Source organism: Crassostrea angulata, chromosome 2, assembly GCF_025612915.1.
Source record: "Crassostrea angulata isolate pt1a10 chromosome 2, ASM2561291v2, whole genome shotgun sequence".
Lineage (NCBI taxonomy): Eukaryota > Metazoa > Mollusca > Bivalvia > Ostreida > Ostreidae > Magallana > Magallana angulata.
In genome coordinates, this window is record NC_069112.1 from 16,359,113 (window position 1) to 16,431,201 (window position 72,089).

The following is a 72,089-nucleotide window of genomic DNA, read 5'->3' on the forward strand; positions in this document are numbered from 1 at the left end:
CGCTACTTATTACAATTTAAAAAAAAAATATTGTTTGTTATTGTACTGTTTTCTTATGTCTGTCATAAAACGTGTAATAATTGTTTTTTAATATTTTTGCAATGCTCGTAATTCTTTGTTTTACCTCAAACAATGAACTGTATCGTGACGTATTGTTTCAAACTGAATACCAACCTATCACTTATCCATACAATATCTTTATTGCTCTTTAACATTTCCACTTTTCGAAAACTAATTCAGTGAACTGTAACTCTATGCAATACACAGTCGATATAATTCATATTTTTAAATCTGAGTTAGTTACTTATATAAAGACAAAATAATATTACGAAAATTCGTTACGGAAATTAACTGGAATTCAAAGCTTTGTAGAAATTGACTTGTCTGAAATCTACTCGCCTCGTATACTAGTACCGATTGGTCACACCTATATCGATCTTATAAAAATCACAAAAAAAGATTTATTTGGTGGTTCATGCGGGTAATGGAGGTAGCGATCATTGCAGAAAAAAACATTTCCGTTTAACTGACAGAAATATCGTAAAGTTAATCATACTGAGTTTGCAGGAAACTACCGCAGTTTTCACATCAAGGGCTCAAAAATGCAGTTCGGCGTCCAGACACCGTAGTTTAACTAGAATGAGATCGAACACACTTTCGTCCGACTAAACTGAAACCGTGGTTCAACCAGCAGAGATCAAGACTCTGGTCTGCCTTTGGTCAGGAAATTTAAAAATGGCAGAGGAAAGCAAAACCTTCCAAATTTCAGCACAATATGTTTTCTGTTAAGTTTTAATTGCAACTGTGTTGCAACTCTAGTTAATGATCAATAGTAAATCTCAGCGAGATTCGGCGAGATGTAGAAAGGAATTGAAAAAAGAAACACGTTTATATTATAACGGTAGGAAACTAATATTTTATGTTGTTACGCAGTTAAAAGGATGTTCAAGGTAAAAAGTTAAAGTGGGCTGTTGATTAAATTCAGCTTATTGCTATACATGTAGTAACAGCCGGTCGAAGTTGGGGCAAATTTTCCCAAATCACTTTGAGTGGCACTGGTCTGAGATTCGGAAGAGACGTCCGTCAAAAGTTTTTTTGTCTCTACGAAAATCTCGCTGAGATTAGCCAATAGTAACATCCAGCTACACGTCTCATAAATAACTACACAGACCTACCAAACAAGTTCAACGAATATCCCGTATGTGTGGTGTTTAGTTTGTGTGTATGGTACACGTGTAATAACCTCGATAACATATAACTACCGAGTGACTTATAAAGCGTAAATAAATAAATGATAATGATAACACCGACCTATGAACGATTACTCTTACGTTATATAATAAACAAATATGCATGAATAACAATGAAATATAGTAAAAAAATGAACACACTTTCTATAGTGACATTGATATTAATTGTAATACAACTTTGCTTTTTTATTGATTATAGTATTTATGAAAATATTGAGTTTACCGTCTTTGCTAGAGTCAATCGGACAATAAAACGGTGATCTATTTACTTCATATCAATTGTAAACAAATATATGACGAGCTTGTTTGCAAAACAATATGATATGACCTCTGTATCTTGACATCCAAATTTTCAAAATCAATCAAGTAAACCATTTTCTTCATTAAGATTTACAAGATAAAATGCTGATTCCAAAAAATGTCTTGATCCCTTTAAATAATTAGGAAAACCTCAAACACTTTTGTATAACCTGACAAATACGTTCGTATGTGCAAAAATAAATCGGAATTCAAACAAACATTAATGTTGCTCATTCATATTATTGTTTACCAATTTTTATTTGCGGTGATTTTATTTACCGATTAACAGGAGATAAACAGGTTTGTGTTGGCTAATTTTCATGATCATGATGTGATTATCTGTAAAATAGATTACATGTACCAGAGAAATTTGGTGACATGTTCGCGGAGAGAAATATTCGCGGTAACGAGGTTTTCCCGAACCTTGCGTATATTTCTCGCACACAAATAGAAATTGGTTTTCAGTAAATGTTTCGAGTAAGAAAAGAAGTTATCCGTTTAATTCATAATGACTTTTCAGTGTTATAAGATTTTCCACTGTAGGATCTACGAAATATTTATACATCTAATGTTATCACCCTTGAGGAAAAACTGATAAGTTTGACTATTAGTGACCAATTAAAAATAAGTCAACGGAGCACAGAGATCAGATACTAGTGGTTCATTCAAAACCAGACACACAAAAAAGGAAATGAAACCGATGTTTTAAGAATTCATTTTATTTGATTAGTTGCAAATCGCACTTTCCACCATATAGTATTCCAATGAGTCCTGTTGAAAAAGAAAATGTGTTTAAGTCATGTGGAGATGTGTTTAAGTCAAGTGGAGATGTTGAGACATTCAAACGTCGGCTTAATTTACATGTATCTAGTCTTAAACATTGTGTGTTTAGCATTATTCAATTTGTGTTTTTGAAAAAACAATCTACATAAAACTTAAAAAATACATACAAATTAATATTTTATTTCATGTTTTATTTGATATTTAAAATATTCATTTTATTAATCTCGTAATGCATTTTAATAACATCTTACCTCAGATGTAATCCCTTCTGGAATTAAGTTTAGGATAGGGTCCTGGTTTTAAGTGTGTTTTTGGTTGAAGGAGTGCTCCCGAATTTAGTTGACTAGACGACAAAAAGCTGTTACTTCCTGACAAGCCAAAACCACTATCCAACCCACCTCTTAATCCAAGCGAATCACCAAAATCATCACCGTCAAAACTTCCCGATCTGATCAAATTTGACCTTGTGCCTCCTCCGAGAGCACTAAAATCGTCATCTACTCCTGATGAGAGTGTCAGATCATTTCTTTGTAGTCCTGTCAAACCTCCTCTAAAAGCTGGCAATGGTTTTGGATAAGATAAATAAGAATAAGGATCAGCCCGATAGGAATTTTGTGGAAGAATAGGCGCTGGAGATATTGAAGAAAAACTATCATCATCGAGTCCTTGAAGCCCAGACAAACTCAATCCAGAACTAGCAGAGAATCCCCTTTGTGGAAGACTGGACAATGGGGAAATTGAGGAAAAACCGTCATCTTCGAAACCACGAAGACCAGACAAACTAAGTCCGGAGCTAGAAGAGAAACCACCACTTCTAATGCTTGGGTAGGTTTCTAATGATCTTGTATAACCTCCAAGCTTGGGAAAGGCCCTCGAGGATAGACCACTCAAGGGGGCAGAGACAGCGGAAGCGGAAAATGGGGCAACAGAAGAGAAATCATCGTCAAAGCTACTATCAAAACCATTAAGTCCTGAACCTCCGGACAAGCCTAATCCAGATCTGGAAGAGAAACTATTACTCCTAATGCTTGGGTAGGTTCTCAATGATCTAGTATAACCTTCAAGCTTTGGAAAAGTATGCGAGTATGGACCCTTATGGTAGGCACTTGAGGAAGAGGAGGCGGAAAATGGGGCGATAGAAGAGAAATCATCGTCAAAGCTACTATCAAAACCATTAAGTCCTGAACCTCCGGACAAGCCTAATCCAGATCTTGAAGAGAAACCAATACTCCTAATGCTTGGGTAGGTTTTTAATGATTTAGTATAACCTCCAAGCTTGGGAAAGGCCCGCTGGTATGGACCCTTATGGTAGGCACTTGAGGAAGAGGAAGCAGAAAATGGTGCGATAGAAGAGAAATCATCGTCAAAGCTACTATCAAAACCATTAAGTCCTGAACCTCCGGACAAGCCTAATCCAGATCTTGAAGAGAAACCAATACTCCTAATGCTTGGGTAGGTTTTTAATGATTTAGTATAACCTCCAAGCTTGGGAAAGGCCTGCGGGTATGGACCACTCAAGATGGCACTTGAGGAAGTTGAAATTGGGGCAATTGATCTAGAAGAGAAATCATCGCCAAAGTTATCATCAAGTCCAGAAAGTCCGGATAAGCCCGATCCAACACTTGCCGAAGAAAAAGAGAGATCCCTGCCGAAATTTCTGGAACCTCTGAAAGTTCTTCCGAGATCGAAATACTTGGGATACGTTGAAGAATGTCCGTGCTTCTGGTAGGTATATCTCCCAGGCAATAAACTTCGCCTGCTTACTGATGACAATGACCCAAGTGATCCCAGGGAATTGAAGTCGTCTAGGCTGGAACCGGAGAATGATGTGGTACGAAAACCCTCATCAAAACCGCCAGATAAACCACCTCTTAATCCACTCAATGAACTTCTTCCGTACGGTCCATATTGGAAGTATTTTCCATGGTATTTCTGACGATAACTCTCTACGGATAGGAAAACCAATGATAGGCTCACAATCAAGAGAAACTCTTTCATGGTTAGGCTCTGGAAATACGACATTAAGCAATTTTTATTAATAAAGTAAAGTTTATTTCTTACATCATTGATTTAATATAATGATAATCTATTACAGAATGTCTTTCAATTTGCAGTCTTACAGACGCCGGGTGGTTAACAAATTGACCATCAGATCTTCATTAAATTTTTGAATATGATATTTTGGACCATAAACTAATTTTTAATAAAAAAATTCACATATTTGGTTTATAAATGTTCAGTTTTTTTCTACATCTTTATTCTGAATTTTTCATCCAAAGAAGCTATATATATAGTCTAAAAATGGCCGTGACTTCCAAACCTTTGTTTACCTTTAACCGTACTTTATATCAATTAAAGTTTCATCTCAAAAAATTAATTTCAAAGACTGGTTCATTTTTATTAAAAAAAAAAAACAATACAGATGTAGGTTGTGACGAACGTAAATACAGACCCCATAAACCTAACGCTCAATTTTACATATCTTTTACAAGTTATTTATAGCGAAAAGGTTTACAGTTGATTAAATAAAATAAATTGAATTCGAAATTGATATATTAGAACAAGTTTCTTCTCTATTTATAAACTTAATATTTTGTTATTGTGATAATCTATGATGAAATGCATACATGTATTCTAAAATATCAAATTTTATTTTAGTTAGGTTATTTTTCTTCTTAAAGTGTCACACTTGAAGAAAAAATAAAAAAAAACGTTATACCATGGTATTTTAAAATATATTGCCGTCTGAATTTCAATTTCTGCAAGATCTTTATTACTTTATGTTTATAAAAATTAAAATAAAAAAAGGAACCAAATCGAATTTCATGTCATTGCAAAATATGTTTCTCGTTGTAACTACTATGGTTGGATTTGTTCTTTTTTTGGTATATAACACTGATTGAAATCCTTAAATGGACTCAAGTAAAGGTGATATTTATAAATAATTATCAAGCAAATGCATATAAGCAATGATCACATCGCGAAAATCTGGTTATTTACAAGCTGGAGTCATTGAGTTAAATGTTTTACCATGATAAAAAAGCATACGTATTAAAAGAAATGCCCTGGACTTGCAGAATATGCACTCAATTTAAACATACCTTGATATTTCCAGCAGAGGACTTAGTGAACATGTGAAAAAATGCAGCTCTTTTATAGTTAATGCTAAGAATAATATCTTTGTTGTAATTGGTCACCAAAGCAATTAAGCCCCATCATTCATTTCATACAAGGATATAAGTGAATCTAATTTAATGCACCTTATCGATCACTCATTTCACAGTCAATGCATCTGAAGCCAGCGTTTAAATCACGTCTTCTTATCATTTTTCTTTCTCATTAAAAGAAACACATCTTTGGTTGTGACACGATTGTCTTCACAGCACTGATATCATATTTTAAATATTACCAAACAAGACCTCCATCATTCATCGATAGGCATTTGTTCTTTTTTTCCCGTCAAGTTAATTTTGTCGTTGCTGAGTCATTATGTAAAGTTCAAATTATAGACGTACATTCGAATTTTTATTAGATAAATTTAGCTTATGTAGTTATTAAAAAGCTAGAATTGTCCATCATAAGTTTTGAAGCTCTTTATAGAACATTATTTAATTTGAGGTAGACTTTTGAACTGAAACCGAACACATTTAAAATCTGGTGGGGATATTTCCTGTTAATTATCAAGTCAATTTTAGTGCTTTGTTATAATTCGTCATCATCATTTAAGCAGATCCAAACTTGCCAAATGTATTTATTTGATGATTTTTAATTGATTTCAATCAAGTATGGAAAATTGGAAATTTAGGATAAATATTTATGAGGATAATATACATGGTAGGCAGAACGACATTTATTGAAATAAATGAACAATTACCTACTAAAAATCAAAGTAAAAGAACAACATATTGGAAAAACATATTAAAAACATGTGTGGATTTCATATTTGGTGTTAAAGTCATTTGCATTGTAGAAACGTAAAATTGAGGGACAGGCACATGACATACGTACACTATAAATGTCGAATACCAACGGCATCTATTGCATGAACCCAGGGTTATATTAGGCTTTTGAAAGGTGTTCTTTTATGATGATTACATTCAACGTTATTCTTAGATACAGTAACTGATCAATCTTAAACAATCGTTTCGAAGAATCGAAAAATTGCTATATGTAAGCATGTGGAAAATGTAATTTAAATGTGCCTCTTCTCTTCTCATCTTCTCATCACACAATTATTTGAATAATATTTTAAGAATAAAAATAACATTATAACTAGCATTTAAACACATGTGGAAATCATATTCTGTGTTAAAGGGGCATGGTCACGATTCTTGTCAACTTTTATTTTTGTTTTAATTATCTACAATTCTTAAGGGCTGCATTTCAAATGATCAAATAAAATTTGAGTTTCAGTCGTGGAGTTATAAGCAAGATACAGTGCTCACAATTCTTCGTCATGTAAACCATTTTTCTCTTTACATTGGTTCAATTTACCCGTAAACAGTATGTTTCAAGCTGAATATTCTATCCTCTTATCTACTCTAAGCATAAATAAACAGTTCCTAACGTTTAACACATTAATTTTAAGCCTAAATCTAGAATTTTCACATCAACACTCAAAATGTAAACAAAAGCATTGTTTACAAAGTAAAGAATTATAAGCTCCGTAACTCGCTTTTAACTCAGCGTGACAGAACTCAGAATGACACTCAAATTTTGGTTGCGTATTAAAAATGCCTTACTAAAGCATTGTAAACACTAAAATAGAAAAAAAATAATTTTTGACCAAAATCGTGACTATGCCCCTTTAATGTCATTCGCATTAGAGTACATGCAAAATTGAATAACAGACACTTTACATGAGTGCATGTGTAAATAGCGTATGACAACGGTATCTATTACATGACCCATATTCATTTTAGTTTTATGAAAGGTGTATTTTTTATAATAATTGCATTCAAGTTATTCTGCAAACAGATACTAATCAATCTCAAACAATCGTTTCGAAGAATCGGAAAATTGTTTTACATATGCATGTGGAAATTGCAACTAAAATATGCATACAAAAAATGTGTGACTTTTTTATTATTAAAAAACTCAGTAGCTTAAAAACTCGTTAAACGATACAAACAGAAGAACGTTTTTCTTCTTTTCATTCAAGCATCAAATATATATTTAGCAATAATTCTAATGACAAAAATCAATAATTTTTTTTATATCTATAATTGTTATATTTTACACACTAAAACAATTTTAATTCTTTACTGTAGTTCTGTTTAAACTTATATTATTTCGAAAATGGGACGTGATGTTAAAAAATCCTATTATCAATTGCATGTGCATCAACCAACTTGCTAAGACTGATGAATCAACTTTCCGAAAAAGCGACATCAATGCATTGTTGAATTGTACCTTTTGAGGTTATATTACGTAGCCCTTCGCAGTAATTGCTGTTACACAATGAAATGTTTTTTACAAAACCATGAATTACAAACAGCACTAGATCATCATTATGAAAATTTTAGGAGAGCGATGATATAGGAGTATCTTTACAGAATGTACTTGACCACTTAACAATGAAAGTAACAAATTTTATCTACTAAAGCATTACGTTGAATCTTAGGGAAGTTTAATTTAGTACATTATTCAATCTTTGTGAGTTGATTGATAACATCCCAGTTACATAATTCGTAAAAAAAAATATTTTATTCACTAAAAAGAGGAATATATATTTGACTTTACAATTAATATAAGAACTGGTGTACTTTAAATTTATTTGATTGAATGTGACACGAATTAATAGTTCTAAAATGCAATCTTTATGTGTGTACTTTTCTTCATCCTACTATGGTGCTCTTCATCCTCAGTCCTATCCACGTCTACGCTTTACCTTATGGACGTTGTTTACTTAGGTTTTGAGTTCTCAAATCCGGATTGTTAAAAAGTTCAATGTCATGAGTAAAATTTGTTCTAAACACAAAAAGTATTTATCAAATGAATTATTATTGACAAAAACTCGATATTTTTTTTACTATATGATGGAATTGGGCTCAAACAAAGTTTGACTTTTAGCAAAACAGGAAATTCGTTGCAAAGTTTTCAGATTTTGTTTTCAACTGGAAAGTTTTTGGTAATGCTATAATATTAAAAAATTAAGATTTTATTTTTTAGTCAACATAATTTTGCATATTTTCTGTTTGTTTTATCTCGCTCTTTCGTTAAAATAATCGTATGGCACATACAAAAATATTGAAAAATGCTTAAAAATGATAAAGGACACTACATTTAGAAATTTTGATCATTAACCTCATATAAATTTTATGCCAGTAGAGAAAGGTCAATATACTTAGTTTAATGCTATAAATGTTTTAGCATTATCATCATTCACTGAGTAAAAAATTGGTAGGGAGTTGAAAACTGATAGAGGAAATTCTGACTTGAATATCTATAAAAAATTTAAGAGAACTTAATGCTTTTTATCTATTTAATGTCACTGCAATTCATAAACTGTATTTCATTTGTTAAATAGTTTAGCAATTTTAAATATTTTCACAAATAAGAAAATCTCAATTATAGTAGAATTTTTAGGGATTTTTCTTAAATTACCAAAAAAATATTCAATGGCCATTAACTCAAAAAGTAGGTCATTGAACTACTTTTTTAAAAAGTGAAGAATAACACTACCATGTAAGGTCTTTAACACACAATAGATGTTTTTTCTTTATCATCAGTGGAATTTTTTTTTTCATTCTGAGTAAACGTCATCCTTAAGAAGAAACTTTTTACGATATACTAGTAGTTTGTAATAATTTTTCTAATTAGAAAATAATAGCAAGTACTTAAAATTTTTATGGGCGCGTGCTTCCAGTGCTATCAACAAAAATCCATTATTTGAGATGTGAAAATGAACTAAATATTATAAAGACAATAGGTAAACATACAATGCTTTAGGCTTTGACGTCTGTAAATATCATCAAAATGTAGGTGGTTTTGAGAACTGTTCTTTTTGTTCATACGGGTTATTTCATATTTTATTGTCCTGGTCAACGGCTTTTTTGAATAAGTTTTTAACCAACCAAATGTTTTCGAGGATCAACCTGCGTTTTAATATGATTTGTTGATAACATATGTTAAACTCTTTGTGACTGTGTCAATAGAATTCCATTTATTTACATTTGTATGTCCTTTGGTACAATGTTCCTCAGTTCTTACATTGGGTTCATAACAGTAGTTTGAATATATCAATAAACGTCTGTCTAAATATCTTTTTTGCTCCCGACTGATTAAAGTGGTGTTGTCTTGTTGACCAAGGATATATGCGGTATTATGCATTTCACGCCCCTTAACATTAAAGCTCTACTGTATAACGAGATTTAAAAATAAGGTTAAAGATAGTTGAAATCATATTGACAGAAAGTGTGGAAAAAGGTATAACCACGGTGACGTCATAATATAGAATTGATGTCATAAAGATTGTCTTTTTTTAATAAAAAAAATGGAGCGAAATACGAGCGGTTTCCGGTTTTTTGACTGGGAAACATCGAGCGCATGCCTGCTCAAATACCATTTTTTCGTATAATATGCATCATTATATGAACAGAAACGTGTGAAAATCGTATTTGAGCAGACTGGCGCTCTATACTTCCAAAGGCAAAATATGATTGGAAATGGCAATATTTTCACTTGCTTGCAAAATTGCAGAAAATTTCAAGTGACGTCATAGATACACAGTTAATGGAAAATGATGACTAATACATGTAGCAATATCAATATAACAGACATCCTATATAAAACGTTTTGTGAAGAGAAGATTTTTGTACGATAACATTTAAAAATTGGTTAAACTTGGTGGCAGATAGTAGACCATATGAAATATAGCCCTTTGCAAAGTTGTAATTAACTACCAAAATGCAAAAATAAATTTGTTCAATTATCTGTTATAATTTATGTTTTTATGAGAAAAAGTATGTGCTATGAGAGTCATTGATTGAATATAAAATAACATTATTGTCGTGTACAAAAATTGCTTTCCCATTTATTCCTTAGTAAATGAATATTTTTTTTGCAAAAGTTATTATTAAATAATTAATATACCGTAAGAATTACATCAGGTAGGCATTTATCATAATAGCAAATTTTGCAGCTCAATAAAACTCTAGAAAATACAGCGTACATTTCTTTTATTTCAAAATGAATAATCTGGACAAAAAGAAACGATACAGATAACATTTTCAGAAAATCGGAGACACATTTACACTAATACATCATGTTGATACAAATGTAAAAAAAAATATTGATGCATGAGTTATGTTATAAAACCATGCACTGAGCCTCACTAAACAATGAACTGCAACAATTAACTAAAGGCGTTACATTTTAATTGATTAGGATGTGGCGGATACGTCTCACTCTCCTGGTTTGCGGCCTACGTCTTTCTGAGAATTCAACATGTTAAGTCGTGTTAACCCCTGGTATTTAAAGAAAAATTTTTTTTTAACAGCAACACATATGCATGTAAATCTAATATTCTAAAAGAAAAATTAATCCTCTTAACCTACAAAACTATTGCAAAATAAGTGAAATTAAATTCTGTATTACTTTTTTATTACATGTATAATAGACATGTTACTACTATAGTTAAATTAATCTGCATATTCATTTTCAGCCCCCCCCCCCCTCCCCCCTCTTTCTCGGATATTTTGCATAAACGAGATAAATAGAACTTAAAAACTTCTCAGATTGAAAATGATAAGAAATCAAAAATTGTACCATTTACATAACTTTTAAATTGATTCAATTAAGGGTAGATCATTAAAAAAAATCGAATTAATTTTGAACACATTGTGTCACGGGAGTGATAAAAAAATAGACTTTACATTCAATTGGCTATCATATTTATGAATATTCCTAGGCTTTTATGACTAACATGCCGTTTTTTATATGCTGCATCAGCGAGTCTACATTTGTAGGAAGTAAACGGATGAAGGATTCCTCGACATATAAGCAACAGAGTGATTTCACCTTTAGAAGATTGAAACGTCTGACTTTTGTCCCCACTAAATTTATAAAATAAATGGTACTTCATCTTCATTATTGCATGGGCAATGAACAATGCACTTGTGAATGGATACTGCATATTAAAAACACCATCGCTAAATGTACTATATAACTTCATGTCTTGACGTCAGCAAATATGACAGTAATAAAACAGTTTTGGTCGGAGATACTTCCATTTTTATGTTGATTTCAGTCACGGCAGTGTTGTATCAGCGCTTCCGTACGTAAGTTTATATTTCAACACAATTTCTTGATAAGGGAATTCTGTGTTTAAATATTGTGTGCTGTTTATAAGAAAAAAAAGAAGACCCATCATGTTAATACTTTATTAATCGTTTGAATTTAAAGCCAAGTGTCCAGTTACTGTAAACGTATTATATTTGGTGTGTACGATATTTGGCGGAAATTGTTTTTTTGAACAAGTTGGCGAGGATTTGAATTGGCGTATTCCTAAATGTGACTATTTTTATGCATATATGCATGGCATTTAGCGATGTACTTGATTCAGCGGAAGCTGCATTCCGCCACAAGCGCTTAAAAGAATACACAGCCATATTTAGTACGTTTAAAGTAACGATTAATTTTCTATCATTACCAGTTTGAGTGTTTCCGTGTAATGTTGATCTACAAACTTAAATGTTCATCAAAGTGCAACATGTGATAACACTATTAGAAAGGCTTTATCTATGAGAAATACGTTTTGCTTAGTAAGCCTTAATTTGGATAATATTATTGAATTGGTTAGCAATAAATCTGGAGTATAGCTACTCATATCTTCATGCAATCTGTTTAAATTAACCTAATTCTGAATTCAATATGAGCAGCAACATTTTCCTTTCTGAATTTAATTTTAGAAAAAAATAGAAATAAAATTTACAACTAAAATGAAAAAAAAGAGATTATAAATTTATGTTAGTTATGATTTATACTATTAAAAAGGTTCCAAGGAAAGCAATTGTCGTTATGCGCAGACAGTATTTTGCTATATATTTCTTAGTACTTAGTAGGAAAAGCTTTATTTTGTTAAAATTTTATGATTATACAAATCTTAATATCAGAAACGTTTAAGTTATATTTACTTTCATCGTGATAACAGATTTGTAACAAATTAAAAAAAAGATAAGCTCAATTTAGTATGACTTTCTAAATAAAAAAAAATTGATTAAGTCAGCGTTTTTAGAAAATCCAAGACGTGCAGGGAGCAGTACATCACATTGTTACAAATGTAAATAGGGATGTTGACACACGAGCTACCAGTTAAACATACTTAACTATAACCCTCTGCGATGGATTGAAATCGGTGCATTATACTTAATCAACGTGTGTTGAATGAGTGTTCCGCTTCTAGCTATTGGTTCAGACTTTGTAGTTCATTTAGAATAATGACATACAGTTATATAGGTATCAAACTGTAACTCGTGCATTTCAGTAACAATGCAGTTTAGTTTTATTTAATTTGTGGACTAGTTCACTATTCATGAATATTGAACATTCATTTAGACTGTGACTCGTGCATTAAAGTAACAATGCAGTTTAATGTTTTTATGTGGATTAGTTTAATTTTCATGAAACATTCATGTACTTGTAATTGATGTTAAATCGATTTACTTCATACTATATTGTTTGTAAATAATTCATTAACCTGTGTATCTGATGAATCTCGGCAACGAAACAGTGCGTAAACATTTGATAAATTCACCGCTATCGAATATCATGGCGATGTCAGATGTACGTCCACGCTGATGAGATTTCAAGAGCGAAATACTTCAAACTATTGAGAGGTCTGGGGTTTATATCGGTCATGCAGTTGTTCAGTTTTAGTCTTAATGTGGTATGGATCACCTCCATAATATGACGAACTTCCGAACGAAATAAACAATAACATCATTAATAATTTCAGATTTTTTCATTTCCGAAATTGTTACCTAACAATGTAACGTCACGGGATGGCACTTACCTACGAATATGTAAGTCATGGGTTTAAATCGTGCCGGAATTTTTATTTTTTTTACCTTTCCAAAAAATTTCAAACAATTTGTTCTGGTCAAATATTGTTAAATTTGAAAATTATTTAAGACGTCATATATAATAGAAAAAAAAGTCAAACAAGGACCGATACAAAACTATCTTTTTTTTAAACATTGAAAACTGTTTCCGACGTTTTTAGGTTTGAATTAAGGATTAAAGAGGAGACAAAACTGGAATATAATAAATTTTCGACCAGACTCCTGACTTAATTTTTAACCTGCTTTTACAAAACCATAAGATTTTGTGCAATAAAGACACCCGTTTTGCCTAATATATTTTTTTACACTTTGGAAACAATTCAAACATAAAATTAAGAAAGCCTTGGCTATCAAATTATTTATCTTGATGTTTGATTTGAATGATGAAAACTGAAAATGTATCAGTTATGTGAATTAACTGTTAGATATATTTATTTGGCGTTAGCTAATTATAAATATGTAATAATTCTGCGCACCACTTTTCAATTGTGACAGCTTAAGCCGTCAATTCTCTGATGGATGACACGTTTTTTTTTTTTTGCATGTTTTACGATATTGAATTACAGATGTTCTGATTGATGTATTGTATTTGAAACTGTTAAAGAGAAGCTTTCAAATCATTTTAATTGCAATATGTATTCTTCTTAAAGTCACATCACATGGGAAAACAAATCATAGCTCCTTGTTAATGTTTTTCAAGGAAATCAATATAAACTTGCCTATCCAATTTTTGAATAAGCTATTTATTATCAACAATATTTTCGTTGTATTATCTTTAGATAAAAATATTAGGCTATAATTTGATATCTTCATGGTGTTAACTATTTTCATGAAATTCATCTGACTAATTTTGATTGCTATTCAAAATCGTAAGAGTACCTACTAATCTTTTAATGTTGTTAATTACTTTTTATAAGTGTAAAAAAAATTGCTAATGACTTCGATAAGTCGAATTAAATTTGCAAAAAAGTAACACCGCAACACTTCAATTTACGAATTAAGATACCTTTTTAAAAAAAAGTATCAAATGGGTAACGCAGAATAAAGCACGCTTTTTTAAAAACGTGTGTAGGTTACCCTAAATGTAATAGGATAAAGGCAAAGAAACCCACATAAGTTGTATTAAAATATAGAAATGCAATATGAATGTATTGTCGAACTTTGACGGAATACAAATTAAGTGTTCTTTTTAATTCGTGAACTTTATACACAAAAATCGGTTTAGATAAATAAGATGACATTGAACTGTACATAACAACTCATAACCTATTTACGATGACACGTTTTAAAATAAGAACATTCATAAATAGCTCTTTTCATTGCATGTCTTTTCCATTGAAATTAACATAACGATTTTTTCTGTATATCATTTAAACGTTCAATCAAACAGTGGATAAAAATAAAGGGACATGCTAGTGTCTTTACCAACCATATTTGAGAATTAACAAATAAGCCTCTTATATGCAAATGTTCAGCATGAAATAGGCAACATTTCTTATATCAAACATTGAAGTTAAGCTTTCTTTTTCTATTTTGTTTTATAAATGTATAGTTTTGTAGTATGTTGATCTGATAAACATTTGATTTTGATTAAAGGCGAACCATAAAAAAATGAATTAAAAAATTCAAGATAATGATTGATTTTACATAGAAAGAAAGTGCTTATACATGAATTGCCATCATACATAGGAACTGCATATGTATCAAAGAATGTTAATCCAATTAATTAGGACTCATTCGTGTCATTGCTTTAAAAATAGATAACTTTATAAGTCGAAATTTTAAAGGAAATAAAAGGGATGTAAGATTTTATGTAATCCATACATAAATTAACATAAATTTACATATCTTTTATTTTGATAAACATGGATGGTTTCAGTATTTCTATTTCATTTTTATTCTGTGTTGAATTGAATAGCGATGTCAAATTCACGCTGTTAAGATATGAAAAAAAATAGCCTTTCATTATTTTCTATTTTGCATGAAAAAGTCAATGGTGTACTTTTTCTTTTTCTGTTGAAGCATAATCAATTCTGAATAAAGATCATTTTTTTCCAAACATAAATTAAATAGTGAATAATGACACAACAGTCTTAATAGAGATCGATTGAGACAAATTGCATTTATATAATTAATTTCATTTAATATTATGCAAAAAACTCCATTTTTTGTGTTATACTGAATTCTGGGCTGAAAAAAATAAATTCACAAATCCAAAGCAAAAAATAAATACTGCGTTTCTTAAAAGTCAAAAATAGCCTTTCAAGAGTGATACGTATGCACGGAAAAGGAATAATGCACTTTGTATTTTGTTTTCTGAGAATGATTAATTCTAAAAAAAAAAATGTATTTAATCATTGTAATTATGTCAAACTACCATTTCTTTTTTAAAATCAAAACTACAGGTTTAAACATGAGTAATGATAAAGCAGATTTGAGAGATATAGATTAAAAAGGATTTTTTCTTTTCATGGCAAATATGTTATGATAGATACCTCAGATTCTAAGTAGGAATGAAACCATCAAAGGTGAAAGTCCGGTTCAAGCTCTGTCACACATATTTTTGTTGCTTTTAAATTGATGATTGGGTCAGCGTAAAAGTGAAACAAATTATCCATTTTTTAGACATAAGAACATATTTACATTTTCTGGTGTCTTTGTCTGTGATAATACTACAAGTTAAATCTTATACATATAATTAGAATCATGTTGTCAATGACACAAATGACGTATTATGGGGCGCAAGAGGGTTTGCATAATCATTCTAAATTAAAATGATAGTGTCAAATGATTACTATTTGATTGAACAATCGATGTGGCTTTCAAAAGATAAAAATGATAAGGAAGATCATATTTTGAAATATTATGATATGATCAAATATGATGGGACGTAATTAAGTTGATAATAATTTTTTGATTTGATCATCCCTGATTGTAATTATCAATCTCGTTAACAGCGGAACTTAAGATGGTTGTAATGTGTGAATCAAACCTTTTTAATGGATTGTACTCTAATTACAAGAAATGCCTCTTAAACATGCATCATTAAATTGGGATGAAGTCTTCAAAAATCCATAGGAGGTCTAGTTTATTTTCTTCAATAAATGAAATGGCAATAAACATTTTTTGGATTGATTTTTCTTCGTGTATGATTTTCAAAAGAAATAAAATTTCTTGTCAATTGGAAATTATCCGAATTGATATCTGTTTTTTATTTTGGATTCATGAAAGGATATATCCAATACACGAAAACAGCACACATGGGAAGAGTACAACAATTAACTTCGAAACACTATTTAACAGATGCATAAACAAACTGTATCTGTAACAAATAAAGATAAATTTAAATCTTTATAAAGTGACATTTTACTTGAACTTAATTTGTTTGTTATATAAAATGAGTGATATATATTTATTGTATTAGTGCGTATTTTTGTCATTTGTTTATAAATGCATGAATGCACACACATATGTATGCATAAATTTATGTAAGTGTGGATGAGGGGTGGGAGATACACAGTCAGTGGTGATGTTAGCGTCAGCTATTTCCGTTCATAAATGTCGACGTTAGAAAACCTTTCCCAAGCTCCATAAAAACTTCAAGACCTTATGTAAAATTCAGTGTATCTAATCTAATACTTTACAAGTAAAATATACGTGTGGGTTGTTTGTGGTTTTTCTTTGACTGTTTTCGAGGTTCTTTGTTTTCATGAAATCTGATAAAAGGGTAAATAATATATAACACAATATTTTTTCTGTTTTTTTTTCTTTTTTTTATCTCTATCATTTGCAAACTGTGATTCTGAAGGCTAATTTTTAATATCGGCTAAGAAACAGTGTCAATCAATTTAGATGGTGTTTTATCTATTCCTCAACAGTTTTTCTTTGTTGCATCTGCGATTGAAATGAATAAATCGCTTTAAAGGAGGCTATAAGTGCTGTAGGTATTTAATATTTCTTTTCAGAATTTTCTCATTTAACGTGTTGATTTCCATAATTCTGTTTCAACGGTCACATGAGATATTTGATATCAAAACACATTTCTTTTACATGTATACTTATTAACTTGCAAAAACTTATGAATCAGCTATTTAGAAGAAAACGACAGTAATGTATTGTATTGTTTTCATGACCTTTACTGGTGTTATCGTACATATCCATTCACAATTTATATAGTAACACAATGAAATACATTGTTGTCTTTTAAATTCATGACGCACATGTTCAAAACAGTACTTCATTATCATTAGGAGAATATCAAACGAGCGATGGTATGGAAGTAGCTATACAAACAGTGTATGTACTTGACCACTTTAAACAGCGGGAGTAACAGATTACCTCTGGTTAAGCATTACTTATGAATCTCAAGGAGGATTAAGTACAATATTTAATCTCAATTACATGATCTGTAAAACATTTTTGAAAGTTCACTTCGAAATGTCAGAACTTATCAACTTTATCACCATGTTCTTATGATTTTAACTAACTGCATATTATATTAATGTCACCCTGGCGAAACTTAGTGGAAATGTACAAATGTATTGCTGAGTAACATTTGAGATGAAAAAAAAATGATGATATTGAAATCGAAATCGTTATTACATACTGTGTCAATGAGTTTACATTACGTAAAAAGCACACTTGGGTTAATGAACAATTTCTAGACGGATATGCACACGGCTGCCTTCAATCTCTAGGAATGGAAAAGTGTTTTCCTTTGTAGCCACTACGTTTATGAAACAGCAGTGATCCATCTTCATCTTTGCAACAATTAACCTGTGGCTGTGAACTGTATATGATGTAGACCGTTGGCGGTAAATATCTACAGGTACATTTATACGCAAAGGTAAGACGTCTGCAAGTAAAACAGAATTAAGGAGATGGCTATTTTTCGATGATTTGTCATTTGTATAGAAATATCAGTCATTGGCGTTCCACGTTCCTCCTTAAATAAGTTTTCATTACATACTAATTTCATTTTGAGTCGGCTATGCGTTTGACAATAATGAGTTGTTATGAACGTTTCTTATATGTAAATGCTTTAATGAACGTGTTATTGTATTCAATGCATAATGACCATATTTTTACCTAGTAAATAAGTAGTTCAATCATTCTTATCATCGTTACATTTTCTTTTTATTTACGATTGGATCAGCGTGTATTTAAAGGAGAAGTACTGTTTTCCAGAATTCATTAAGACACATGACAACCATTTTGTTATGAATGATTTCAATCAACAGTCAAGAAATAAATCTGTGCTATTAAAACTGCATATCTAGCAAAGAAGTAATGAAGAAAACATTTTTTTGTTTCCAGTACAAAGGCAACTTTTTTTAAAATCATATTTTTTACGACTTGTATTGAGAAAGCAAAAAAGCGAGGACGTCCAAAATGCATTTACTTCCCTTCAAATATTTTACTTGTATTGGTATATCTCTCATCTTCCTCAAACATATGAATATTAATTGAAACAGATTTAATGTCAAACTAGTCTGTACTGCACTTGTAACTCTCATGCATTCATCATTCGGTATTATTGTGATTAAAGTCTTTATTTGCAATTTATAGGTGTAACAAATAAACTTAATTGTATCATAAACTGAAAAATGCATCTTTTTTTTTTAGTTGAATAATTAAAGATTTAGAAAATATACCAAATTAATGTTTTACAAACAGGAAAAACGTATCTTAGAAAAGTTATGTTAGTTATCTTCAGGAAAAGGGACTCCAAACACCAAACAGAAGACCCTTATAAAGAAAAAGATACTGTAGAAAAACAAAACAAAGAGGTCTTCCGTTGACCCTAGTGTTTATAGAATCTCCAAGATGTGCACTGAGCCACAATCAACAATGATCTTGAAACAACGATTTAAAAGCGTCACATTATACTTAATCTGTGGATGCTCTAAAATGCCCCGCTCGTAGTAAAAGGTATAAATTTGTGAATGTTAGATTTATTTTAAAAAGTTGCGTCTGACTATATGTCGTATAGATACCATACGTTGACTCGTGAGATTCAAAATACAATCTACACATTTTTTTGTGTAGACTTATTATGTAGGTGACGCATTTTCGTTGTGAAAAAATTAGCATCCTTTATTGTAGCAGACTTGTTTTGCCTAATCACCCAATTATATAACATATTCACTTAGTTATAATCAACAAACTAGAAAGTTGTTTCTTCCTACGTAAGGGTAGGTCTCTTTGTATCAAGGTTTCAGGGACAATTTATGACTTATGAACAATCTGATAAGTTAACATTGCATTGAATATACACTAATCCAGAAAATATAGTAGCTGCATTAAGATGACCTAGCTTTGTGAATCAATTAGTTTAATACGTTTTATTGACGTTAGCTAAATAACTTTCCCTTTTTTTAAGTCGATTGATGTATCAATTTGATGGATTGCATCTTTTTTCTTTACATGTTTTACGTTACTGGTATGCAAATGTTTGCACTTTGGGGGTGATCAATGTTAAAAGATATTCCAATAATCATGATTGTAAAGCATTAACGAATGAAAATCTGATCATAATGCTCTGAAATATAAACTCCTTTATAGGCAACTATTATTATGTCCATATAGCTCGCGTTTTATTATTAGATTGTGGTGACAGCACGTAGCATCGGGGGGGGGGGGGGGGGGCAGGAGAGCCTGTTCGACCCCCCTTTCCACTTTTTCTCGCAACAAACCTTTTTTTTTTAAATTTGTATATCAAAAAGTAAATCAAGATGGAGTCGGCCTCCCCACTTTTTTTGGGAGCATAGTTATGTGCATCTGCCCCCCCTCCCCCCGGTTTAGGATTTTTATGTTTTGAAAAATTGGGGTTTATTTTATGCTTGTCAAGAATTTTGGAATGATCCCTCCCCACACTTTCGAAAACGATGCTACGCGCTTTGTAGATATTGTACTTTTCTAAAAACGGTATCATTTAGTATATTCAATGTTTATTTTAAATATTTTATGTTCTGGAATTGCACTGTTCACGTTTTGATTGAAAAAAAAATGATGCAATATAACGTTAATCATTTAAAAAGGAAATCATAATATCGTCATATAATATGGATATTTCTTAATTTACCAGAAGCAAAAAGGTGAGTTTTTATTATAATAATATTTTTTTTTGTAATTCTGAAACACTACATTTTAAAATGATTTCTGCAATACTGTACCATCTCTTCTAATTTGACTAAACGCAATTGCATTAAACGATACAATTTAACAATAATTACGAGCATAAGGTGATATGTCTAAAGGACAAAAAAAAAAGCTATTCTACAGTTCGATAACTTTGTCCAATAAAATCACAGACATTAATTAAATTGATACTACCTTTTCCTTCAGTCCACAGAAAACAAATATTTAAAATAAAATATAATTGGTTTTTGGTCTTTGCAAATTACCCGAAAAAAAAAAACTTTCTCTAATACTCTTTTGCTAGGCCCGTTAAAAATATTACACATATAAGAACGTTTTTGTTTCACTACAGATCCATGTAAGGAGACATACTAGAAAAAGTATTCAGGGAAATGTAGTATTAATAAAACTGTCGCTCGCTAAAGGATTGTAAACTTACTGCATTTGATTTGATTTTTTTTTCATATCATCACTATAAATATAATAAACCTGATGAATGAAATATCTTCAGTCATAAGTCGACAGGGGAAAACACTTCCTCAATAAAGCAATCAATACGTACTTTTATGAAAATTTAAATATGATTAATATCAATAAATTTGGCTGATTTTATCTCTTCTATTCCAGTTTTAATGTATTACTGATGTGTCGATATTATATTTTTAAAATGTAATAAACACAATCAAACAAGGATAAAGTAATTAAAAAATCATTAACGAAACTTTAGTGAAATAAATATATAAAATGATCATGAGACATTTTCATATCTGCCTTCCGTAGATTTGCAAATTCTTATTTAGAATATTGTTACATTTAAGTATGTGTACTTTACACACCACCCCATCCCCTATCGTACATTACTGATACTATGAACGAAAATGAAGATTGAAATACTACATCTGTAGGAATCGCTAGTCATAATTATTCTACATCAGACAATAATGTGTAAAAACCGTTTATCATTTTACATATTATAAATGTGACGAGATATACATGTAAACACATTTGTCAAAACAGTCTTTGATGCCTTGTCAGATATGTCAATGTGAAAGTTATTGCAATGTTCGTGCTTATTATATGTTTATATCTATGCAATCTGTATCGTTCCAATCCTCTCAAATTTTCGTTTGACCATACTCCAACTGTATCTCGTGACCGTGTAGTGAGCGACAAGCGCGTTAGGTTATGTTCGTCATCAAAAGCAGATTTTTGTCTTGCCTAGATGGCCGAGTGGTTAGCGCGGTGGTCGCTCAGAGCCTGGAGAATGGGTTCAAGAGGTCGTGAATTCAAGCCCCGGCAAGGGCAGAGGTGAAGCTCCAATAAAGTGAAAGTCCATGTATATATATATATATATATATATATATATATATATATATATATATATATATATATATATATATATATATATATATATATATATATATATGCCGGGGCTTAAACTCACGACCTATATATATATAAAAATATATATATATATATATATATATATATATATATATATATATATATATATATATATATATATATATATATATATATATATAATATGAAGTATAACCTTGAAAAATAAATAATTCCCCTAAATTAGTTCACAAAAAATAAAAATAGAAAACATTCAATCGCTTTACATAATGTGAAATGACTTCATCTGCTTAAAGCGATCATCGTCATTTATAGGAATCCGGGATACTTCATATACAATCATACACTGTCAGAGAATCACAACTATTCAAAATTCTTCGGTGAGTTTTAGATTAAAAGATTGTCATGATTGGCCTTCAGAATTAAGCGTCGTACAGGCAAAGTGCATCCAACCCTTCAGTGATTCCAAGCAGCAGATGAAGCATATAAGTACCACACTGGCAATCAATTTCCACGACATTTGCAAAATCCGTACATACATACATACATACATACAAACATACGTGTTATTCTCTTTGTCGACATATCATCAAATTTTAACATTATCCCGTCTCCATGAGTCATGTTTATGCCCAGTTGCATATGTACTAATCCAACTCATTTTACAATCAGTTTATCGAATTATGCTGCACAGTGTATTTTTTTGGAGTACACTCAAAATAAGAGATAAATTATGTAATCTGAACAAGGTAAATTAAAAACGAACCGTTGTTAGAAGCAATTCAATGATTGCATTCTGTTCGTGTAAAGGAAATTCTATCTTATGAAGTAATGTTGGTGTAATTTAGTAATAGAGTAGGCAAAAAATAAACTATTTTTGGAGGAAGGAAATATGATATAAGGGAAGATTTTTCTTAACTTTCCAATGCAAAGAAAAAAAAAAGAATGATAGAAAACCTCTTTTTTAACTAAACGGTTTTTTATCATCATCGCCTCGGGTTTGTCCATTACTATTTGAAAGAGGGTCATGTTCGATGTTCGATGTTTAAAAAGAATGCAAACAAAAAACACAATTTAAATACTAAAAGCTAAAATGATCAGGTTCTGCTTATGTCATTCCTTTGTTATAATTTTAATATAGTAAGTTTTATTTATTCAAGTATAAATAAAATTTAATGACTGTAGGACAAAGATTAAGACATATGGATGAAGTACTAAATTGTATTGTGAAGAAATTCGATGACAATATTGGAAAAAAATAAATTGTAGACATCTATGTTTGAACATTTACAGAAATATGAAATGACAGATTAGTTTTTGAGCTAATGGCATTTTATATGGATTCTTCTGTCTTGTACTGCAATAACAGTTAAAATTGTTACACTAAATTTAAGGCATGAAACAATTGGTAAATTAAACGTAACAAAAACATATAGACTTATTTTTGAAAATTAAGACTTTGCGTTATTTTACATGTTAGTGTATGCATTATTGATTCTGAATAAAACAAAGTATTTATGCACTATAGTTACACGGTGTCGTTCGAGCATTTCTCTGACTTTAGTAAGTGTATTTATAAGTAACCTAGAAGAAAACGTCGGATAAAGTCGACAATATACAAATTTAATAAGTGATTACTAGGTGCATTGCATGTGTATTATTCACTTACTTATCACAAAGAAATAAATGAATTTATTTTCTCCAGTTTAGTCATTAAAGGTCGACTAAGTGATGTTTTACACAAACGAAACTTTTCTTACACACAAAGTAATATAAGTGATCTCAAGTTAGTGAATTCAAACATAAAACCATTACATAGATAAAGAAATGGTTTTGTTCTTATTCAATTTATCCATTAAATCGGTTAAAACTACAAACCTTTTAAATTGCTTTGATTCCTTAAAAAAGCAATAACCATTTGCTACAATAGGGGTATTAAACATTTCTAAAACACGTATCATAGATTATTTGGATATTTATTTTTCAACAGAGATAGAATAAATGCCACATTTGACTAAATTTTCAAATTCTTCATCTCAGTGGAAAATGCACTCTCACTAATAGTTGCGTTGGTTTATCTTAAGTTCCTGAAATATATACCCAGTACATGTACAACACAGGTTTCACACAATGCAAGAGTACATACAAAGTTATGTGATCATCATCTTACATATGTTTCAACAATAGTTTTTACTTATCTATAAAGATTGTAGGTTGGTAGGAAGGTAGGTAGGTAAGTATTTTCGTAGGTATGTGGTACAAAAAACTTTTTGAGATTGTCATTAATATTTACATGTATAATCATCCTTTCTCTAGGGGCAACGTTCGCCAACCCGTTCCCATTTCCATTAAAACTCTCAGATCTTTTCTCCTGTAACTGAAAACATAAGTGGAATTTAATTAATTTACTGTTTTAAATACTTCACCCATTTAAGATTACAGTCCATACACTGTTGCTTTGTTCCTGTAAGGTCTTTGCTTGCATACGAGATTCAGTGTTCTCAAAGAATCTGATTAGGTTTTTTTTTAGAATAAATAAATAAAAATAATTAATAATTAAATAAGCATGCGTCATACTCTAAGTGGCCATTGATATCAATTGTTCCCTTGCCTCAATTTATATAATTTTTTTTATTTCATTATAATCGTGATTTGTTTTTTTATCATGTTTGCATGCATGAACAAAAATATTACCGAGGACACCATCTGTTGATATTTAATACAATGTATCTTATAACCATGCGCCACAGAAGAACAAAGACAACGTATTCGTGAGATTGAGTTACAATAATAACGTAAAATATTTTGATGTACACTTAATTTTTTTTAAAATTCTATTTGGGTTAAACAGTTTAATTTGGCAACCGGAAACACAATTCAGAATATTCAGAACAATTTTCGTGAAGAAAGAAAGAATTTTTTTATCATACTATATAACATGTTAAGTGAAAATGCACAGAAAAATCTGGTGGCACTGGTAATAGAAAATACAACAATCAAGAATTCTAAAGGAAAGGCATATTTGTATCACTTTTTGGTGAAACATAGATTAACAATAAGCAACGAAAATTACGTTATTGTGAATAAATAGGTAGTTATCAATGATTAGGCAGTTTGTCAACAAAATCTTTACTGAATGGTCTGGAAAGCTATCTATCAATCCTATGTCGACCTCAAAGCAGCATATCATTCCGGGTTAACAGTTTGGGAAACCATGCTACTTTAGCGGAATAAAGAATACTTTAAAACGTTTTCTATTAATTCATTTTAACAGTTGAATCATTAATAAGCCATCTATTCAAGAGATTGTACTGATTAGGGTTATTTTATTCAACCTTTTGATCTTAACTTTCTTTTATCAGTATTGTAATTACTTCTTACAGTTTCTGAAATACTTCGAGACCAGCTTTCAGGGGACGGCTCATTCTCTTCTTACGCGTGTTGTTTACACAAAAGTCTTGATCACATCATAAAAAATAACATCGTTCAGATCATCTATTATTCAATATTGCCTTTTACTATATTTCTTTGTTGACCTAAAAAGCCCTCAGATTAACTATAACACTCTTCGAAAATCTTAGTGTGGCTAGGATCTAGTATATGAAAGATGCCTTCAGGTTTATGGACTTCAGGATATGAATTCTTTTAATGATGCTTCATTACACTTGCATTGTTTGAAAGAATGTACCGAGGCGTGCATGTTTGGTAAACACAATGAAAGATCATATATTTAACTGTCTATTTTTATGCAATTTGAAGGAAATAAGTAACAAATCTCAGAAGTTTGAATTATATCTAGAATGCCCACAGTCTCCCCAAATTGCCATTGAAAAACCCAATACTTTGCCTTTAAAATGTTATCAAATTGAATATACCTGTTTTGATTACAAATCGCAAGATTTTATATAGAATGTCAAAAACTGTTATATTTTGCACATAATTTATTTGATTTAAAAATCATAACGGTTCTCGCACCAAGAAGATACAACAGAATCATTTACTACATCTTGACCTTAAAATAGTATGTGACAGCGTAAAATATGGTACTTATTTAGCATTGTATTCCTAATTTGGGATTCCGCCGGTCCTATAACACACCAAGTCGTGAAGACAATTTAAATACTGCGCGTTATCGCGGTATGAGAATTTGTCCGCAGGACCTGGTTTGTTAAAGGTCAATAACATGGAAGACAAATGACACAAGAGACTTTACATTAACATTTAAGTTCATAGACAAAAATAGTGGTATGTTCATGGTAAATAAATTTTATAAAGAAAAATGTATATTTACATTCATCCTAAAGTATTTTTTCTATTTTTTGTGCAAAGCAAGTGTTTTATAGCTATTTAGAAGCTAACATGACATACAGTTCTAAACAGTGTGTAGATCTGTCGAAACCTTCAGCAAATATTAATGGACATAAAAAAACCCCAATCAGATTCATGTCAGAGTCAGATTTCCATATAAGAATAGAATGTAATTTTTTCTATCTATACCTATATTTATAATAATAATAATGATTTATTGTATAAAATATCCTTACAATAACCCATAGAATAATGCTTTTGAAATTTTCCAAAATATATAGGGTGAAAAAGTCATATGAAAATGTCTTAGAGTGAAAAAAAAATAATGAAAAAAAGATCGAAAATAAAAAAAACTAAATCAAAATAAATATAACAATTCAGTAATTCCCATTCAACAAAGAAAAAAAATTGTGGTACTAAATACTTATGTTTTTTGTGTTAAGGTGTTAAGTGTTTTGTATGTCAGTGGTCACTTTAGCTTTATATCTATTGCATGAATATAAAAACTCAGAGTTAGACATTAAAATGTTGATCAACAAAAAAAAATAGCAAGACTAATTGACTTACCGAAAATCTCCGGTTCTTGGAAGAAATACCATTTAAACCTCGAAAAATTGTGAAGAAAAGCTTCTTTTTTGCTTCTCCAAAACTAAGTAGAATTGTACAAACGAAAAACAGGACAATGATTTTCATCTGAAATTAATGTGAAAGGGTGATCAAAATATGCTTTTTCTACATTAAAGAAAATTAAACAGAAAGCATATTACCAATACCATGTAATTTTAAATTACTCTTAAAACTGTTAAATCATTAAGTAGAGGAAGGAAGAGAATCAAATTTTAGAATCATATTTGCATTTTCCTAATGACACCTCATTACAATAGCATGATTAAGTACGGTGTCGCAGAGCATACATTTAAGATAAACACGATTTTAAAAAATAGATTTTGTCGGGAGACCTCACTGAACAAATCTCAAATGTTTTATAGAAAGCGCTTTGCTTACCTTCAATTCGACAATTTTATCTAGTAGGGATAAATTTATTGATGTAAACAGTAATGAAATCAGATGAAAACTGGATGGTTTAATATCTAATTTCGAAAATATTAAGTAATTTTTCTTACAAAAGAGCAGTCATTCTTGTCATATAGCAACATGTGTATGGGTTTATTGTCTGCTTAAACCATAAAAAGTTCAACGGATACGGATAAAATGACACAAAAAGTGTTCTGAACATATGCATCTAAATATCAGACCAGTCATGCTATAAAAAGTAATTCGTCGATGTCAGATTACAACTATGTTCAATACACGACAGAAAACTCTTTATATGAATAAACTCGATGAAAAGTAATCATTTTAGTCTCTCTCTCTGTCTCTGTTTCTGTCTCTCTGTCTCTCTCTGTCTCTCTCTCTCTGGATTTTTGAGATGGTTGATGGTTTGTTATTGCCATTTTTTCATTCCACAATTTATATATACATGGATTTCAGTAATCTTATTGTGAAACCCGCCGCTTGGCGATCTATTTTCCACAAACTCTCTTGGATCCACCTTTGTGTATATTCCATACACAAGTTCACTTCAATTATGTAGTCAAATTATTTTGATAGATCACCATTTATCAAGCTCAGTTCAAACCGGCATCTTCCTATATAAAGTGTTCTGTAAATCGCGAACATAAGGAACAGAAAATTATGCCCAGCATATTACTAGTATTATTTCTAAAGCAGAGTTAACTTGAATGAATAAATCGATTTAAATGAGGATACTAATGTTGTATATGACTAATGTTTCATTTCAGAATTTTCTCTTTCAACAGTTTTTATTTTATTGATTCTGTTTCCAATGTTACATAAAATATGTAACATCAAAACCGAAATATCTAATTGCCTGTATATACAAGTAAAACAACTCTCTGCCATTAAGTAAGCTGAATGTTTACTGATTGGTCTGGAAAGCTGACTAAATGGCAGAGCTATGCCATCCAGTCACGTTTCTGTTACCTTTCAGTCACATTTCTGTTGACTGAATGGCTTATGATTGATGTAAATGATTTTACTATTATCGTACGTAGCCATTCACATTATATGTAGTAATATAGTTAAATTCACTTGTGAAAATCCATGATACACATGTTCAAACAGTACTACGTTATCATAAAGAAAAGTTTAAGGAGGCGATGATTTAGGGGCATCTTTACAAAAACTGAATGTTCTTAACCACTTAAAACAGTGGGAGTAACAGAAAACTTATACTAAGTACTTCTTTGGAATCTGAAGGAAGTTTAAATATAGTATTTTAATTTTAATTTAATCATGTCATGGTTACTGATTACATCCTAGTTACAAAATCTGTGAACGATTACGTAAGTTCACTTCGAAATGTTAGATTAAGTTAACTTTATCACCATTTTCTAATAATTTCAATCAACTGAATATCATCCCACTTTTTTCTCAATCTTTGGCAGAACCTAAAAGGAAATGTACATATATAATAGTGAATAAAATTTGAAAAAAAATGACAATAAACAATGAAAATGACAAATAAGAATTGAAAGAAAAATAATATGAAATTGAAATTGTAACTTCATACTGTATCAATTATTTTATATTTCACAGCCAGCAAATCCTAAATATATATACAAAGGGGTGTCTTCAACTTCCAAGAATGAAGAGGATTGATCTTTATAGCTACTATGTTTATGAAACAATAGTGCTTAATCTTCGTAACTACATGGACAATATAATAAACAATTGACTTTTGACTCTATACTGTATGTGACAAAGGCAGTCTGTAAACCCTCACCGCTACAGCAAAGTTAAAACGTCTGCAAGTAAATCATAATAAGGGTCTCCTTTTCATTTTATCGCATTTTTGTGCATATTTTGTCCTTAGTATACAAATCTCATTTACTGGTGTTCCATGCTTCCTCGGTAAACGTTATATTACATAATAATGTGATGTTGAGTCAAATCATGTGTTTGAACAAGAGCGGTGGGTTCGTAAGAAAGTTTCATTATATGTATATGAATGACCGAGTTAGTATACGTTATATATGTTCAATGGATAAGGACCATAATCTGTATCTGATAATGAATAATCAAAAATGTTTAATCGCAGCAGCATTTTTATAACCCCCCCCCTCCAAAAAAAAAAGAGAACCCCAACCCCCCCCCCCCCCCAAAAAAAAACGAAAAAAAAAACCTCAAGTTACTGAAATCTTATGAATTGCATTTTAGTCGTTTTTTGCAATTGTAAGTAATTACTAAAAAGTGAGTATAATTGAGAAAAGTTGTTGGGAGGATATGATTGAAGTAATACTTCATATCCCTTAGTAGAAATGTTCTTGGATAAAAGTTATTCATGAAATGAAATATTACACCAGCTTTTATCTAAATAAATATAAAAAATAATTGAAATGATCAAATCAGCGTTTTTATTATGTTTTAGATATTTTATCCTACATGTAATTATAACCGATCTGGTTAGAGACAACACATGGACTGATACATAGCGTGTCGAGAAGCTTCGGACAGCAACATGTGGAAGGCAATTGCCCAAGCTTTGTGTGCCTCCTGCAAGTGATTTAACGTTTATGTAAGGAATAGACAACACAACCTATATTACGCTTTATTTGCGTTACAAACTTTTCCTTAAAATCCGAATGTTAGCGCAGCAGTGATAACAGGATCAAAAGAGATTTTTAAAACGGCGTTAGATCACTCCGCTGAAATTTGTAAATTAACAAATCACTTCAATTGGAAACTATAAAATGTTGGACCCGACTCCTGATATAATTTTTACATTTTTGTAATATACTAGTGCCAATTGATTGAATCTTATGCAAAAAGACACCTGTTTGTCGATTTAAAATGTATGGTTGAATCTAACTCACTGATTAAATTAAACGTAAAGGGTTTAACACCCTAATGTTTCAGGCACGTAGCATCAGGGGGGGCCAGGGAAAAAATGATTTATCATGGAGGTGGCCCCCCCACTTTTTTGGAAGGAAGTAAAAAATAGGTACGAGAATTAGGAAATGAGTAGTCAAATTGAAGCTACCTCCCCCCCCCCCCCCGCCCCCCCCCCCCCCCCCCCCCCCGGATTAGGAATTTGAGGATTTGGAGGGGAAAAAAATTTGGTAGGGAAGAATTTTTTTTTGGAAGTATAGTTGAGTCTACCCCCCCCCCCCCCCCCCCCACGGATTAGGATTTTGAAGATTTTTGGAAAACTTTAAATTTCCCTTGTTTTGCTTGTCGAGATTTTTTGGATGGGTCTGCCCCCCCCCCCCCCCCACTTTCAAAAACGATGCTACGTGCCTGTGTTTTGGCTTTTTTTTTTAACGAATTTGACTAAAAGATTTGATTATTATTGGTATCAAAAGGGTGTGAATTAACATATATTTGATTGACATTTACTAGGAATGTGAATATATGTCAAGAAAGAGTTGTTTCATAATAATACCCCCCTATATCAACATGTCAAAGTAAATCTGTCAATTGTCTGATAGATTGCACTTTTTTTCTCATGTTTAACGTTACTAGATAACAAACGTGAGGACAATGAAGACGTGTGGTGACTGATTTGGTATTAAATAAAGTTACATGGGCTGTAATTTAAAACCATACAAGAAGGAAGAGCAATCAATTCATTATGAGCTGACATATTTATTATTTTCCAAGTTACAAGCTCAGCAATATTTTTCTTATATCTTACCACTTTGTTGCAGATAGAGAATTGAAAAAAAAACTTGTCCACTTAAATCATACATATTTATTACAGAAGTTTTTTTGTCTTCATTCAGCTGACAGAAAACATATACATTGATTTGCTCATGAGTATGAATGTGATAAATGATCTTTGCAAATTACAAAACGTTCATTGCTAATACACCTTTTAAAGAGAGATAACAGATGGCAGGCCAAAAGACATGTGCGTTTACATTTTATGTAACAGAGATATCGAATAAAGGGTTTTAAATCAAGTGCATTGTACAACTAATGTGTTTTATTCACCAAATAGTTAAGATAAATGAGGTGAATAAGAATATAATGACTTGTTCGGAGTAAATCACGTGCATGAAAACGTTCATTGATTGTCGATGTCTATTTCAAATTAAATGACTTTTTCATTTAATATTTTTGCAATTGTTCGATCTATCAGAGGTAATTAGGACAGAGAATGCTGATTTCTATATAAAATATCTCAAAGAAAAATCATTCAAAAAAGTTGACTGTAGTTGTAGTATGAAGAACTAGAAAAATGTGGTCTGTATTATTTTAGCATGCTCTCTTTGTATGTTGACAGGCACACTTCTAATAAGCTGAAGCAAACCAAGCAACACAATTGTATATCTTGATATATATATTTGTAAATGCTTATACTGGATTTGTACATCATACTAAAAAACTACTTTCGTATAAAATAAAATACATGACTTTAAATACATGGATCAGTTCAAATCAAACAAAATATCGCCAGGGAATAAGAATAACCAGCGCTTCCGTAATTCATGCGTACTTTAACACAAATTTACATATAAATTATCAAAGTAAATATAGATGGTTTCCTTATTTCTGTTCAATTTTTAATTGGTTTTTGATTTAATATCAATGGCAAATCCCCTATATAGTGAATGACACGAAAAACAATAAACAAACAAGTAGTAAATTTTAAAATGAAATAATCTGGATAAAGTCAGACGTTATGTGTGAAAGTAAGATATTACATGTATCATGCCTGCCATAGAAAAGTATGTGGAATATTGTAATTTAGATTTAAATGCGATTATTTTATAAACATATGTATAACTCTCTTCCCGGTGAGAACTACAATGCAACAAAAGAAAGATAATAATCTGGTATTTTTCTGTCTTAACTGTCCAATGACATTTAATAAAGAAGGTCGCGTAAAGATACACAATAATAATCGCAATATCGTTCAAAATGTATATTAATTTTATTTCTGTAACTCAGATTCAGTATCAATTTAATGCTGATGCTGAGTTACAGACCTAAATTTAATGGGTGAAGGTTGTAACCTAAAACGGCTAAAGGACTATGTGCAGTATGGTCTAATATCTGCCCCCAATTTTAGCCAATTTTTAAATAGTGTCAAATGAAAATCAAATTTTCACAAATCACTGTACAGTGGACGCCTATCACTTTAATCTTGATTTTAACCACCCTGGCTCATTGGCAATTTATCTATGACGTCAACTTTATGACCTTATTCCCGCAAATTTGCAAACGGATGAGAATATTCTCATTTTTGCTTTATTTTTTGCATTCGGAAGTATAGAGCGCAGGTCTGCTCAAGTAAGATTTCAACATATGTTTTTCTTCAGATAATTATAAACATTATACTAAAGCTTTATAAAACTTTAATTTTGTGGGCAAAAAATGCATAAAACCGCACATAGTCTTTTGAAACAAAGGAAAACTATTATGCAACTGACCATTGTTATGGACCGGGTCTGGTTCATTGACAAAATATAGTTAATTTGTCGACAAGGAATAGCATGTATGGGCAATGTTTGCAAATATAGTAATTTAATTGCAATTGTGCTTCTTATATGGTTTAAAAGATCATTAGCGTTTGGAGGCAATGGACAGTACCTCCGGAAGTTATAATTGTTTAGAAATTCAGGTATTATAGATAATCCTAAACTAAATAAAAAAGAAAAATAGTTTCGGATGCTGACTGCAAACAAACCCAAAATTTTACTGATGCAGGTATCAGATAAATTTATTTGACGATATCTCATGCAACAAATAAATATTTTGTAATAGCATACTTTGCATAATTTTTTTTCTGTTGATGCATGATTAATTCTAAATAAAAAATTAAATGTACCCATCAATATGATTACGTACAATTCTTTTAATTAGAACTGCAGGTTGAATCATTAATAATGATAAAGCAGGCAAAAGTGAGATGAGCTGAGACAAATGATTTATATCACTACAATTGATGGTTTAAAAAAAATTTCCAAATACGTAATGATGGATAATGCACATTTCTGAAAGAATTGAAATTCTTGCATACTATTCAAAGTGCAATTCAGGTTTAAGCACTATCATAGATTTTCTAAGAATAAGAAAATACAATGAGGTCAGTGTGTATTTAAAGCAGAATTACTAATTTTTCAGACATCATAATGATGAAGCTGCTGCTATGATTTGTTATCTTGATTTTAATCAACAATCAAGAAATAAATATATATTTGGTATAATACAATGCATATCTAGCAAATAGACCAAGGAAACAAGAAATAAAATTACTTTGTTCAAATAAAAAAAGCTTTTTAAAACTAAACAATTTTTATCATTTTGTTCATTTTTTTTACCGAACATTCTAAGCCCCCCTCCTCCAAAAAAATGATATTAGATATGCATTCAATTCCCTTCATGTATAAAAAAGCTTGTTTAATTTAAAAAAAAAAACCTATATTTTTTTCTATTGGCGTAACAGAAATATTTGATTGACTGTATCATAAATTAAATAAATACATCGGTGTATCACGGTTGAATAATTGGGAAAAAGACGAAATGGATGTTTTACACAAACGAAGGAAATATAACTCTTATAAAAAAGTATTTTAGTTACCTCCAAGTAAAAGGATCCCAAACGGAACAATGTTGAATAGGTAGAAAGCATATTTTATTTTACTAATTCTATTTTATATAAATTGCCAATTGATAGTAAAGAAAATTTTATATCAAACCAAGGTAACTTTGATACGCAGTGCAGGAATCGATTCGAATACATTTAACAATCTGCGTATTTTTTTCCCCTGTAAATCGTCTATTTTTACGTTCAGTTTTACATATTTTTTTCTCGATTGATAGAAAAATTATTAAATACAAATATAAAAGATAGATATAAACTTTTGTAGTTTTTATTGAAATCATAACTCAACTGTATAAAATGTCTGAATCATTCATAAAAGTATCACAATGACATTTTATGCAATTAAAGACAAAAAAGTATAAAAAAAAATAACAAGATACTAAATACATATATTCACATTCAATGCTCAAATGAAAATATCAGGATAGGTGATCAAATGTTTATAATGGGTGGCACTTGATGATTTATTTTGAGTTCATTTGGAAACTAATAATATCCCCTTCTGCGGAGACCTCTACGACCAAGGCCCAAAAGTCCGCGGCCACCGAATCGACCAAATCCGGAATTCCATCCGCCAAGTCCGCCACCGATCAATCCGCCCCCGTAATATCCACCTCCCAGTCCGAGTCCACCGTAGTAGTTTCCACCACCCCCGTAGTAGCCACCCCATTGACCTTGGACAACGGAGACAAGGACAAGGGCCATCAAGAGTGCGAAGCAAAAGGATTTCATCTTTGTTGGTGATGTACCTTAAAATTTAAACAATTTGATTAATATCAGAAAGTTAAATCATTGTTGAAACTTTAGACAGAAAAAGCCCCTCCCCGCCCCCTCAAAAGCACAAAAACCCAAAAAAATCAACCGAATAAATAAAAAATATATCAATACATTGTATATCTTGTGGTCGTAAATTAAAGATATTTGTTATTATATTGCCTTTTTTCTATGTTGAACAATAAAGATACTTTTTGTTCCAAAAAATAAGAACATAAATTTGTTTTAAAATATTTGTTAATTATGTCCAATTAATTTTATCCGTCACGAAAACTAAAAATAATGTTTAGAATCCTATTTAGTAACGGTGCAGATATATGTGAAATGCTAAAGCCTGGGCACCGTTAACATGCTCTTTAATGTTATACATGCAGTTATTCTGATCGTCTTTCGTGTTATTCTTATATAATGATTTTTCCTCTCGTATTTTAAATCTACATTTCTTCGATTTGCTTTAACATGTTCATTTGTCTATTAATAAGATACATACGTAGTGATTAAAAAATGCTTTTTAAAGTAATGTAGATGTAATATTTTGAAAATATAAAAAAATTCATAATAACTGTAGTGATAAAATTGAATCTTTACCAATTTATTATAAAACAAAATAACTTACTTTGCTGAGTTACCAAAGATCCGAGGTGTTTCAAGCAAGCGATTGCAATGATTGTTTCGTCTCCCAAATAGTAATATTTATATACATTGGTCAGTATTTCCTTGTATACTCATTCTAAGTGTAAATCTTATTACGCATATCAATGAAACGAATAGTAAACAAAGGAACGATAAAACTACTATGCAAATCGCCATTAATAAAAGTTTCGTCAATGGTCATTGCGGTGGAGCGTCACGTGACCATGTGTGCAACGTCGCGGTCACGCGACACTAAAACCTGTCAGTGCGCCTCGTTAAACCTGACAGGTTAATGTTAGTCAGTTAGCGTGTGATGACCAGTCTTTGATCCAAAACAAACATAGCCCTGTTTTAGATTTGATCGTGTTTGAGGGATTTCCCCATTTTTTAAAGGAAGTACTTCATGACTATCGGCCATCTCGGTACAGCCGCAAAGGCAGAATCAGAACAGGAAATGCCTGCCACACAATGGGGTGTATTTTGTTGTATGTGTATATATATGCTGGACAGGACGTGGTCAGACATAACGCATTCTTACTGCAAACAATTTCTTTTTTAGAGAAAAGGTACGTACACGATTATTCTTATACACTATGATTTTGTTTTGAGAAATATACCCAAAGAATCTAACTTTTTAAAAAAAGGGCCATGCGCCATTTCTATCTAGTAAAACGTTATGACAAATTAAGAAGCCGCTAGGATTTCTCGTTTTTATAGTCTTAGTTTATTTCCTGAGATACTAGGAACATTTTCACTATTTGTTTTTTCATCTTTTCTTGGCTACATTTTCATCAGTATTACATATATGTGATAAATTTACTATAAAAATATCCATGTTTTTCAAATTTAAAGAAGCAGTTCAAATTGAAATGATCTTTACTTTGAATTGATTTTATTTAGAAAACCACCTCAAACATGAAATCTGTCTGCCTCGCTCTCCTTGTGGCCTGCGTCATGGTGTCTACAGCCATAGCAACATACGGGTCTTATGGCCGTGGAGGTTGGGGTGGAAACTACTATGGTGGATACGGACTAGGTGGTGGATACTACGGGGGCGGACTTCTAGGTGGTGGATACGGTGGATATGGTGGATACGGCGGATACGGCGGATATGGAGGATATGGAGGATATGGAGGATATGGTGGATTCGGAGGATTATCCAGACGCGGATATTACTAAATTGTTATATTGATGTAAGTGAGTATATAAGTTTACAAAAGTTTTTTGTTTGTAATTTAACCATTTCACTAGACAAATTGGGATAGATTTGTACCTGTTTTTGTAGACGGGATGTTGTGTCAATAGTTACTTGTGCATAATAAATGATTTTTTTTTCAATTTATAAAAGAGTCCATCAAATTTACAAAATTTAAACCACTTCAACATTTTGAAACCCTTATATGGTTTTATTGTTTTGAGTTATTGTAATATTATGTTCACTGTTAATGCATTTTGATGGATTTTGCTTTTCTTTTTCTTTTTAGATGTGTTGTGAATGGACTCCTGATCTGAACTTTATTTATTGTTTGAAAAGTGAGTGAATAAAATACAAAAAAAATATCAAACCAATGAGTTCTTATATATTATTAAAGCTGATGTCGAGAGTCTTGCTTGAACCGTGGCAAGCTGTTGATAATTAAGGTTTCAAAGAAAGCATTAGAAGAAGTTTTAATTTCAGTTTTTTGTTTTGCCATATGCAAACAGTTTTGATGCCTTTTGTTTTACGTGTTTTTGTAGGAATTTTCAACTATTAAACAGTTGTCTATTATTAAAAAAGTACCAAGTTTCTAAATTATCGTTTGTATTTTCATCATTCTAAACAGAAGTTTTAATATAAAATCCATACTGTTGGCTTTATTTTTGTTCTACTTCTCTAAAGCGACATAGTATAACAGTTATTAAAAAGGTAACATACACTTAAACATTAAAGGGGCATGGCCACGATTTTGGTCAAATTCTATTTTTATGTTTTTATTATTTACAATGCTTTAGAAATGCATTTTTAATGATCAAATAAAAATTGAGAGTCATTCGTAGAGTTATAAGCAGGGCTCACAATTCTTTGTCATGTAAACAAGACTCGTGCCCTGTTTTTGTTTACATAGGTTCAATATACCAGTTAAAAATCTTTTTTCAGCTTATTTGTCTATCTTTTTAATTATTTTAAACATATTTAAACAGTTTCTAACGTTTAACACATTCGTTTTAGAATTAAATTAAATTAAGCTGAAATTTTTACTTCAACGTTCAAAATGTAAATATTGTTTACATAGCGAAGAATTCCAAGCTCTGTAATTCGCTTATAACCCAACAAATGACACTCAAATTTCGGTTGCCTATTAAAAATGCCTTTCGTAGCATTGTAAACATTAAAATCGGAGAAATAATTTTTGACCAAAATCGTGACCATGTTCCTTTAAGCTAGGCACACTAATTTATATCACTCATCGTAAATAGAGAATCGATATATATTAACAAAGTAAACTCAGTACCCAGTTTGTTTGATCCTGAAGTTTTACTCATTCCCTTTTTGCCAAATTTGATAATGTTGAGACCAGAGAAAAAAAAATAGACTAGCTCTAAAAACATTTAAAAATTGCAGTCCGACGTCAAAGTATGGCATTAACTCCCACTTGCTCCCGATTTCGAAATAAGCTTAAAATCTGTAATATGTTACCTATGCAGCCGATATGGTGAATGCTTTTTTATTGTTGTAAACAATAGAAAGCATAAAGGTACAATCCATACTCTTTCTATATCCAGATCAAAAGATTCTCCTTATTTTTGAACAGAGAACTATAAACTTATATAGGTTGTAAAAAATTGTATAGAATATTGCAATCGTGTTGCATTATCAATTTCTTATTCTATTATTATATCAGTGAGAATTCGTCTGCTAAACAACTCGAGTTTTTTCGGACGGTTGTATTTCCATTCTTGGAACGACAGCCTTTGTTGATTTTTTATAAATGTAAAGTGTAAATGCTCAAATATAATTAATGCACAATTTTTACTAATACTGAATCATGCCCGGTTGTACCTTTCGGTATCATATGTCTATATCCGTATACCTTTAACTATTTAATGACTAGAGTTAGACGTCAAACAATTTTTCCCTATTATACGGTTTATTTTTAAATGAATAGATTTGAAAGATTTTTGCCTTCAAAGTTCATTATTTATTCATTATTCTCTATAGTAATTAATGACTATATGTCAACGGATCTATCCAATTTTCCGACTACGACAAAGAGCACACGGCGGGTGTAACAGGTCAGCAGAGGATGCTAATGTTTTAAAAGGTCCGTGGTGTTTCCGCCTGTTTTGTATTTTTTCGTTGGTCTTTTTATTTCGACACTTCTAGTAATTACCACTTTTCATTAAAATGAAAATTTTAACAAATTGTTTTCAATTGTTTTAAATATTTTATTCAAATCAAAAACAAGTTATTAAAAAGTAAAATGTCATAACATATTGTAGCAGAATCACATGGACAGGTGTGGGAGTATTTGCTTCAATACATGCAATTTAAGACAATAGGCGGTAACAAAACATTCAACATTCACACTAAAAATGATATTAAATAATGATTAATTATCAAAAAGTTCAAAATGGGTGTTGTTGGATGATCATGACTGAAGTTTGTGAGTTTTTCACATAAAAATTAATAATATCCTCTTCTACCGAGACTTCTACGTCCAAGACCCAAAAGTCCGCCGCCACCGAGTCGTCCAAATCCGGAATTCCATCCGCCGAGTCCGCCACCGATCAATCCACCCCCGTAATATCCACCTCCCAGTCCGTGTCCACCGTAGTAGTTTCCACCACCCCCGTAGTAGCCACCCCACTGACCTTGGACAACGGAGACCAGGACACAGGCCATCAAGAGTGCGATGTATACAGATTTCATGTTTGTTGGTGATGTACCTATAAAGAATAAGGACAATTTCTTTTATTAAATCATGATTAGGGTAAAACATACAATATGCTAACCAATTTAATGTTTGTAAGCACAAGCCGTACAACATTATACAATGCAAGAATAATTTAAATGCTAAAAAGTCAGTTTCATGAATATACACAACATATGTCAAGAAACAATCAGCTTTTTGTTTTTAGCAGTAACTCTTTGAAAAAAGAAAATAAAAAAGGAACAAATAAACCGAATATTGCAAGGTTGACTGCAAACCAATTTCTGCCATTTAAGTAAGTATCATATGAAAATTAAATAGGTAAATCTGTAGTGAAGTTTTCTAATTTTGTTGAATACATGTGAGTAAAACTTACCTTGTATAGCTATCTTACGATTTCAAGTGTTTCAAGCAAGCTGTTAGATGATAAGTTTATCTCAGATTGCACAGTTTATATACCGTGCTAACAATTTCCGTGTTCTATAATTATATTTACTATTACGCATGCTAGTGAAAAAAGTACATTAAAGACAGTAAAAATCTACGCAGATCATCATAAACAAACCGACTATTCAATGGTCAATACGGTGATGTGTCACGTGACTAAATGTGCCACGTCACGGCCATGCGACATAAAAATCTGTCAGGGAGCATCGTTAAATCGGCGAGGTCATTGTTTCTCCATTAGATTTGATGACCAATCTTTAGATATGAAGAAACATAGTTCTGTTTTAGATCAAGTTTTCTGATACGGTTTTCCCCAATTTTACAGGAAGTACCTTTACAACAATTGACCATATCGATAAAAAAATCTAAAATGTCAAACCAGAAGAGGGAACTACTACATACTGCATGATTTGTTACCAGTTTTCCTAGATCTAAATATATGTTTATACTTATCAGACCATAACTGTTATAATAACATGTCTAATAATGTTCTCGTAGAGAAAAGGATGTAATAAATGAATTACAATTAGAATTTGTTCTTTTTAAAAATACAATGAACATTTATCACAAATTTTAGAATATTATACTTTTTGGAGAATTTTTTTTGGTGGAAATTATTGAGTCACATTATGTCCGTCGTAACGTTATGTCCGCCATTTATTTTTATAGTCTAATTATATAAATATTCCTTTGTGGAAAATAAAAAAAAATCAGAGAAAAGAAGAAAAAAAAACTAAAATATTTTTTATTCGTGAACACATTTAATTAAAAATGTTCATTGTTAAAATGGCTGTGTTTCAATGACCATATCAATTATTTTTTATCTGTTATACTTTTTAACGCTGTATATTTTAGCACATCAGGTAACGTCTGTCAAACGGCTATTGCTTTTTTCCTAAAAAAAATCCATATCCATTTGACAGACATATTAATGAAAGTTTTGATAAATTGATTTATAAAAAAAATTTGAAACGATTTGCGCATCCTCTAAAAAAATATTTTTATTTCTTTTGAATTGAAAAAATACATTATCAAATCTAGCTATATAGACAAAGACTTACAAAGTTATGTAACGAAAATATGTGATTTCTAAAAAGTCATTGAGATTTATACGTTTTTTAAAACATATTGGGTCGTATTATACTCGGGAATTTGAAACGGTTAAGCGAAGTGAACAATGCTTTATTAATGATCTTATTGCACCATTCTTATTAAAAATGAAGAAATAATATCATACAGGCTAACCACAAAAAAGTAATTTCAAAATTTGAAATTTATGGTTTTTTGGTATATTTAAAACTTAACAACCATCCATGCTCAATTCTTGTAATTGTGATGAAGCTGAAACAATGAAGACTTAGAGTTATCGAACTTGATCCAGCTAATTTGATGCAAAGGGCAAAAATAAAGCATAGTCCCTTATTCCAGTGTAATCTAAAATTATAAGTGTTGCATATTATACCGTCATATTATTACATGTATTAAATATTATTGTCAGCTTCATCTCCGTTCATGAAAAAAATATTTTAAAATGCTAAAAATATAAATATTCCTTATAAAGGTCTCCGCAACAACTCAATAGTCAGAACAGTAGATAAAGATATCTAAATTCATCAAACATCACATTTCATTGGTACATGTTTTGCAAACTCTGTTTTATACGAGGTCTACATTATATTAGTGCGTGTAAACTTCCTCGCCAAATGATTTCTTTTAACACGCGTATTACTATACTACTACTTTGTTATATTATTGATGCATGTGACTCAGTGTGTGTACCAGTTACCGTCAATACAAAATAAGAATTTCAAATACCTATTTAATACCCAGTGCTTTTCTATATAAGAAAAAAAATCGACAGATATATCATTTTTATGTTTGAGAGCAGTATTGTTAATCTAAAAACCACATAAAATTGTTTGTCACTATGAATGTATTAGTATTTAAGTATTTACATATAGGATCTTCAAAACCTATTGCATTATATATTACCAGAGAATCATTCCACTGACAAATTTTTATTTTTTATTTGGTATAATTCTCATCAAAACATATTGCTTTTTTTTGTTTTTAAAAACAGTTTACAACATTAGAAAAAATAGCTGCTTAGACACCACAGCTTAAAGTTTTCCCTATATTTTACCAGCCGCCTAAATATTTATGTTTTGAATGAACATGCGTATGTCTGCTTTTATAACAGTTTTGTTATTGAGATTGAATAATTTTTTATCTATTCAAAATAGATGCATACAAGAAATGAATACAAAATTTCGTATTGTGAAAGAGCATGTATACTTCTTCTTTTATAACAATTCTGCAATAATGAAAAGTGTTAACTTTTAATAAATTCAAAATAGATACATACAAGTAAAGGATATAAAATCTAGGTCCGCTCACCCAACCTTTTGAATTCATTATGTATTTAACGTCACAATGTTCACATTGATCAACGTTGACGTAAAGGCTACTTTACAAACGATTGAATGCATTTTTAGGAGGCCGCTTTTTTTAGGCGGAAAAACTTTGTTATATTTTCCGCACTTCGAAGCAGATTTAAAAAATACTAGAATATAATTCTTCTGTAATATAAGATTAGTAATATCATTTTCTACCTTATTTGAAAAAAAAAACAAAACAAAATTCTTCCGTCTGGCTTTTAGTGGTGGCATCTCAAATATTAAAACAAACCAAACTTTGCTTTGAATTTGAAGCATTACGAATAGAGTTTGGTAAAATGGATTCATTAAAAAAATAAGGAAAGTATCCTCGACAATAGCTGAATTCAGTGTATAAAATTTCAACGGCGTAAATTTTTATATTTTTATGCTATTTCTTATAACGTATTCCTACAAACCTTCATTTGATCATAACGTCATAAAACGATATGGCATTGCTTCCCTACCTCACAACGGAAATAAAGTTTAAAATAAAAAAAAAGTCCTTAAAAATTTAAATATTTTTATCTGTATTTTTTTTTTACCATGTTCGAATTTTGAAGAAAAATCAGTATAGAAGTATAAATACACTGTATAAAACTAAAATGCGCTAAAATGTGGGCAATGAAATCTAAAGTCGGTTTCCTTAAAGGTGAATTAGAGGTTGTTTAAAGAAACTAGGACACTCAGGAGTACTTATTCTTTATGTAAATAGTGATATGAATATCCCTTAAATAACATTTTAACTCATAATATGTACTATTTAGAACTTGCTCAATCAAGTTTTACGTCCAGTGTGGTTCTAGGAAAGATCTCAAAAATGTAAAAACAAAATATGACATACAAAATGACAGTTACACAGACGAACGCAGGACAGATTTGTTCATAAAAACTCACTTTAGCTTTCTGCTTAGGTGAGGTCATAACAATAATCTTACATGTACAAGTATAGATAATCAGAGAATAACATACTCTCATATGTTTAGTTTAACTGGTCAAATTTTGGCATTGTGGTTTTACAAAAATGAATGCTAGTAAAACAAAATAGTAAATGTATTTCCTTGAAACTTGAAAAACCATTCTAAGAGGATTAAAACACTACTGTTGCACTTCAGGTGCAAAAACTGGTCATTGTGCGTATACGTTCAAACGAGTTACTCTGACAGATTTTATTGTCTTTAGACCGTGACATTGCACATTAAGCACCTTGACGCACCACATCAATGACCAATGACTAGACATTCTATTTACAATGATTTTTTACGTGGAAGGTTTATTTATATTAATTGTAGGCGTAATACAAACGAGATTATAGGAACGCGGAAATAAATACCATGGTATATATATTTTGGACAATTTGTAAACTTCTTCACTACTGTTGCACTAGCTTGTTTTAAACATTTAAGTTCTTTGGATAACTCCAAAAAGTAAGTACATGTATTTTTTTCTCATCCAACAGACAAAAGTAAGTACATGTACTTTTTTTTCTCATTCAACAAACGTTTGGTATAAATATTTTAGAAGAAAACTATTAAATAATTATAACTTAAGAGAATTTGATCAACGCTAAATTTCTGTTTAAAAAAAAATAATAGTTATAAAGTGTGCAAGCCGGTTTGTTCATTTTGAAATCTTTATATTTGCAAGTATGCTTCCATATATGGACCTTTAAAATAGCGAAAACGTTCAATTCTGTATGAATGTTTTCATAACGTCACAATGATCACAGCACGCGCTTTTCGCTTGGATTATTGTTATTATAAAATCTCGGTAATTTGAACAGTTCTGAACGATTTGTCTTTTTCAAACAGCAATATTAGTAATCTCTTTTTGTATTTTAGAAATCAACAACAATTTTAAAAAAGTTAATCGGGATATGAAGTTGGTTGGTACGTGATCAAATCTACCGAGAATCCCTTCGGGCTTCACAGGATTTGATCACGTGAGAAATTTACTTCATATCCCGGTGAAATTTTTACATTGCTGTTGATTTCTTAAATACAAAAAAGAGACATGCAGATCTTAAGCTTCTTTTTGATCACTGCAAAACCAAGCAATATTTTTTTCATGCCTTACATGCACCAGTATACATGAAAATGATGTCCGATAAAATGTTTTTACTATTTTTGCACTGTTTAATATAGATCTCTGGACAATATAAACTTAAGACTATTTAGTTTCATTTCAAGCAAAAATTATTCTTTTTATTAAGTATGGCTTTCTATTATGATACTTTTTAATTTGATTTAAAGTGTATTATTACTTTCAATTAATAACGGAATTTTGAACCGAAATTTATTTCCAATAAAAGTGGTAATTTCCATACAGTCGACAAATGTTATTTTACTAAGAAGCGTTTTCTTTTTGTAATTCAAGTATGTGTGCATTTTTTCTCAATATTTATATTTATCGTTTCTGTAACCGAAACTCGTTTTCCTTGAAGGTACATCACCAACAAAGATGAAATCTGTATGCATCGCACTCATGATGGCCCTTGTCCTGGTCTCCGTTGTCCAAGGTCAATGGGGAGGCTACTACGGGGGTGGTGGAAACTACTACGGTGGACACGGACTGGGAGGTGGATATTACGGGGGCGGATTGATCGGTGGTGGACTCGGCGGATGGAATTCCGGATTTGGTCGATTGGGTGGCGGTGGACTTCTCGGTCTTGGACGTAGAAGTCTTGGAAGAAGAGGATATTATTAGTCTCATGTTTACTTCACATAACGAACTTCACTGAAATCACTGTGTTGACATTAATCCAAATCATGAGTGACAGCCATCACAGACTTTGATCATCAGTCATTTATTTAATATATCATTTCTCGTTTGTTGTACGTTATGATTACTTTTTATTTATATTTGTTATTATATAAAACAAGATATTTCATTAAATGTTTTGAATGGAATGCAATGCTTTTTAAAATGTATATTAAGTTGATGAAATAAATGATAAAACAAACACATGTTTCCTATCATTTTTATTCACTTTATTTTTTAATACCAGTCAAGCATCTTTTTTACTTTGGTTATTAGCAAGAAATAAAATAATGATATATGGTCTGCCTCATTTTTCCCATATTTCTTTTTGTTTAGGCTAAAATCTTTTAATAAAAACATAGAAGTGTAGAAAAAACCACGTATATTCTTTCTGTTTACGTCATCATTCTTTCAGTGTGTTACATAAAAGCGTATACGTTTAATGTAAAACAGTACTTTGAAAATCCTTTAAAGATATTAATTACAATTTTGATCCTATCCGATGACTTTGGTTTAATGGTTTTTTTTTAGATCAAATTTGGTAGATTTTGAAACTCTGATTTGGTTAAAACTATCTGAGTATCTTACCTTTTAAATATTAAATTCGGTTCGGTTTGCTTTATTTAATAGGGCAACATGTCAAAATAAAATTAAAAGTTATGAACTAAGAATGAAAACAGAATCTTGAATCAATATTAGTCAAGGAATTATTTCAGATTTTTATTAGAAGGAAATTAAAAAAAATAGAAACAAATGCCATAAAACTTCAAATTATAAAACTCTTTTAACACAAGGATTTTATTCGGTATATCGCGAAGACCGCCTCAGAAATATATGTTTATATAGACAAATTCAAAATAATTAGAAAGAGGATATAAAAATGAAATCAATAATCTATTATTGAAAAAAGCAATCACTTTTCCGATGATAGTTCTTTTAGAAACTAAAGAGAGCACTTAAACCTCACCGGTACTTATAGCAGGCACATCAGTGTACAACAGTTAGCAAAAATAATAACACTAGTGCACAATGTATCCAAACCTGACCACTATTTAGGCATAGTACATGTACAACACAACACTATTATTTTAAATATTATATTTCGCAAACACGCTTTGCAGTCGTTATCACATACATACATTTTAACCAAATGAAAATATTGGAAAACTATGGCTTGCATAACATCACTTACCATCAATGATGAACCTTAATAATGTTTAACACATTCTTATTCTTGATAACAACGTTAACACACATTTGTCCTTGTTCTGAATATTAGTGGTGTGTTTTGTTGAAACATATTCTAATTGTATAAACAATCATGCATCGTTTAAGAAATTGATCATGCATGTGTATGTAGAGCATGCTTTTGAATTAGGTATAAGTTGAAAAGCATAAACATTATAAGCAAATGATGATAGTGAATTGCTACATTAGTAAAGAATGGAAAAAAAAATCATCACTTTTATCGTATCGTTTTGTTGCTATGTTGCAACTGTAGTTAATGGATAAAAAGCCATCACTATATCTAAATGTCGAGTGAAAGGTCAGGTTAAGTGATTTATTCTTTTCCTGCATAAGCTTTAAAAAATGCTTCATTTGAATTCAAAAATAAGTTAGCCAATATTGAAGCAAAATGCTCAAATATAATTAATGCACAATTTTTACTATTACTGAATCATGCCCGGCTGTACCTTTCGGTATCATATGTCTATATCCGTATACCTTTAACTATTTAATGACTAGAGTTAGACATCAAACAATTTTTCCCTATTATACGGTTTATTTTTAAATGAATAGATTTGAAAGATTTTTGCCTTCAATGTTCATTGTTTATTCATTATTCTCTATAGTAATTAATGACTATAGGTCTACGGATTTATCCAATTTTCCGACTACGACAAAGAACACACGGCGGGTGTGACAGGTCATCAGAGGATGCTTACTCTTTCACGGCATCTGATCCTTCCTCTAATTTCTGTAGAGGTCCGTGGTGTGTCCTGTTTTGTATTTTTTCGTTGGTCTTTTTATTTCAACACTTTTAGTTATCACCACATTTCATTAAAATGAAAATTTTAACAAATTGTTTTCAATTGTTTTAAATCTTTTATTCAAATCAAAAACAAGTTATTAAAAATAAAATGTCATAACATATTGTAGCAGAATCACATGGACAGGTGTGGGAGTATTTGCTTCAATACATGCAATTTAAGACAATAGGCGGTAAAAAATATTCAACATTCACACTAAAAATGATATTAAATAATGATTAATTATCAAAAAGTTCAAAATGGGTGATGCTGGATGATCATGACTGAAGTTAGTGAGTTTTTCACATAAAAATTAATAATATCCTCTTCTACCGAGACTTCTTCGTCCAAGACCCAAAAGTCCGCCGCCACCGAGTCGTCCAAATCCGGAATTCCATCCTCCGAGTCCGCCACCGATCAATCCACCCCCGTAATATCCACCTCCCAGTCCGTGTCCACCGTAGTAGTTTCCACCACCCCCGTAGTAGCCACCCCACTGACCTTGGACAACGGAGACCAAGACACAGGCCATCAAGAGTGCGATGTATACAGATTTCATGTTTGTTGGTGATGAACCTATAAAGAATAAGGACAATTTCTTTTATTAAATCATGATTAGGGTAAAACATACAATATGCTAATCAATTTAATGTTTGTAAGCACAAGCCTTACAACCTTATACAATGCGAGAATAATTTAAATGCTAAAACGTCAGTTTCATGAATATACACAACATATGTCAAGAAACAATCAGCTTGTTGTTTTTAGCAGTAACTCTTTGAAAAAAGAAAACTAAAAAGGAACAAATAAACAGAATATTGCAAGGTTGACTGCAAACCAATTTCTGCCATTTAAGTTAATATCCTATGAAAATTAAATAGGTAAATCTGTAGTGAAGTTTTCTAATTTTGTTGAATACATGTGAGTAAAACTTACCTTGTAGAGCTATCTTACGATTTCAAGTGTTTCAAGCAAGCTGTTAGATGATAATTTTATCTCAGATTGCACAGTTTATATACAGTGCTAATAATTTCCGTGTTCTTTTATTATATCTACTATTACGCATGCTAGTGAAAAAAGTACATTAAAGACAGTAAAAATCTACGCAGATCATCGTAAACAAACCGACTATTTAATGGTCAATACCGTGATGTGTCACGTGACTAAATGTGCCACGTCACGGCCTTGCGACATAAAAATCTGTCAGGGAGCATCGTTAAATCGGCGAGGTCATTGTTTCTCAATTAAATTTGATGACCAATCTTTAGATATGAAGAAACATAGTCCTGTTTTAGATAAAGTTTTCTGATACGGTTTTCCCCAATTTTACAGGAAGTACCTTTACAACAATTGACCATATCGATAAAAAAATCTAAAATGTCAAACCAGAAGAGGGATGTACTACATACTGCATGATTTGTTACCAGTTTTCCTAGATCTAAATATATGTTTGTACTTATCAGACCATAACTGTTATAATAACATGTCTAATAATGTTCTCGTAGAGAAAAGGAGGTAATAAATGAATTACAATTAGAGTTTGTTCTTTTTAAAAATACAATGAACATTTATCATAACTTTTAGAATATTATACTTTTTGGAGATTTTTTTTTGGTGGAAATTATTGAGTCACATTATGTCCGTCGTAACGTTATGTCCGCCATTTATTTTTTCTAGTCTAATTATATAAATATGCTTATGTGGAAAATAAAAAAAAAAATCAGAGAAAAGAAGAAAAAAAAAACTAAAATATTTTTTATTCGTGAAAACATTTAATTAAAAACGTTCATTGTTAAAATGGCTGTGTTTCAATGACCATATCAATTATTTTTTATCTGTTATACTTTTTAACGCTGTATATATTAGCACATCAGGTATCGTCTGTCAAACGGCTATTGCTTTTTTCCTAAAAAAAAATCTATATCCATTTGACAGACATATTAATGAAAGTTTTGATAAATTGATTTATAAAAAAAATTTGAAACGATTTGCGCATCCTCTAAAAAAATATTTTTATTTCTTTTGAATTGAAAAAATACATTATCAAATCTAGCTATATAGACAAAGACTTACAAAGTTATGTAACGAAAATATGTGATTTCTAAAAAGTCATTGAGATTTATACGTTTTTTAAAACATATTGGGTCGTATTATACTCGGGAATTTGAAGCGGTTAAGCGAAGTGAACAATGCTTTATTAATGATCCTATTGCACCATTCTTATTAAAAATAAAGAAATAATATCATACAGGCCAACCACAAAAAAGCAATTTCAAAATTTGAAATTCATGGTTTTTTGGTATATTTAAAACTTAACAACCATCCATGCTCAATTCTTGTAATCGTGATGAAGCTGAAACAATGAAGACTTAGAGTTATCGAACTTGATCCAGCTAATTTGATGCAAAGGGCAAAAATAAAGCATAGTCCCTTATTCCAGTGTAATCTAAAATTATAAATGTTGCATATTATACCGTCATATTATACCATGTATTTAACATTATTGTCAGCTTCATCTCCGTTCATGAAAAAAATATTTTAAAATGCTAAAAATATAAATATTCCTTATAAAGTTCTCCGCAACAACTCAATAGTCAGAACAGTAGATAAAGATATCTAAATTCATCAAACATCACATTTCATTGGTACATGTTTTGCAAAATCTGTTTTATACGAGGTCTACATTATATTAGTGCGTGTAAACTTCCTCGCCAAATGAGCGCAATGATTTCTTTTAACACGCGTATTACTATACTACTACTTTGTTATATTATTGATGCATGTGACTCAGTGTGTGTACCAGTTACCGTCAATACAAAATAAGAATTTCAAATACCTATTTAATACCCAGTGCTTTTCTATATAAGAAAAAAAAACCGTCAGATATATTATTTTTATGTTTGAGAGCAGTATTGTTAATCTAAAAACCACATAAAATTGTTTGTCACTATGAATGTATTAGTATTTAAGTATTTACATGTAGGATCTTCAAAACCTATTGCATAATATATTACCAGAGAATCATTCCACTGAAAATTTTTTATTTTTTATTTGGTTTAATTCTTATCAAAACATATTGCTTTTTTTTTTTTAAACATTTTACAACATTAGAAAAAATAGCTGCTTAGACACCACAGCTTAAAGTTTTCCCTATATTTTACCAGCCGCCTAAATATTTATGTTGTGAATGAACATGCGTATGTCTGCTTTTATAACAGTTTTGTTATTGAGATTGAATATTTTTTTATCTATTCAAAATAGATGCATACAGGAAATGAATACAAAATTTCGTATTGTGAAAGAGCATGTATACTTCTTCTATTATAACAATTCTGCAATAATGAAAAGTGTTAATTTTTAATAAATTCAAAATAGATACATACAAGTAAAGGATATAAAATCTGGGTCCGCTCACCCAACCTTTTGAATTCATTTATGTATTTAACGTCACAATGTTCACATTGATCAACATTGACGTAAAGGCTACTTTACAAACGATTGAATGCAACTTTAGAAGGCCGCTTTTTTTTTAGGCGGAAAAACTAAAATAGTAAAACTCTCTTTTTTTAAACCATACGTCATTTAAACCAACTAAACTAATTTATTTGCGAAATTTTAAGAAAATCGACCATCTGGTTCTTTTTAGGGACCATCTCAAAATAAGGGAGCATTTACTATAGGATTATATTTGAAATTGTTATATTTTCCGCACTTCGAAGCAGATTTAAAAAATACTAGAATATAATTCTTCTGTAATATAAGATTAGTAATATCATTTTCTACCTTATTTGAAAAAAAAAATTCTATCGTCTGGTTTTTAGTGGTGGCATCTCAAATATTAAAACAAACCAAACTTTGCTTTGTATTTGAAGCATTACGAATAAAGTTTGGTATAATGAATTCATTAAAAAAACGGAAAGTATCCTCGACAATAGCTGAATTCAGTGTATACAATTTCAACGGCGTAAATTTTTATATTTTTTATGCTATTTCTTATAACGTATTCCTACAAAGCTTCATTTGATCATAACGTCATAAAACAATATGGCATTGCTTCCCTACCTCACAACGGAAATATAGTTTAAAATAGAAAAAAAAGTCCTTAAAAGTTGAAATATTTTTATCTGTATTTTTTTTTTACCATGTTCGAATTTTGAAGAAAAATCAGTATAGAAGTATAAACACACTGTATAAAACTAAAATGCGCAAAAACGTGGGCAATGAAATCTAAAGTCGGTTTCCTTAAAGGTGAATTAGAGGTTGTTTAAAGAAACTACGACACTCAGGAGTACTTACTCTTTATGTAAATATTGATATGAATATCCCTTAAATAACATTTTAACTCATAATATGTACTATTTAGAACTTGCTCAATCAAGTTTTACGTCCAGTGTGGTTCTAGGAAAGATCTCAAAAATGTAAAAACAAAATATGACATACAAAATGACAGTTAAACAGACTAACGCAGGACAGATTTGTTCATAAAAAACTCACTTTAGCTCTCTGCTTAGGTGAGGTCATAACAATAATCTTACATGTACAAGTATAGATAATCAGAGAATAACATACTCTCATATGTTTAGTTTAACTGGTCAAATTTTGGCATTGTGGTTTTACAAAAATGAATGCTAGTAAAACAAAATAGTAAATGTATTTCCTTGAAACTTGAAAAAAAACCATTCTAAGAGGATTATAACACTATTGTTGTACTTCAGGTGCAAAAAGTGGTCATTATGCGTATACGTTCAAACGAGTTACTCTGACAGATTTTATTGTCTTTTGACCGTGACATTGCACATTAAGCACCTTGACGCACCACATCAATGACCAATGACTAGACCTTCTATTTACGATGATTTTTTACGTGGAAGGTTTGTTTATATTAATTGTAGGCGTAATACGAACGAGATTATAGGAACGCGGAAATAAATACCATGGTATATATATGTTGGACGATTTGGAAACTTCTTCACTACTGTTGCACTAGCTTGTTTTAAACACTTAAGTTCTTTGGATAACGCCAAAAAGTAAGTACATGTATTTTTTTCTCATTCAACAGACAAAAGTAAGTACATGTACTTTTTTTTCTCATTCAACAAACGTTTGGTATAATTATTTTAGAAAAAACTATTAAATAATTATAACTTAAGAGGATTTGATCAACGCTAAATTTCTGTTTAAAAAAAAATAATAGTTATAAAGTGTGCAAGCCGGTTTGTTCATTTTGAAATCTTTATGTTTGCAAGTATGCTTCCATATATGGACCTTTAAAATAGCGAAAACGTTCAATTCTGTATGAATGTTTTCATAACGTCACAATGATCACAGCACGCGCTTTTCGCTTGGATTATTGTTATTATAAAATCTCGGTAATTTGAACAGTTCTGAACGATTTGTCTTTTTCAAACGGAAATATTAGTAATAAACAACAATGTTAAAAAAGTTCACCGGGATATGAAGTTGGTTGGTACGTGATAAAATCTACCGAGAAGCCCTTCGGGCTTCACAGGATTTGATCACGTGAGAAATTTACTTCATATCCCGGTGAAATTTTTACATTGCTGTTGATTTCTTAAATACAAAAAAGAGACATGCAGATCTTAAGGTTCTTTTTGATCACTGCAAAACCAAGCAATATTCTATTCATGCCTTACATGCACCAATATACATGAAAATGATGTCCGATAAAATGTTTTTACTATTTTTGCACTGTTTAATATAGATCTCTGGACAATATCAACTTAAGACTGTTTAGTTTCATTTCAAGCAAAAATTATTCTTTTTATTAAGTATGGCTTTCTATTATGATACTTCTTAATTTGATTTAAAGTGTATTATTATTTTCAATTGTTAACGGAATTTTGAACCGAAATTTATTTCCAATAAAAGTGGAAATTTCCATACAGTCGACAAATGTTATTTTACTAAGAAGCGTTTTCTTTATGTAATTCAAGTATGTGTGCATTTTTTCTCAAGATTTATATTTATCGTTTCTGTAACCGAAACTCGTTTTCCTTGAAGGTACATCACCAACAAAGATGAAATCTGTATGCATCGCACTCATGATGGCCCTTGTCCTGGTCTCCGTTGTCCAAGGTCAATGGGGAAGCTACTACGGGGGTGGTGGAAACTACTACGGTGGACACGGACTGGGAGGTGGATATTACGGGGGTGGATTGATCGGTGGCGGACTCGGCGGATGGAATTCCGGATTTGGTCGATTGGGTGGCGGCGGACTTCTCGGTCTTGGACGTAGAAGTCTTGGAAGAAGAGGATATTATTAGTCTCATGTTTACTTCACATAACGAACTTCACTGAAATTACTGTGTTGACATAAATCCAAATCATGAGTGACAGCCATCACAGACTTTGGTCATCAGTCATTTATTTAATATATCATTTCTCGTTTGTTGTACGTTATGATTACTTTTTATTTATATTTGTTATTATATAAAACAAGATATTTCATTGTATGTTTTGAATGGAATGCAATGCTTTTTAAAATGTATATTAAGTTGATGAAATAAATGATAAAACAAACACATGTTTCCTGTCATTTTTATTCACTTTATTTTTTAATACCAGTCAAGCATCTTTTTTACTTTGGTTATTAGCAAGAAATAAAATAATGATATATGGTCTGCCTCATATTTCCTAAATTTCTTTTTGTTAAGGCTAAAAATCTTTTAAAAAAAACATAGAAGTGTAGAAAAAAACCACGTATATTCTTTCTGTTTACGTCATCATTCTTTCAGTGTGTTACATAAAAGCGTCTACGTTTAATGTAAAACAGTACTTAGAAAATCCTTTAAAGATATTAATTACAATTTTGATCCTATCCGATGACTTTGGTTTAATGTTTTTTTTTTTTCAGATCAAATTTGGTAGATTTTGAACTCTGATTTGGTTAAAACTATCTGAGTATCTAATACGGCAAAATGTCAAAATAAAATTAAGATTTATGAACTAAGAATGAAAACAGAATCTTGAAACAATATTTGTCAAGGAATTATTTCAGATTTTTATTAGAAGTTAATTAAAGAAAATAGAAACAAATGCCATAAAACTTCAAATTATAAAACTCTTTTAACACAAGGATTTTATTCGGTATATCGCAAAGACCGCCTCAGAAATGTATATTTATATAGACACATTCAAAATGATTAGAATGAGGATATAAAAATGAAATCAATAATCTCTTATTGAAAATGCAATCACTTGCTTTTCCGAAGATAGTTCTTTTAGAAACTAAAGAGAGCACTTAAACCTCACCGGTACTTATAGCAGGCACATCAGTGTACAACAGTTAGCAAAATAATAACACTAATGAACAATGTATCCAAACCTGACAACTATTTAAGCATAGTACATGCACAACACAACACTTTTATTTTAAATACTATATTTCGAGAACACGCTTTCCAGTCGTTATCACAGACATACATTTTAACCAAATGAAAATATGGGAAAACTATGCCTTAAATAATATCACTTATCATCAATGATGAACCTTAATAACGTTTAACATATTCTTATTCTTGATGAAAACGTTAGCACATAGTTGTCATTATTCTGAATATTAGTGGTGTGTTTTGTTGAAACATATTCTAATTGTATAAACAATAATGCATCGTTAAAGAAATTGATCGTGCATGTGTATGTAAAGCATGCTTTTGCATTAGGTATAAGTTGAAAAGCATAAACATTTTAAGCAGATATTGATAGTTAACAGCTACATTAGTAAAGAAAGCTGACGATGGAAAAAAAATCATCACTTTTATCATATCGTTTTGTTGTTAGGTTGCAACTGTAGTTAATGGATAAAAAGCCATCACTATATCTAAATGTCGAGTGAAAGGTCAGGTTAAGTGATTTATTCTTTTTCTGCATAAGCTTTAAAAAAATGCTTCATATGAATTTTAAAAATAAGGCAGCCAATATTGAAGCAAAATACTCAAATATAAATAATGCACAATTTTTACTATTTCTGAATCATGCCCGGCTGTACCTTTCGGTATTATATGTCTATAGCCGTATACCTTTAACTATTTAATGACTAGAGTTAGAAATCAAACAATTTCCCCCTATTATACGGTTTATTTTTAATTGAATATATTTGAAAGATGTTTGCCTTCAAAGTTCATTGTTTATTCATCATTCTCTATAGTTATTAATGACTATATGTTTAAGGATTTATCCAATTTTCCGACTACGACAAAGAGCACACGGCGGGTGTGACAGGTCAGCAGAGGATGCTTACTCTTCCATGACACCTGTTCCTTCCGCTAATTTTTGTAGAGGTCCGTGGTGTTTCCTCCTGTTGGCTTTTTTATTTCAAATATTTTATTTTTCACCACTTTTCATTAAAATGAAAATGTTAACAAATTGTTTTCAATTGTTTTAAATCTTTTATTCAAATCAAAAACAAGTTATAAAAAAGTAAAATGTCATAACATTTTGTAGCAGAATCACATGGACAAGTGTGGGAGTATTTGCATTCAACATATGCGATTTTTAAGACAATAGGCGGTATCAAATTATACAACATTCACGAAACAAAATAATAATAAATAATGATCAATTATAAAAAAAAAGAAGAAGATAAAAATGGGTGATGTTGGATGATCGTGATTGAAGTTTGTAAGTTTTTCACATAAAATTAATAATATCCTCTTCTACCGAGAATTCTACGCCCAAGACCCAAAAGTCCGCCGCCACCGAATCGACCAAATCCGGAATCCCATCCACCGAGTCCGCCACCGATCAATCCACCCCCGTAATATCCACCTCCCAGTCCGTGTCCACCGTAGTAGTTTCCACCACCCCCTTAGTAGCCACCCCACTGACCTTGGACAACGGATACCAGGACACAGGCCATCAAGAGTGCGATGTATACAGATTTCATGTTTGTTGATGATGAACCTATAAAGAATAAGGACAATTTCTTTTATTAAATCATGATTAGGGTAAAACATACAATATGCTAACCAATTTAATGTTTGTAACCACACGCTTTACAACCTGATACATTGCAAGAATAAATAAAGTGCTAAAACGTCAGTTTCACGAATATACACAGCTTATGACAAAAAAAAATCAGCCTGTTGTTTTTAGATGTAACTCTTTAAAAAAAAAACAAAAACAAATAAACAGAATATTGCAAGGTTGACTGCAAACCAATTTCTACCATTTAAGTAAGTATCCTATGAGAATTGAATAGTTAATTCTGTAGTGGAAGTTTTGTTGAATACATTACAAGTAAAACTTACTTTGCAGAGGTATCTAACGAATTCAAGTGTTTCAAGCAAGCTGTTAGATGATAAGTTTATCTCAGATTACACAGTTTATATACAGTGCTAACAATTTCCGTGTTCTTTTATTATATCTACTATTACGCATGCTAGTGGGAAAAAGTACAGAAAGGACATTAAAAATCTACGCAGATCATCGTAAACAAACCGTCTCGTCAATGGTCAATGCCGTGATGCGTCACGTGACTATATGTGCCATGTCACGGTCATGCGACATCTAAATCTGTCATGGAGCATCATTAAATCCGTCAGGTTATTATTGTTCCATTACCTGTGATGACCAATCTTAAATTATATAGTAACATAGTCCTGTTTTAGATCAAATTTTCAGATACGGTTTTCCCCGGTTTTAAAGGAAGTACTTTTACAACGATTGACCATATCGATAAAAAAATCTTAAAGGTCAAACCAGAAGAGGGGACAACTACATACTGTATGATTTGTTACCAGTTTTCCTAGATATTAATATATGTAAATACTTGTCAGACCATTGTCGAGCATAACTGTTATAATAATAAGTGTAATAATTTTCTCGTAAAGAAAAGGGGGTAATAAATGAATTACAATTAGAATTTGTTCTTTTTTTTTAAAATATAATGATCATTTATCATAACTTTTAGGATATTATACTTTTTGGAAGAAAATATTTTTTGGAAATTGTTCAGTCAACTTTTGATTGTCGTAACCTTATGTCAGCCACTTATTTTTCTCGTCTAATTATATAAATATGCTTATGTGAAAAATAAAAAAATATCAAAGAAAAGACATTGAAGAAAAAAATACTGATACATTTTTTTATCCGTGAAAAATCAATTATATTTTATCTTTTATACTGTTTAACATTATTGCACATCAGATAACGTCAGTATTTTACTCTTTTTATTGCACAAATATTAGTTAGATTTAACGGTCGAAAAGCATTGCTTTTTTTCCTCCTAAAATCCGAATCCATTTGACAGATATATTACTGTAAGTTTTGATAAATCGATTAAAAGAAACTTGAAAAGCTATGCACATCATCTAAAAGAATATTTGTATTTCTTTTGAATTGGAAATACATTATCAAATCTAGCTATACAGACAAATATTTAAAAAGTAATGTGACAAAAATATGTTATTTTTAAAAAGTCATTGAGATTTATACGTTCATTCAACATATTGGGTCGCAGTAAACTCGGAAATTTGATATGGATGAGCAAAGTAAACAGTGCTATATCAATGATCTCATTGCACCATTCTTATAAAGATTGGAGAAATAATATACTAGCCAACAACAAGGAAAAAATTCCTTAATTGGTTTTTAATATGTTTTAAACTGAACAACCATCCATGCTCATTTCTTGTAAGTGTGATGAAGCTGAAACAATGAATAACTAGAGTTATCGAACTTGACCCAGCTAATTGGATGCTAACGCCAAAAACAAAGCATAACCCCCTTTTTCGCCCTGGGAAAGGGTAATGTAATCTAAAATTTAGTTTAGTTAGTGTTGCATATTATATTGTCACATTATACCATTCATAAAACTTTTTTGACAGCTTAATCTCTTTTCATGAAAAAAACAAAAATATACATATTACTCATAAAGTTCTTTGCACTATTTAGAACAGTAAATAAAGATATCTAAATTTATCAGACATTACATTCCATAAATACATTTTTTTGGAAAGTCTATATTTATACGAAATCTAGTTTATATCAGTGCACGTAAATTCCTATCTAGAAAAGCGCATATATATTCTTGAACACGCCTATCAAATTGCTTCTACTTAGTTATATTATTGATGCATGTTACTAAGTGTGTACACAATATCATTAACCCACACGTGGGTTCAAGTTTTTGTCATGTCAAAATAAAAATTTCAAATCCGTTTTTCGTACATTTTAATACCGAGTGTTTCTCTTCATAAGGAAATTTAAGACAAGCATATCTAATATTTGTTTTATCGCAGTATTTTTCATTTAAAAACCATATAAAATTGTTAGGAGCTATTAATTTTTTAATATTTAAGTGTGTACATGTATGATCTTTCGAAAACAAGTGCATAGCTATATTTAGCATAATTTTAGATGCAATAATGGGACCACATTTATGAATGATTTATAATTGGGGTTATTTTCTTTTACACAAATTATTCCGCTTATTTTTTATGACAGTCAATATTATTGTTTATACGGAATTTGGACATTCTGGGATATATTGCCACAAAATCATACCACTGAAAAATCATTATTTTGCATTTGCTTTAATTCTCATCAAAACAGATTGCTTTTTTTAAAAATGCATTTTAACAACATTAAAAAGTAGCCGCCTAGAAACCACAGCTTGAAAATTTCCTTATATTTAACCAGCTGCCCAGATACTTATATTGTGAATAAGCATGCGTATGTTCTTTTTTCTAACAATTCTGTTATAATGAGGTGTGATAATTTGATAGTCTTAAATTAATTCAAAATAGATACATACAAGTTATGAATACAAAAACTCGGACCGCTCACACAAAGTAACAAACTTTTTAATTCATTACGTATTAAACATCAGAATATTCAACTTAATCAACGTTGATGTAATGGATACTTAACAAATGATTAAATGCATCTTAAGGAGGCAAATTTTGTTGTTCTTTTGTCGGAAAAAACTACAATAGTAAAGTTCTTTGTTTTTAACTACATATCAATTAAACAAACTACTCTAATTTATTTGCGAAGTTTCATGAAAATTAACCATCTGGTTTTGTTTAGGAACCATCTCAAAAAAGAGGTACATAAATTTTACTAAAGTTATATATAGGAAACTGTCATTTTCCTTACTTCGAAGCAGATTTAAAAAATACTATAGCTTTTTTTGAAATCGATATATATGATTGATATTATCATTGACTATCGCTAGATATTAATATTCACCAAATTCTGCCAGATATTTGAAACATTGCTGATATAGATTGTCATAATGTATTCATTAAAAAAATAAAAATAATGTCCTCGACGATAGCATCATTCTGTGTAAAAATTTCAACGGCGTAAAATTTTCTTTTTTTTTCTTGTATGTTATTTCTAATATATATTTTCTACAACGTACTCCCACAAAACTTCATTTGATCATAACTTCATAAAAATGCAATGACAATGCTCCCTTACCGCACAACGGAAATATCGTTTTAAAAAAATGTCCTTATAATATTTAAATATTTTTATCTGATTTGTGTTAATTGTGATCAATTTTATAAATGCTTTCGAAAAAAAAAATCAGTAGAGAAGTATAAATCAACTGTATAATACTAGAATGCGTAAAAACATGAGCAATGGAAACTTAAGTCGGCTTTCTTAAAAGTGAATGAGAAGTTGTTTTAAAGAAGCTGATCACTTGGGATATTTCAACTTTAACTTACTTCGCTAATTTCGCTAAAATAACATTTATAAACCTATAATGGTGATAATCTAGAACTTGCTTAATCATGTTTTTTTGCGCAGTGTGGTTTAAGGAAAGATCTCAAAAATGGACAAAAAACTGACATACAAAAGAACAGACACACAGACAGACACTGGACTGATTTGATAATAAAAAAAACCTCACTTGAGCTCGTTGCTTAGGTGAGGTTATCACAAACGTCTTACTAGAACATATAATCAGAGCACAGCATACATTTATTTGTTTAGTGTTTTCTGGTCCAATTTCGGCATTTTGGTTTTACAAAAATGAATGCCAATATAGTAAAATAGGAAATGTAATTCCTTGAGACCTAGGAAACCTCTCTAAGGGGAGATTATAACACTACTGTGTTCTTCTGTTGCGAAAACTTGTCATTACACATATATGGTTTAACGAGTTATTCTGACAGATTTTATTGGCTTTTGACCGTGACATTGCAAATTGTCCTCATTGACGCATAACAGCGATGACCAATGACTAGACATTCTATTTACGATGATTTTTACGTGGAAAGTTTGTTTATATAACTGTTATAACTATTATAATTGTAGGCGTATTACGAACGAGATTGTAAGAACACGGAAATAGTTACCATGGTATATATATGTTGAACAATTTGGGAACACACTACTATTGCTCTACTTTGCTTTAAACACTTAAGATATTTGGAGAACTCCAAAAAGTAAGTACATGTATTTTTCTCTTATTTGATAGACGTTTGATATAATTATTTCATAAAACAAACCTTTTAAATAATTCTAACTTAGGAAAATCTGATCAACGCTGAAACAAAAATAATGATTACAGAGTGTGTAAGCCGGTTTGTTCATTTTGAAATTAAAAAAAAGTGACATGCATATGTAAGCTTCAATTTGACAACTGGACACTATTAAATTTAGAACTTTGAGTTTCAATTCAAACTAAAATGAATACTTTTTATTGAAGTTCATCTTAATCTCATTAGACTTCTAAATTGATTGTGTATCATGATTTCAATAGTCCAACGATTTTTCATAAAATGCAAATATGTATGCATTTTTTTTCGCAAGATTGTATTAATCGCCTATCTGATCTTAATCAAATCTTTTTTTATTGAAGGCACACCATCAACAAACATGAAATCTGTATGCTTTGCTTTCTTAATGGCCTGTGTCATGGTTGCTGTTGTCCAAGGCCAGTGGGGTGGCTACTACGGGGGTGGTGGAAACTACTACGGTGGACACGGACTGGGAGGTGGATATTACGGGGGTGGATTGATCGGTGGCGGACTCGGAGGATGGAATTCCGGATTTGGACGATTCGGTGACGGCGGACTTTTGGGCCTTGGCCGTAGAAGTCTTGGTAGAAGAGGATATTATTAGTGTCATGTTTACTTTCACATAGGGAACTATACTCAAACCAATGTGCAGACATAAATCCAAAGCATGAGTGATAACCATTATAAACTTTGATCATTAGTCATAAATATGACATTATGAATACATCATTTTTTGATAGCTATGAACACTTTTCATTTATATTTTTTATTATATAAAACAATATATTTTATTGCATGTTTTAAATGCAATACTGTGCTTTTAATATGTATATTGAGTTGATGAAATAAATACTAAAACATAAAACTATGTTTCCTATTATTTATTATTCATTCTTATTTTCTATATACCAATTTAGAATCTTTTCAACTTTTGTTATTCGCAAGAAATAAGATAATAATATAAGGTTTGCCTCATATTTCTTATATTTCTTTTTGTTAAGACAAAAATCTTTTAAGAATAACATAGAAGTGTATCAAAAAAAAAGAATCATTTATTCTTTCTGTTTACGTCATCATTCTTTCAGTATGTTACATAAAATCGTCACCGTTTAATGTAATAATAGTACCTTGAAATTCCTTTAAAGATATTAATTACAATTTTGGTCCTATCTGGTGAGTTTGATTTGATTTTTATTTTATTCAAATAAAATTTTGTAAACTTTAAAACTGTAATTTGGTTAGAACTATCTGAGTATTTTAGCTTTTGAATATTAAAAAAAATATAACAAAAAAAATCTAGAGGTTCGGTTTCCTTTATTTTATACGCCCAAATGTCAAATCAAATTAAAAGTTAAGAACTAAGAATAAGAACAGAATCTTAAAACAATATTAGTCAAGGAATGAATTCAGATATTTATGAGAAGCAAATTGAAAAAATGAAACAAATGTCATATCAAGTGATAAACCTCTTTTAACAGCATGATTTTATTAAGTATATCGCGAGGACCGCATCAGAAATGTATGTTTATATAGACAAATTCAAAATGATTAGAATGGGGAGATAAAAGTGAACTTGAGAGGAAGAACAAATACACCTTTATATCCATGAGATTTATGCTTCTGTATAAGTTTTTTTTTATATCAATAGTCCAATCCACACCTTACAACAGTTGTTTCCCTTTGCGGGGTCAACCCAAAGGTCAAAAGGGAAAACCCAACTTTTTCCTTCTTTATGCAACCAAGTATTTCGGCGTCCTGTGATAAAATCTTTCGGAATTTAATTTATTTCTTCGATATGTGGGTTGCCCCATTCTGGGACAATCAAAATACACAACGGAAATGGATTTTTAATTTAGTAAAATGGTCAAATGACCAAGTTATAAACCTCTAAACTACAAAGGCTACTGTGAGATATCTAAGGGTTTTTCCCCAAAGATGGCAGCCAGGGGATATAACTTTTGTAAAGTGTGGATTGGTCTATTGATTAACTGGGACATATTTTATATAATACAAAATCCAAGTTGGTCTTTGTACAATGGGAATACATCTGCTAAACAACTTGAGTTTTCTCAATAAGGTCAGCTGTGTTTCATTTCTTGAAACGAGAAAGTTTGCTGATATTTTGTAAATGTACATCAACTTGTTGAATAAATGAATAATGAAATCAATTAATCAATTATTGAAAAAGCAATTACTTGCTTTTCCGATGATAGTTCTTTTAGAGACTAACTCAAACCATGTAACGATTTTATCTTAACGACTATGTTTTTTTTAATGATAAAAAGTAAATAAAACAATGGAAATCAAACTTTTATAATTATATTTCAAGTTTCGATCTGAGAACGAAACCTTATGTTATAATGTTCTAAAATGACGTCATAATGCTCGAGGGGTAATATTTTTTTTACTGACTATGTATGAAAGATACATAGCCTCCACGTACAAAAGCCGAGAAGGATCATTCGAGATTCGAAATTCAAAATACGAGATTCGAAATACGAGATTCGAGATTCGGAATTCGAGATTCAATATCTAAATTAACACGTGACTGCTGTTAGCCAGTGATTTTCTTACTATTTAGCTGGATGTGAGATATACTAAGTTATCATAAGAGTGAAAGTAACTGTTGTTAATGGATAAAATACCATCAACATATCTAAATGTCAAGTGAAAGGTCACTTTAAGTGTTTTATTCTTTTGTTACAAAAGCTTTTAAATAAATTATGCTTCGTATGAATTTAAAAATAAGTCAGCCAATATTGAAGCGCAATGTTCAAATATAATTAACGAACAATTATGATTATTACTGAATTATACCCAGTTGTTCCTTTTGGTATTATATGTCTATATCCTGATACCTTTAACTAATGATTAAAGTTAGAAATCAAACAATTTTACCCTTTTATACGTTTTTTGTAATTGAATAGATCGGAAAGATTTTTACCTTCAAAGTTCATTGTTAATTCATTATTCTCTATGTTAATAAATGACCATATATCTACGGATTTATCCGTTTTCCCGATTACGGCAAAGAGCACACGGCGGTTGTACCCTGACTTTCACGGCATCTGATCCTACCTCTAATTTCTGTAGAGGTCCGTAGTGAGTCCTGTTTTTTATTTTTTCGTTGGTCTATTTATTTCAACACTTTAAGTTATCACCACATTTCATTAAAATGAACGTTTTAACAGACTGTTTTTATAATCATGATTCAGAATTTAAATAGTTCTTCACAGACTGTTTTCAATTGTTTTAAATCTTTTATTGAATTAAAAAACAAGTCATAAAAAAGTAAAATGTCGTAAAATATTGTAACAGAATCACATGGACAGGGTTGGGAGTATTTGCATTCAACACATGCAATTTAAGACAATAGCCGGTATCAAAATACACAACATTCGCAATAAAACATGATATAAAATAATGATTGATTATCAAAACAAGTTCAAAATGGGTGATGTTGGATGATCGTGACTGAAGATTTTAAGTTTTTCACATAAACCTAATAATATCCTCTTCTACCGAGACTTCTATGTCCAAGACCCAAAAGTCCGCCGCCACCGAGTCGTCCAAATCCGGAATTCCATCCACCGAGTCCGCCACCGATCAATCCGCCCCCGTAATATCCACCTCCCAGTCCGTGTCCACCGTAGTAGTTTCCACCACCCCCGTAGTAGCCACCCCACTGACCTTGGACAACGGAAACCAGGACACAGGCCATCAAGAGTGCGATGTATACAGATTTCATGTTTGTTGGTGATGTACCTTTGAAAAATAAGGACAATTTATTTTATTAAATCATGATTAGGGTAAAACATACAATATGTAAATCAATTTAATGTTTGTAACCACACGCTTTACAACACTATGGAATGCAGGACCAATTTAAATGCTAAAACGTCAGTTTCATAGATATACACAGCCTATGATAAAAAAAATCAGCTTGTTGGATTTAGATATAACTCTTTGAAAAAAACTAAAAACAATATACAGAATACTGCAAGCTTTACTGCAAACCGATTTCTACCGTTTAAGTTAGTATCCTATGAAAATCAAATACGTAATTCTGTAGTGAAAGTTTTTAATTTTGCTGAATACATTACAGGTAAAACTTACTTTGTAGGGCTATCTAGCGATTTCAAGTGCTTCAAGCAAGATTATAATTTAACCTCATATTGCACAGTTTATATACCGTGCTAACAATTTCCGTGTTCTATTATTATATCTAGCATTACGCATACTACTAAAAAAAGTACAGAAAGTACAGTAAAAATCAACGCAAATAATAGTAAACAAACCGTCTTGTCAATGGTCAATGCCGTGATGCGTCACGTGACTATATGTTCCACGTCACGGTCATGCGACATCAAAATCTGTCAGGGAGCATCGTTAAATCCGTCAGGTTATTGTTCCTCCACTAAATTTGATGACCAATCTTTAGTTATGAAGAAACATATTCCTGTTTTAGATCAAGTTTTCTGATACGGTTTTCCCCAATTTTAGAGGAAGTACCTTTACAACAATTGACCATATCTGTTATAATAACAAGACTTATAATGTTCTCGTAGAGAGAAGGAGATAATAAATGAATAACAATTAGAATTTGTTCTTTTTAAAACTACATTGATCATTTATCATAACTTTTAGGATATTATATTTTTTGGAAATTGTTGAGTCACGTTATGTCCGTCGTAACGTTATGTCTGCCATTTATTTTTCTAGTCTAATTATTTAAATATGCTTATGTGAAAAATAGAAAAAAAAACTCAAAGAAAAGAAATTAAGGAATATAATTAAAGATACTGATACATTTTTTATCTGTGTTATCTTTTATACTTTCAAACATTGTAGCACATCAGATAATGTCAGTATTTTAATCTTTTTATTGCACAAATAATAGTTAATTCTAACGGTCGCAGGGCAATGCTTTTTTCCTCTTAAAATCCATATCCATTTGACGGACATATTACTGTAAGTTTTGATAAATTGATAAAAAAAAATGGAAAATTTATGCACATCCTCTAAAAGAATATTTTTTTTCTTTTGAATTGGAAATACATTATCAAATTTAGCTATACAGACAAATACTTAAAAAGTAATATGACAAAAATATGTGATTTTTAAAAAGTTATTGAGATTTAGACGTTCTTTTAACATATTAGGTCGTAGTAAACTTGGAAATTTGATATGGATGAGCAAAGTAAACAGTGCTATATCAATGATCTCATTGCACCATTCTTATAAAGAATGGAGAAATATTATCATACTGGCCAACAACAAGGAAGAAATTCCTAAATTGGTTTTTAATATAACTTAAACTGAACAACCATCCATGCTCATTTCTTGCAAGTTTGTTGAAGCTGAAACAATGAAGACCTAGAGTTATCGAACTTGATCCAGCTAATTGGGTGCTAACGCCAAAAACAAAGCATAACCCCCTTTATGGCATGGGAAAGGGGAATGCGATCTAAAATTGTTTGTGTTGTATATCATATCGTCAAATTATACCATTCATAAAACTTTTTTGTCAGCTTAATCTCTTTTTAAGAAAAAAAATATACATATTACTCATAAAGTTCTTTGCACTATTTAGAACAGTAAATAAAGATATCTAAATTCATCAGACATTACATTTCATAAATACATTTTTTTGCAAAGTCTATATTTATACGAAGTCTAGTTTATATCAGTTCACGTAAATTCCTATGTTAATAAGTGCAGATATATTCTTGAACACGCCTATCAGAATGCTTCAACTTAATTATATTATTGATGCATGTAACTAAGTGTGTACACAATATCCTTAACTCACATGTGGGTTCAAGTTTTCGTCATGTCAAAATAAGAATTTCAAATCCCCTTTTCGTACATTATAATACCGAGTGTTTCTCTTCATAAGGAAAATTAAGACAAGCATATCTAATATTTGTCTGATTGCAGCATTTTTCATTAAAAAATCATATAAAATTGTTAGCCGCTTTTAATTGTTTAATATTTAAGTATGTACATGTAGGATCTTTCGAATACAAGATCATAGCTATATTTAGCATAATTTTAGATGCAATAATAGGACCACATTTATGAATGATTTATAATTGGGGTTATTTTCTTTTACAAAAATTATTCCGCTTATTTTTTATGACAGTCAATACTATTGTTTATACGGAATTTGGACATTCTGGGCTATATTGCCACAAAATCATACCACTGAAAAATCATTATTTTGGAATTGCTTTAATTCTCATCAAAACAGATTGCTTTTTTTTTAAAAAGCATTTTAACAACATTAAAACAGTAGCTGCTTAGAAACCACAGCTTGAAAATTTCCTTATATTTAACCAGCCGCCCAGATACTTATATTGTGAATAAGAATGAATATGTTCGTTTTTCTAACAATTCTGTTATAATGAGGTGTGATAATTTGATAGTTTTAAATTAATAAAAAATAGATACATACAAGTTATAAATACAAAAACGCGGACCGATCACAAAAAGTAACACAATTTTGAATTCATGTACGTATTAAACATCAGAATATTCAACCTAATCAACGTTGATGTAATGGATACTTAACAAATGATTAAATGCATCTTAAGGAGGCAAACTTTGTTGTTTTTTTTTTTTGTCGGAAAAAACTACAATTATAGTAAAGTTCTTTGTTTTTAACTACCTATCAATTAAACAAACTACTCTAATTTATTTGCTAAGTTTCATGAAAATCAACCATCTGGTTTTGTTTAGGGACAATCTCAAAATAGAGGTACATAAATTTTACTAAAGTTATATATAGGAAACTGAAATTTTTTGCACTTCCAAGCAGAATTAAACAATACAACCATAGTTTTTTTTTTTAAATCGATAAATATGATTGGTATTATCATTGACTATCGCTAAATATTAATATTCACCAAATTCTGCTATATATTTGAATCATTGCTAATATAAATTGTCATAATGTATTCATTAAAAAAAAAAAAAAATGTCCTCGACGATAGCATCATTCTGTGTAAAAATTTCAACTGCGTAAAATTTTCTTTTTTTTGGTCTGTTTTTTTCTTTTACCTATTTCCTACAACGTACTCCGACAAACTTCATTTTATCATAACTTCATAAAAATTCAATGACAATGCTCCCTTACCGCACAAAGGAAATATCGTTTAAAAAAGAAAAATGTCCTTATAATATTTAAATATTTTTATCTAATTTGTATTGATTTTGTTCAATTTTATAAATGTTTTCGAAAAAAAATCAGTAGAGAAGTATAAACCAACTGTATAATACTATTTATTGTGAATTTGAGGTTGTTTAAAGAAGCTGATCACTTGGGATATTTCAACTTTAGCTTATTAGGGATGTGAATTTCGCTTAAATAACATTTTTAAACTCATAATATTGATAATTTAGAACTTGCTTAATAATGTTTTTCGCGCAGTGTGGTTTAAGAAAAGATTCAAAAAAATGTACAAAAAACTGACATACAAAAGGACAGACACACAGACAGACGCTGGACTGATTTGTTAATAAAAAAACTCACTTAAGCTCGTTGCTTAGGTGAGGTTATCACAAAAGTCTTACTAGAACATATAATCAGAGCACAGCATACATTTATTTGTTTAGTGTTTTCTGGTCCAATTTCGGCATTTTGGTTTTACAAAAATGAATGCCAGTATATTAAATTAGGAAATGTATTTCCTTGAGACCTGGAAACCCCTCTAAGAGGATAATAACACTACTGTGTTCTTCAGGTGCGAAAACTAATCATTACACATATATGGTTTAAAGAGTTACTCTGACAGATTTTATTGCCTTTTGACCGTGACATTGCACATTAAGCACCTTGACGCACCACATCAATGACCAATGACTAGACATTCTACTTACGATGATTTCTACGTTGAAGGCTTGTTTATATCAATTGGAGGCGTAATACGAACTAGATTGTAAGAACACGGAAGTAGTCGCCATAGTATATATTATATGTTGAACAATTTGGAAACACACTACCGTTGCACTCGCTTGTTTTAAACACTAAAGATCTTTGGATAACTCCAATAAGTAAGTACATGTACATTTTTTTTCTTATTCGACAGACGTTTGATACAATCATTTAAAAAAAAAAAAATATTAAATAATTATAACGTATGAGAATCTGATCAACACTAGTACTGAAGTGTGTAAGCCAATTTGTTCATTTTGAAATACCAAAAAAGTGACATGCATATGTTAAAAGGGCATGGTCACGATTAAGGTCAAATTTTATTTTTTCTGTTTTATTATTTACAATGCTTCAGGAATGCATTTCTAATGATCAAATGAAATATGAGGGTCAGTCATTGAGTTATAAGCAAGATACAGGGTTCACAGTTCTATGTCATGCAAACAAGGCTCGTGCCCTGTTTTAGTTTACATAGGTTCAAATTACCAGTAAAAAATCATTTTCAAACTGATTTGTCTATCTTCTTATTCATTCTAAGCATAAATAAACAGTTCCTAACGGTTAACACATTTGTTTTAGGTCTAAAACTGGAAATTTCACTTCAACATTCAAAATGTAAACAAAAGCTTTGTTGACATAGCAAAGAATTGTAAGCTCTGTAACTCAATTATAACTAAACGAATGACACTCAAATTTTGGTTGCCTTTTTAAATGCCTTACTGAAGCATTGTGATTATGAAAATCGAAAGAATAATTTTTAACCAAAATCGTGACCATGCCCCTTTTAGCTTCCATTTGATATCTGCAAAACCAAGTAACATATTTTCATGCGTTAACTGCACTAATATGCATGAAAAGCATGTCCGGAAAAATGTTTTTAACTATTTTTGCACCGTCTAATATAGATCTCTGGACAATATAAATCTAAAACTATTTAGTTTCATTTCAAGCTAAATGATTCTTTTTATTAAAGTATAGCTTTATATGATGAAACTTTTGATTTGATTTAAAGAGTATCATTATTTAAAAAAAAAACCGGAATTTAAACCGAAAGTTATTTCCCATAAAAATGAAAAATTCCATACGGTCGACTTACAAAAATGCTATTTTACTAAAAAGCGTTTTCTTCATGTAATGCAAATATGTGTGCATTTTTTTTCTCAAGATTTATATTCATCGTTTCTGTAATATTAATCAACTCGTTTTCCTTGAAGGTGCATTACCAACAAAGATGAAATCTGTATGCATCGCACTCTTGATGGCATGTGTCCTGGTTTCCGTTGTCCAAGGTCAGTGGGGTGGCTACTACGGGGGTGGTGGAAACTACTACGGTGGACACGGACTGGGAGGTGGATATTACGGGGGCGGATTGATCGGTGGCAGACTCGGCGGATGGAATTCCGGATTTGGTCGATTCGGTGGTGGCGGACTTTTAGGTCTTGGCCGTAGAAGTCTCGGTAGAAGAGGATATTATTAGTCTGATGTTTACTTTACGAAACGAACTACACTGAAACCACTGTGCTTACATAATTCCAAATGATGAGTGACAGCCATTATAAACTTTGATCACATGTCTTTTATTTAATATATCATATGTTGTTTGTTGTACGTTATGAGCACTTTTTATTTATATTTTTTATTATATAAAACAAGATGTTTCATCGCATGTTTTAATGCAATGCAATGTCTTTTAAAAAGTATATTGAATTGATGAAATAAATGATAAAACAAAGATATATCCTATCATTTCTTATTCATTTTATTTTTTTGAATACCAATTAAGCATCTCTTAAACATTGGTTATTACCCAAAAATTAAATAATGATATACGGTTTGCCTCATATTTCCTATATTTCCTTTTGTACACTCTTTTAAGGATAACAAGTGAGTTTAGAAAAAAAAGAGTCATATATTCTGTCTTTTTACGCTATCATTCTTTTAGTATGCTACATAAAAACGTAAAAAGTGTGCTTAAAAAAGCTGTTTTAGGATAGTACTTATCATTTTGATCCTATCCTGGGAGGTCGATTTGAATTTTTTATATATAATATTTGAGTAAGCTTTTAAAATGTGAAATGGTCAGAAATATCTGAGTATTTAAGCTATTTAATGAAAGAAAAAAAAACTATATCAAAACAACATATTCTAAAGTCTCGGTTTCCTGTTTTTATACGAACAAATGTCAAATTTAAATTAGGAATTCAAAATAGGAAGGGTTTTTAAAAATGAATTATATATATTTAATACATGTATAACCATTAAATCTTAATTGAAAATTCCATAAACAGTTAAATATTAAGGAATTTTAGTCAACAATATTATTGCTTTTAAGCAAAAGTAGTCATTAATTTGATTACAGAAATTGATGGGAATCAAATTAAAAAAAGACATCAAAACTTCAGCTTGATATGACTGACACCAATTTTGTGATTAATATTTTTTGTCACCGAACTCATTTAGAATGTTAAGCAAATCTGAAGAAAGCGTTAGTTTAAAATAAGCGTAATTAATAATATTTAAAAAACGCTTTATCTTGAATAACACTCTACAGAGTAAGTCAAAACTACATATTAGATCAGGACTAGTTTACATTATACCGCTAAAACAAACCCCATTAAAAGCATTAAAATTAAATAAGATCAGAATTCCAACTCTAAAAATGTAGAAAACATGACTGCAATAACTACGTAGAACTTATCCGATATATACACTTAAAGAAATGCCTTTCTAAAAATATGAGTTTTAAGTTGTGCTTAAAACCATTTAAACTGGAAACTGTTTGATGTCACACTGAAAGCGGATTCCACAGCGTTGGTGGCATCCTGTCGAATCGACGATCGCCGTAGGTTTTTGCTTGGAATCGCGGCACTACTAGTTGGTTTGACGACTGCGAGCGAAGTGACCTAGCAAGTTTGTGTTCGCAAAATAATTCGCAACTAGATACGTCGGGGCAAGTTTATGGAGCGTCTTGTATACATATACACATAGTTTATATTGCACTCTATACATCACAGGAAGCCAATGCAAATCAAACAGGGTGGGCTGAATATGTTCATGCTTTCCTTATATCATTTTCCTGTTCTCTGGGTGTAATGTCAGTTCAAACTTCAACCACAAGAAATCAAAAGGCTCTGATCGATATTCAACAAAACCGATAACCTACATGATATTAAAACTCGATTTAGATAACTCTCAATTCATTTTATCTTAATATTTTTTTTGTTTGACCTATAATTTATTTCAGTAAAAATTACGATTACAATTTATGTCCTTTGTGCTGTAATCACTGTGAAGAATTTTTGTAAAAACTCATTTTTCCTTTTTTATATTATCTCTTAAGTTTATAATAAGCTGATATTTTATATAATTGATGTAACGCTATTCTATCACAGTCAGGACGAATCGTCTCCCATTATTCTCAAGGTAATGTGTGGAGTTTAAACTGATTAGATTTCTTTACCTTTTTAAATTTATCCATTCTAAACCATTCGATATTTCTTACAATAATTGCTCGTGCAGTATTTACAACATAGTATAATAATATCTATTAGTTGAACCCAATATTTTGTTTAGATTAACGAGAACGTGTTCGGCATTCTTCAAGGAGATTTGGACCAGTTTTTGGTCGTGAAAATATAGCTTTTACTACTTCTACAAAAAAAGTTTCCTTAAGTTGATTTTCTAAGCCATTACAGATCATCACAAGTATTCAATTCCCTCCTTTTCATTTCCAAAAAAAACCATTACACTGCTATGCATGTAACTTTGGATATGTTTCTTTCCGTAATGCGATCATTTAATGTTACTGAATTATTTTACATTGGATGT

At 30.7% G+C, this 72,089-nt stretch overlaps 1 protein-coding gene and 7 long non-coding RNA genes across 8 annotated transcripts; 5 read left to right on the top strand and 3 right to left on the bottom strand.

The window, feature by feature from the left end:
- Positions 1 to 2,248: 2,248 nt before the first annotated feature.
- Positions 2,249 to 5,519, bottom strand: LOC128172254 (uncharacterized). The gene is made up of 3 exons (XM_052838054.1): positions 5,435 to 5,519; positions 2,585 to 4,340; positions 2,249 to 2,321 (listed from the first exon to the last, which is right to left on the bottom strand). Exons 1-2 carry the CDS (start codon positions 5,465 to 5,467, stop codon positions 2,586 to 2,588), a joined length of 1,788 nt encoding a protein of 595 aa, XP_052694014.1. The 5' UTR covers positions 5,468 to 5,519; the 3' UTR covers positions 2,249 to 2,321; position 2,585.
- Positions 5,520 to 34,052: 28,533 nt separating this feature from the next.
- Positions 34,053 to 35,426, bottom strand: LOC128172268 (uncharacterized). Its single transcript, XR_008242229.1, has 2 exons — positions 35,230 to 35,426; positions 34,053 to 34,588 (listed from the first exon to the last, which is right to left on the bottom strand). It is a non-coding gene; the product is annotated as an uncharacterized LOC128172268 (long non-coding RNA).
- Positions 35,427 to 35,632: 206 nt separating this feature from the next.
- Positions 35,633 to 36,871, top strand: LOC128172265 (uncharacterized). Its single transcript, XR_008242226.1, has 3 exons — positions 35,633 to 35,812; positions 36,147 to 36,439; positions 36,731 to 36,871. It is a non-coding gene; the product is annotated as an uncharacterized LOC128172265 (long non-coding RNA).
- Positions 36,872 to 38,648: 1,777 nt separating this feature from the next.
- Positions 38,649 to 39,646, bottom strand: LOC128172271 (uncharacterized). The gene is made up of 2 exons (XR_008242231.1): positions 39,534 to 39,646; positions 38,649 to 39,173 (listed from the first exon to the last, which is right to left on the bottom strand). It is a non-coding gene; the product is annotated as an uncharacterized LOC128172271 (long non-coding RNA).
- A 3,690-nt stretch (positions 39,647 to 43,336) lies between these two features.
- On the top strand, positions 43,337 to 45,001 carry LOC128172266 (uncharacterized). The gene is made up of 2 exons (XR_008242227.1): positions 43,337 to 43,466; positions 44,483 to 45,001. It is a non-coding gene; the product is annotated as an uncharacterized LOC128172266 (long non-coding RNA).
- A 6,717-nt stretch (positions 45,002 to 51,718) lies between these two features.
- On the top strand, positions 51,719 to 53,369 carry LOC128172267 (uncharacterized). Its single transcript, XR_008242228.1, has 2 exons — positions 51,719 to 51,856; positions 52,851 to 53,369. It is a non-coding gene; the product is annotated as an uncharacterized LOC128172267 (long non-coding RNA).
- Positions 53,370 to 60,082: 6,713 nt separating this feature from the next.
- LOC128172270 (uncharacterized) lies at positions 60,083 to 61,190 on the top strand. The gene is made up of 2 exons (XR_008242230.1): positions 60,083 to 60,250; positions 60,667 to 61,190. It is a non-coding gene; the product is annotated as an uncharacterized LOC128172270 (long non-coding RNA).
- A 7,050-nt stretch (positions 61,191 to 68,240) lies between these two features.
- Positions 68,241 to 69,993, top strand: LOC128172272 (uncharacterized). Its single transcript, XR_008242232.1, has 2 exons — positions 68,241 to 68,380; positions 69,476 to 69,993. It is a non-coding gene; the product is annotated as an uncharacterized LOC128172272 (long non-coding RNA).
- The last annotated feature ends 2,096 nt before the right edge of the window (positions 69,994 to 72,089 follow it).

Coding starts and splice junctions, on each gene's coding strand:
- LOC128172254 (XM_052838054.1), bottom strand. CDS start 5,467: ATGTTCACTAAGTCCTCTGCTGGAAATATCAAG. Junction 4,341..5,434: donor CCTCTGCTGGAAATATCAAG/GTATGTTTAAAT, acceptor TCGTATTTCCAG/AGCCTAACCATGAAAGAGTT.